The sequence below is a fragment of the Aspergillus caelatus genome, assembly GCF_009193585.1.
Source record: "Aspergillus caelatus strain CBS 763.97 unplaced genomic scaffold BDV27scaffold_171, whole genome shotgun sequence".
In the NCBI taxonomy this organism is placed as follows: domain Eukaryota; kingdom Fungi; phylum Ascomycota; class Eurotiomycetes; order Eurotiales; family Aspergillaceae; genus Aspergillus; species Aspergillus caelatus.
In genome coordinates, this window is record NW_022475434.1 from 1 (window position 1) to 68,958 (window position 68,958).

A 68,958-nucleotide genomic window follows, 5' to 3' on the forward strand; every position below is an offset into this window, starting at 1 on the left:
TTTCGATGGGTACGCCCGGTTAAATGGCGGACGATCTCACTGGGCCAGACCCCGTGTTGGCATTCTTTACAAATAATAATGGGCAGCCCATCGAGTTTGCGAAAAATAGGATGATCCATAACTAATCAAGTTTATCTGTGTATGTACAGGATTACCCCTGAGTACTGCAGTTAAGAATGGACAAATCAGTCAGTTTAACCCTAATACTGCCAATACAGTTGGGCGGTAAATCTAGGCGGTCGGGAAATTCTGCCAATCAGCGCCCCACCCTATTTACCCCAATCAATATTGTACCGGGAACAACTGACAACTGATAACTAATAATAATATACTTTTCCAGGGGATTAGCAAGCTGCAAAATAAACAGCTAGTAAAGTCAGTCTCAATCAGTAAACTGGCCAAATTTGAGCCTGATCGGCTCGGGGGTTCCGTTACGGATGCACGTCGACAATTCCGAACGAACGCACGTCGACCCTAAACCGGTCTGCCCGCCAAATCCGCCCCACCCCAAACCGGATGCAGGTGCGTCCGGCCGCCCCTTCTGGGTTAGAGGCGCAATGGCACGGCCACATACATTAAACATGATACTCCAGGTATCAAGACAGGCTAATTCCACATTATCTACCAATCAAGAATATTTTGATCATTCCGCGTGGAGGCATATGTTAGCCTAGTAAACTAGGACTTATTTCGCGCGACGCACGCTAGCATTTTTGTGCTAACATTCTTCGGTATGTGGGCGCCACTAAATAATACATTTACAAAAACCACCTAATGTTCAGAACAATTGCATTTGATCTCGGCTATTTTACGTAGTTACCGTCTTTTTGCCTTCACCTGAAAAGCGCCGCCATTAGCTTAATTACTGTATGCAGACCTATCAATCCCCACTTCGTAATCAATCTGTCGCAATTCCAACATATCCTGCTGCTCTCCATGGTGGTTACGTTTCCGACCCAACGACACTAAGAGGTCATGGCATTGGAATGTTAGTTTCCTTGTTTTCTGAGGGGAGGGGTGCTTGACTTCACTAGCAGGGATCCAACCATTACAAAGTATGATTCCGGCAACTCTGCTACGACAGTTCCCACCCGAGTCCATTTACCACCTAGTCTTATATTGTGTTACTATATATTCACACTAGAGGGTATTATATAGATTCACATATGGGTAATACATACTAATTCATGAAATATACAAGAAAGCCGAGCTTCTACTGAAGCCTATGTAGAAATAGGTAATGGAAAATGCGTATGATATATAAATGTACTGTATGAATACCAAATAAGCTAGTGGTGATCTATCGCCTTTTAACTAAGTTAGGGAGTCACACCGCCTACATGTAGGGACCACTGGGCGTTAAAGTTATAATTGTATTAACGGTACAATCTATTACATATGTAATATAGAGCTGTATTTTTGTGATCTTACCTTTTCTACGATAAACAATTCAGGAAAGTGTATGAATATAGACCTTCCAGTACTGTTAGTTATTGACTCAAGTATTAAATACAGAAATGCTGAGTATTTGTGTTCATTGCGGCAATTCTGCTGGCAGAGATCAGTAAGAGCTTGATGTTGCGGGGTGGCCGCTTATGGCCTCCGTACAACGATATGACGCACATCAAGTAGATTAGTCCAATAGGGGCGGCGACCAATGTGGACTAATGAGTACTTCCAGTGAATATGATTCGTGATGGTGTGTTGATGATATTCGAGCAGCGATTTGGAAGGGAAATCCCAGCCCTCCGTAAATGTAGTCCATAGAGCTGGCTTCCTATGTTGCTTATAGCTGTGTATGTTGGAGTTAGAAGAATGCTAGTAAAGACTTTTGAAGATTAGCCGAATAAACCCGGAAAATAAATGAATATGGGAATACAGCGTAGTGAATGAGCCAATTATATGAGAATTCATGCGTCCAATTTGTCCTTTCCTAAAGAGTATGCCTGCAGAGTCACAGCCCAAGGTTCTATTGGTAGTGTACGAAGTACCTCTCGTTCGGATGTGATTTATGCATGACATACATTAGGCAGCAGATTCTGCCCAGGAGGGCTTTGTCGTACCCCTCCCCCTTTACCTAATTAGCGACAATCAGAATCCTCATACATCGTGGTTAGTATCTGCTACGTGAATCAACGCCAGCTTAGTGTATCGACCTCCCTGCAGGTCAGAAAAATAGCATCATTACTGAAACATGCAGCACTACTAAATTAGTGTGGGTTGTTCGCCGTGAAAAGTTCAAAATAGTAGTGGGTAATACACATTCTCGCCCTGCTCGTATGCAGAGTGACGAGCACGTCTACTACTTTCGGATCATATAGCGGGAACATTAAAAGCTATATATATCCTAATGCTCGCACAGGACAGTTCGATCATTTGAGTCTGCCCATTTACTACTGTCGATTTGTTGAAAATCAACTTACGCAAACTACGGTTAAGATGGCCCCAGATGACTTACCCTCCAAACTCAAAGAAGCAACCAAGTGAGAGACTAGCGATGTGTTGTTCGGTCGTCAGGCTAGCCATTGGGACGATACACTATACTATAACCAGATGGTGATATAACGCGTACTGGTAATTTGCCACTCGCTGGCTTCGAAGCTTTTCTAGATAGGAAGACTCTTCTAGTATAATGGGGCTATTGCCTACTTCAGCAGCTTGCTGCCGGAACGCTTGCTTGGTCCTTTCAAAGCCTGATATCTCTCGATTTCTAGAACCCCTAGGCCTTCCACGTGCTCGTACAGCCAACGTTACTAATACAAGAGGCCACTCAATCGGTGAATCAGGATCTAGATTAGATAGTTCGAGCGGATCATCCCACAATATTAGCCAGTGAAAATGGAAGGCCGAGATAGGCAATGGCCTTCTAGACACACGATCATATAGAATGCTATGGATATAGAGGATTCCTAGTGCTTTAGAAGTAATGCATCTACAATTGCCAATTGGTGGCTTTCCTCGGCCGACCAGTGGGTAGCGGTTTTGTACATTAAGCACTTATTTAGCGTGTAGGATGAGATACGAAGAGTAACGTCACTAAATAGCGGTTCGGCTCGGAGATCAATATATGCCTGAATACGCTCATCTGCAAGCGCTTGCTCAATCTGACGATCGCGATTGGTAATTGATACGCCTCCACATAGGATGCTGCCAACTTCCTTTGGGGAACTTCACCTTTTCCAAAGGGGCTTCCCACGAATTAGGGAGACGTCAGCTGACGTCTAAAAGTTTCCATTCTCACTTGGCGTTCGCGCCATTCTTTAACTGTTTCCTTTCTGAACTCTCTCTCCCAAGAATGTGACGGCTAAAGTACAAGAATCATCCAAAGGAGGATTGCAAGGCCGTCAGATTATTGGAGCATACGCAAAACCCGTCCTAGAGAATTCCGTCAACCTGACAGTCCAGGTATGTATACGCCTAAGCATCAAGATATGCACCACCATATCAGAAAGTGGGGTACCAGGTTGGGCCACAAGGAGATTTATAGCACCAAAAGCTCAAAGTCATCGACTATACCGATCCTACAGTCCTACTGAAGAAATGATTTTGAGGGGCTTCCGATAAACTTGGACGCCCCAACTTCAAAAGGCATCAAGAGCTGAGTTAATGGAGACATTCCTGCCTAAAATATACGTCAGGTATGGTGAGAACCGTGCAAAACAATAGTATTGCCAAGCTGCTGTTCCCACCATCTGTCACCATGCTTGCGATACCATTCAACTGTCTTGGATAAGCCCTCGTTAAAAAAGACCTTTTGAGACCAGCCAAGGTCCTTCAGCTTGCCTCCCTTGACAACATAGTCATTGTCATTATATGGCCTATCTGGAGCTGAAATAATGAAGTTTTCGAATTCCTCCTGGCTGTCATGTCCGAATGCCTTTAGAATTTCGATAGCAACATCCCGGATAGATACTTCATCAGACGAGCTGACATTGTAGGCTGCCCCAACCATTCCATTATGAAGCACAGCATCATATGCAGCTACTACGTCAGCTACATAGATAAAGCTCCTCGTACGGCTACCGTTGCCCTGCATAGTCAATTTCTGGCTATCATTGACAAGCATTGTAAATTTAGGTATGAGCTCTATACAAGCCAGTTAGTAAAGGCCATAGTGGATTGGTATAGATGCTCACTCTCGGGAAACTGGCCAGGACCATAGATATTGTTGCACCGAAGTACTATTCCAGGGATATTGAAACTCTTCTGATAGGCCATGATAAGCATCTCCGCGGCCGCCTTGCTAGCAGCATATGGGTTGGTAGGATTCATGCGGGTATCTTCGTCCACACTAACACCCCAGGTCTCGCCGTATACCTCGTCTGTAGATGTATGTACGAATCTTGGGTATATTAGAAACAAATTATGCATAGTAACAGAGTGACACACCTAGTAATCTTCCCGTGTATGCGCATTGCCTCCATCAAGAAAAGGGTCCCATATACATTCATGTCCACGAAGGCAATTGGGTCGGAGAAAGACTTTTGTACACTGGACTCTGCAGCAAAGTGGATGACACTGTCAATATCGTACTCCTTTAAGATATGAACTAGGTGCTCCTTGTCGCAGAGGTCTCCCTGAACAAAACGAAAGTTGGTACGACCTTGAATGTACTTAATATTGTTGAGAGAGGAAACACTGCTTATTTTGTCAAGACATATGATATTATATTCTGGGTACCGGAGCACAAGGTGTTGGCACATCCAAGACCCGATAAATCCCGCACCTCCGGTGACTAATATGTTTTCAACTCCAGGACGTGGACCGTATATGGCGGTTCCAGTCATAGGCTCAATGGTAGTGATGGTCATTGGGGGCCGAGTGAAGGGAAGATAAGTGTTGAATTTCACTATAGCTCTTTGGGAATATCTGGACCACAAGAGTTCCAGCTATTTATACTAGAATATACCTTGTCTAGCCTAACTTGTTAAGTAAAGGGTTATTTCTTGAGCTAGGCTATTACTGGAAACCAGACAAACCTGAAACTCCTATCTATCTCTCAATCCACGCACCGCTCAAGAAAGGGATAGTATGTATATACGCGATACAGTGCAGATAAAGGTGGTTGGTCCGTTCCTCAGTACTAGCTGTATATGGTGTATCCGCCGTCGCCCGGTGGCAACATTTGATCCTCCGGGTTTTCGCTGTATTTTAGCGTCCTGTCCTGACGAGCAGCCTATTATCACAATGATCCCAGCCGCCCTCCATCTCGTATAGTTTTTCATTTCCGAATGGCTCTCACTAAAATATGCAAAATTGGCCCCAATCACCAGATGATTGAATACTCTGCTCGCCATATTTCCTGTTATGGTGACATGCAGGGTCTAAATTTTATCATAGAAGCCACATATAATTTCCGTAGCGCCATTGTGTCTGGAAACGGGTAGCCGAAGCTCCTGACCGTGTTCTAGGGAGAAAAGAGATGACGTATGGATCAGCCTTCGGTGTAGGACGACTTATCGGGTAAGTGCTAGTAAGTATGACGCTAGACAAGAATAAGTGCGGTGTTATATTTCTGCTGGCCTCCGGTGGGATTCAATTGGAGACTGGTACCCATGATACCAGGCATAATGAATTGTAATTTATAATAATAGTCCATGATCATGAATATAAATAGATTGGGTGTGGTATGGAGATTCGACATTTCTTGAACTGAGTAAAAGGGAAAACGGAAAGATCTTGCTTGTCACGTTGTTTCCCAAAATTCTTGATATCCAGCCACGTGCCCATGATGGCAATTAAAACGCCTGTCAGCTTTATTATCTTTGGTAAGTCTTCCTTAAACAAGCACAATCTCCAACCATTGTAACATCTACAGGTAATGGCTGGGTTTCAGGCCAGGTTCAAGATGCGCTCCAAAAGGCAGGTCATCAGCTAGTGGTTTCCCAAGAGCGCATTGAAAACAGAGAAGCAATATTACGGTATGTTTGTTCCGGTCACTCGAGTAGGATTACATTTTTTATCTTGGATTTTACAGCGAACTCGACCGGGTAAAACCGACTCACGTTATTAATACCGCTGGAGCAAGGGGTGATCCTAATGTTGATTGGTGCGAGTCGCATAAAGAGGAGACAATCCGATCCAACATAATCGGAGCCACAACTCTAGCTGATTGCTGCTTTATTAAGGGGATGCATCTTACACATTTTGGGTCAGGTTGCATCTACGACTATGATGGTGAGCATTCTTGGGGCGGTCTAAGGTATACCGAACAGGACGAGCCGAACTTCATGAAAAGCTTCTATTCCTACACCAAAGTGGTATCTGAAAAGGTGAACAAGACCTGCGACTGCTCAGAGATAAAGCAGGGTCTAATCCATTGCAAAGATCTTGAAGCAGTATGCCAATGTATTGATCCTCCGCATCCGTAACCCCATCGGGTCAGATCTACATCCGAAGAATATGATTGTGAAGCTTGCTTCATACAAAAAGTTGATAAATGTTCCAAATGTCAGTTTAACACTATGGTCACGTGAGATAAATTAACAACCGCCCAGTCAGGGAGTGTTCTTCCCAGCCTTATCCCGGCCGCTATATTGCTGGCGGTAAACAATGAGGTTGGAGTGTACAATTTTGTGAGTCTTTCGGCCCGCACCGACTATGTGTATCGGCTAAATCAAATAAGACCAATCCGGGCGCGTTCACACATAACGAACTCATGGGTTTACTAAGAAAACACCTATGGCCATCCCTTCATTGGGAGAATTTCACGGAAGAGGAGCAGGCGAAGATTCTGAAGGCGCCTCGTTGCAACCTCGAGCTAGACGTAACCAAGCTACTGGAAAAGTTGCGTCAGTTTGGCTGCAGTGTACCTCCTGTCCACGAGGCCATGGAGGAAGCCTTCATCAAGATTAAGAATACACAGAACGTGAAGTAGGCGAAAGGCGGTACCCATTAACGAGCAAAATACGTTTATTTACTGTATACCGGGCTAGTTGCGCACGGGCAGGTGTTCTTAGCAGCCATTACCCGGGCAATAAAACAACATTCCGCCAATATTATACCATACTGTTAGCATGTGAAACATATGAATAGACATCGCCACTAGTGATGTGTGCTAATGTGTCCACTTTAACAGGGAAGGGGAGGAAAACCGAACACGCCAGTACATAGATTGGTTGGATCCACATTCCAACACATCCCAGATAGAAAGAAGACGAGGAAAATGATGTTCAAAATTTGGGAGGATAAACGTTGGAGCAAAGGGGACAGACATGCAAGATACGATAATTTCCATGACTCCACAAGGGAGGCGGAACGGCACCGAGATTCCAAACATATTGGTAATCAGGAGGCGGATTCAGACTTCTTCCGGCTACAGTGGTTACATTTGGAAGCGTGTGCATCTCCATGATAGCCTGATTTTTTTTCAGCCTTGGTAACGGGGTTATATGCCCCGATTCGAGGGCTACCTGTACAGTGGACTGACATAAGATTCTTATGTAGAAATAATGTAGTATATACGCTCTCGTGCATCCTAGATTGTTATTGTGTCTGGTTTGCACAGTGACTGCCTTTTTATAGTGGTGGTTCCTACTTAACCAGCAGTGTATCAATACTTTTTGCCATGGAACTGTAGGAAAGTGCTGTGTTCGGTAAGCGAGCGACGCAGGTCTATACTCCATATAAATCGACCGTTTTAACACTTTAATACCCCAGCAACTAGAAGTAATAACAATTAGAATATATCTTACCAGTTATTGCTCGTGGCTGTGGAGACTTATTCCTCGGTATTTAAGATCAAGTATAGATAATCTTGTGAAAAGCAGTGGTCTGGAAGTCTATAAGAGATCTATACTGCAGTTAAGCGAGATCATGGCAATAGTGACTAAAACTTCCATCCCAACACTGCAACATTGGCTGTCAGTTAAGCCGATTGAAGACAAGGGATAACTTTTGGGGTGAAAGCAAACTATAAGCGTAACCAATCTATAAGATATCATGTAAGGTGTATCAGTGCAAGCACAACAAATCCTCACTCAAGCTGAAGTTGAAACTTTGGATGCGTTCGAATCATCGCCCCATACTTGGCAAATAAAAGCGGCACAAAGCACATTGCCAGCGCAACAAATGCCAGTAGCGAGTTCCCCCACCCTAATCCAAGAGCGTCATACATCGAAGGTCCAGCGAGTGGTAGCACAGCAGCAAGAAGCGACCGCAGAAAGACATTAGCCGCAGTAACCGACGCAGAAAATCGAAGATACGAATCAACTAAATACACACTGACAGTTGCGAAAACGGCCACAAAGCCGAACCCGAAGATACCAGTTCCAATTATGGGCATTATCCAGTGTACCTTCTCTTCTGCTGACCATCCATACCAGAATAGACCCACGGGAATAGCCCAGCATCCGTAGATCATTGGTGGTAGGCGAGACTCCGGCGCAAACCGTCCTTGCGCAGAGTGTCGGACAGCAATTGCGTTCGCCGTTCGGCCGACGATGAGGAGGCCGAGAGCACAGCCTACTCCGAAGCCAATATACGCTAAACCTGCTATACCTTGGTTGAAGCCGTACTGGTCTTCAAAGATGGAGGACATGGTGGTGAACATGAGATAAAGGTAGCCGTAAGTGATCGCAGCGAAGAGAGCCATTAAAAATACGATTGGCGAGGTAAATAGAAGCCTGGTTGGGCGTAAAAGCGCAGTAATGAAAACATATCGAGGTGATCTGTTGCCATCATCGTAGATAGAGCGGAGCCTGGGGTTTCCTGTCTCTTTGCGTAGACGCTGGGCTTTCCGATGGAGTAAGACTGGTGCGTAGGTTTCGCGATAGCATATCACCGTCCCAGTAAAGGTAAGACCGATCTACAAATCCAAGTTAGTACGTTAATAATCAGAAAGCTGTTTTATACACATACGGTAATCGACAGCACCCAGAACACCCATCTCCACCCTTCAGCCATTACAAGGTATCCACCCACAATAGGCCCAACAACAGGCCCCATATATGGCCCCAGAGTCCAGATAGCCATCATACCTGCTCTCTTCTCCTTACATACCATATCAGCCACGGTCCCCCCTCCAATAGTCAGAGGACAAACGCCCGCGATACCGGCTAAAAGCCGAAAGACCAGAAGTTGGGGCAAGCTCTGGGCAGCAGCACAGGCAATGGTGAAAATGAGTAGGAGGATATTACAGATATGGTAAAGCGGGACGCGCCCGTAGAGTTCAGAAAGCGGAGCAATTATGAAGGGTCCCACGACGTATCCTAAGATGTAGATAGAGGCCAGGAATGAGGCCATCATTGTGCTGTCTGAGCCGAATTCTTGGAGAATATCTGCTACGCCTGGAGTGAACATGGTAGAGGCGAGGGGTCTAAAATGATCAGTTGGATATATTGAAATGGTACATAGGATTCTTGACTTGACCTACGTGAGGAATGTATTGATTGCCATAAAGATCAACTGACGCCATTTCTTCCAAGAAGGCCAATTAAACGGATTCTCAGGATCATCAAGTCCATCCCAATCTACTAAATCAGGATCCTGTTCCTTTTCAGGTTGCACAGGCAGCGCCTCCGTATCCGGTTTTGTCCTTGAGCCTGAATCCGGTGTATGAGGGGTGGGAGAATCCACTGCTGATTTTTCCATGACTCCACTCTTCCCCTCTTCTCCTGTTCAGTATTTTCACAGTTCCTTTCCTGTTCCACAATAGTAATTGAGTAAAATGTATACGAGGTACAAGTTGGGTGTAAGATGTTTAAATACTTTAATGGAGCCTCCGCATTTATATATATATTGTGTTAGATTTTATGTTCTCCTCTTTTGTTCGTCGTGAAAAAACCCGGCAAAATCGGCATCTTATCATCGGTCAATTAGCAAGCTAACCGACTTTCACGCTAGGCAATGCAAATATTCTATAGTCTTATGCGGCATGCACGGCCAGATGCTTGGCAGTCGCAGAAATATGGCTGACTACCAATCCGACAGTGTCATTTGCGACTGGCCTGATAGTTCCATGTTAGTGGTGCTTCGATTTTATGCACGCCTTCCTTCCTTATCTATAAGAGGGTGGGATTGCCACGTCAGAAACAGCCTACCAGGACTGTGGCTGGATAATGCATTTTCCTGTGTCAGATTCCAGAGCGAGGACATGGTATAATGCAAGCAACCCACATCCGATGTTCCTACTCGCGGGTTGCAGGTAGCAGTCATTGGTTTAAGCAGAAGCAAGCCGATGAGGTATCCATTTGACTTGGTGTGAGTGGTCTATCGGTAGCGAGACTCACCCAAGGCAGAAACATACTAGGACTGTTGTAGCCATAGAATTTGATTATTTCGGGAGTTTAGGTATCTCCCGAGCGGCAATATATCAGTGGCGGTTCCGAACAATAATATTAATAGATCTCAGTATAATCCTAGGTATAAGTATAGTAATAATATTATATAACAAAAGACATATAATAATATATGAATAGAACCAACGCTCACATTTACCATACACCAGGTTCATAGTGAGAACTGTTATTTACTGTGAGACTAACTAATTTTCAATGTGACCAAGATTATCCCATGTGATGCACTAGATAATGTGACCAAGTTAAATTCTCACATTAAATTTGTATATTGCCTTGCAACTCTCAATATGCGCTTCAGATATATCTACTTGTGGCTGTAGGGATACCATCGGCTTACATATATCTTGACCCCAATGAGACCCATTCAATCGCACGCCATAGATCATGTTGTTCACCCATGAATCCTGAGAGCTCGATCAATAGCATTCTGTATTAACTGTCCAGTTTTTGAAATCTAAAGAATATAAAGTCAGCACTACTTCAAAAAACCAGAGAGGAATCAGTACTTACCGCTGGTGGGCTCATAATGGACTCATGGTCGCCTTCCAGTACTAAACATTCAATATCACCAACAAGCAAATCCCAACCACATGGTCCAAATGAGGTTCGGGGCATAGTCTGCCAGTTGTGGTAGACATCTGGGCCCTTTGAACACCCAGATATTTTTGCAACTACCTCCGTAAGCCGGAGGGGCAGTAGATCGTACTCGCCCTTACTAGCCCAGATCTGTAAAATATGGCGCGGTCGCCGACTGGGATCCAATGGAGGAGGCGCGTAGTGCCGAAGAGCTTTGAGTGAGTAGACAGTATGCTCCTTGAGATTCATGGGCATGTCAACATCGGGCTGTCCACCATGACGCTTGATCGGTGCATAAAGGCCTGTGACCTCCAATGCTTCGATTGTAGGGTCAGGCATACTGACAGGGAAGCCCTTTGGGCAAGGGCTATCAATGAGAACAATTGCAATAACTTCTTGTCCCTTCGAGGAAAATTGGCGGGCAATCTCGTACGAATACATGCCTCCAATTGACCATCCACCAAGAATGTATGGTCCGATAGGCTTGATTCGCTGGATTTCGGTTATGTATAGAGTTGCAGCGTACTCGATGGTCCACCCGCCGGCAGGGATGCCCTGGAGGAATGGGGACTCCAAGGTGTAAACAGGCTGTTTGTTCTTGAATGGTGGGAGGTTCATGTAGGATCCTGGGTATCCTGATCCAGGTGCTACGAGGAAGATAGGTGGGAGACTGGATGAGGGATCACCTTGAAGAAGACGGCCGAACCCTTGGTAGGTTGGCTGGTCATCATGCGAATCGGTAGACATAGCATTGGAAACTGGCGTCATCTGAGAGCTGCCAATGAGGAATTCTCTGATTGACTGAATGGTCTCAAACTCAGAGAAGATGGTCGTTGGGAGAGACATTCCTGTTGTGTCTCGGAACGCACTGATAATAGCCATTGACATTAATGAATCAACACCTAGATCTTGGAAACAAACGTCATCATCCAGTTTCTCTATTTCAATGCTTGTTTCCGAGGCCACAATGCTCAGTAAAGTTTCAAAATGATTCTTTCCTCCCTCAATGCTAGTGCCGGATGCGGGTGTCTCCGGAATGCTAGTTTCTCTGCACTGCTCTTTGACACCATATGTGTCTTTTATGTAGTCTAGAAGCTGACTTAGCGTTGAGTCTCGACTAAAAAGTGTGCTTGGCACAGCCAGACCAGTCTCCTGTTTCACGCTATTGGCGATGGAGACGGAGAGAATGGAGTCAAGACCTAGTTGCTCAAATGCTGTTGTCAGTGGCAGCTGATCGACATCTATCTGGAGCTCCCGTGCAATAACCTTGGCGATGGTCGAAGTGTTCTGGCTCAGAGCTGAAGTCTCTTCTATCCTTCTCGGTAATGGCTTCACGATCTCCAAGGTCCTAGACTGGACCACATTTTGTCGGGAGAGCATTTGATCCGTACTTGCGGTCTTCTCTAGGAGAGACTGCAGGATATTGGGTCGGATACCTTGGAAGGACAGCCCGAAACAGGTAGCTACAACATTTCTACCGTCGAGGAGGTAAACGTCGCCGACCCACTGTCCTTTTTTTCCCGACTCACACATCCGTGAATAAACTTGATACTCCTTCTTCTCGAGGCGACTTGGTAGAACTCGCAGGGACTTCCACCCGTTTGACACGTAAATTTGGTCTCTTGTTTTGCACATGCTATTGTTGAGAATAAAACCAGCGAAATGGATTATAGAATCAATGGAATATGGGGAGCAAGTGAAAGTTCCATGCTCACTAGACGCAGGCAGAGCGATAGTTCCACATGCTTCAGCCTGATCACAGTCAATGAACATCTCTGAGATAGCATGATAATGAGGAGCGTAATCCACAATAGCGGCAAATAGTCGGTATAGAGCTTTTCCAGAGATTCTGCAAACATCGCCCATTGGATCCATGCTTGTCAGTTGCTGGATTCGTAGCGACACAAAATCAGCATATCGAGCCCACTCTGAAGCCCAGTCGTCAACGCGGCAGAAGGTAACATTACACTGGGCGTGTTCAGTCTGTCCAGAGTCCTGTTGCGAGCTGATTGATACGCTTGCAGTGTCAGACTCTTGGTTTGATTTGGCCATGATGCTAATTTGAATATCTGACCCTTCTTCTGAGACAACAAGAGGCCGTGAGATGTCAAATTTGGTAACCTCAATGGCTGAGCTTGGAAGTATGGTGCTGCCATTGTTCTTTAGATAGGTGGCTGAAGTGACAGCTATGTCCACATAAACTGAGCTTGGACACAAGTTGAAACCTATGACAGAGTGGCCCTTGATTGCTTCGAAGAGCTGTCGCTCTCTTGGGTTAGTGGTGAAGGTGACCATTTCATTGCCCTCCAAAAATGACCTGGTCTTTAGATGTTGTACACTCGTACTATGTGGCTCACTGGTGATGATCGTGTTGTTAAGAGGAGCTTGCTCCTTACGTTGACAGACACCATCAATCCAATAGTTCTGCATATCGAATGCGTAAGTAGGAAGCTCTATTAGACTATATTCTGACTCGTGTTCCCGGTAGAACTGGGACCACAGAATATTATGGCCTTCATTATACAACATAGACATTGACGATGCTATAGTTCGAGTGCAGTCTGCTCCCTCTTTTAAGCTGGAGAGCAATTTGGAAGGAGAGGTAGTGTACATTCTGCTTATGAATGCCAAGCACCCAGGCCCAGGTCCACATTCAAGCCATGTCACGTCACCATTGTAAAGAGCCTGCCCACTTTCAAGGGCTGCCACAAAGTCGACGGGCTCTCTGGCATGTCTTATGAGGTATTCTGGTTGGATGTCAGAGCCGGAACTCAAAACAGTTTGTAGGAGCGGAGACAAAATATGTAATGTCGGTGTTTTAAATGGCACAGAGTTCACCACTTCGCGGAATTTATCGAGAATTGGACTGATTTGCTCCGAATGGAATGCATACGGAACATCGAGCAGCTTATTCCGGACACCTTCATCAGAAAGTTTTCTTTGCAAATGCATCAATTCCTCATGCGGCCCGCTTAACACAGTGGAAGTTGGAGAGTTGATGCATGAGAGTTCACATGAGGAGGATGCGCAGTGAGCTAGTGCGGAAGCGCGATCAAGGTTTACTGCGAGCATGCCATGGGACCCAGCGCGACAAAGCTCTTCCATAAGACATGCTCTTTTGCCCACAAGGAATATAGTGTCGCTAATTGACAATGCCCCAGCGACACAAAGTGCAGCGTACTCTCCCAGACTGTGTCCTATAACAAGTCTTGGTTGCACACCCCAGCCCTGCCACAGCTCTGCAACTGCAACTTCCAATGCAACCAATGCAATCTGTTCGACCACTGGTGACACCGTCCTTCTGTCATCACCACTGAGCAGGTAATCCAAGAATGATGGAAATCCAAGCCCGATGTTTATTGCGTCATACTTTCCTAGTATCTGGCGGAATCGAGTGCTTGTCAAGAAGGGCTGATAGGCCAATCCACGGTGTCCACAACCCTGCCCGATAAAGGTAAACGCAACATGAAGAGTTTTATTTCTGTTTGCCGGACTGAATGCAAGGTTGGGTGCCTTTTGGAGTTCGTGGAGGAGGTCGTCGATAGTCTTTGCTATATATGATGTACGGAGCTCAGAATGAAGCCTTCGTGCAGTTGATGTATAGGCCAGATCACCCAATTTAACGCTTGATTTGTTGCTTTCCACGTATTGCAGCAAGCGGGCTCGATTTTCTTCCAGGCTGCGTTGAGACTTTGCAGAAATAGCAACAACATAATGTCCTGCGTGGTCATTGAGTTTAGTGTGTGGTTGTTTCCGGTAGTCAGCTATAATTAGGCTTGTATTTCCTCCCTATTCGAAATATTTTCTTAGTGTCCATCACTGTATAATAAGCAGTCATGATTATTCATACCGTTGCATTGAAATTGTTGACGAGTATTCTCCGGCATCCATCCGCTGAGCGAGCATGGAATGGTATATTTGAGACTGGTACGCAAAGGTTGTTCGCGCTGGTGACACTTGCAATCTCTTCTTTCATCTGGGTTTTGACTCCAACATGAGGTGGTATCTTATTTTTTCTGAACATCATCAACGCCTTGATAAGTGATGTGATGCCTGCAGCCTGATAATTACGTTAGTTCTAGTTACCTTTATTGAAGCTCTTGACTTACCGCCTCACTGTGGCCCATATTAGCCTTGATGGATCCAATATATATAGGTTCATTACCGCGACGTCCACCAAGCGCATTTGCGACCGCTGAGACTTCAATTTTATCTCCAGCTTGAGTGCCTGTGCCGTGTAACTCGACGTAGTCCACCATGCTTGGCGAAATTCCCGCTTCATAGAATGTGTGCCTGTGGAGACTCTCCTGGGTTTCTTGGTGTGGGTGTGTGATGGATATTGCGTGAGCGGAGTGGTTTGTGGATATTCCTTCAATGACACCGTAGATGTTATCGTTATCAGCGATGGCATCCCTGAGGCGTTTTAAGACAACAACGCCTACTGCCTCACCTCGGCAATACCCATCTGCATCGCTATCAAATGTCTTGCAGCCTCCAGTTGATGAAAGGAATCCTCCTTTCATCAGACCTCGGAACATATTTGGACCCGTAAGTACGTTTCCACCTCCAGCTATAGCCATATCACAATCATTTTGTAACAGCGAGTGGTAAGCTACCTGGATAGAGGCAAAACTAGACGAGCAAGCAGTATCAATGCTGTAGGATGGCCCATCCCACTTGAAGAAATAGTTCAGGCGTCCTGGTCCAAATGCTCGGATAGTTCCGGAAACATAGTAAATATCTGGATCCTCCCCAGTATTGAATTCCCTCCAGTCATCAGTAGTCTGACCCACGAAAGTCCCGATCTTGCCAGCGTACTCTGATCCATAACCAGCTTGCTGGAGTGCTTCATAGGTCACAGTCATTAACTGACGCTGCATGGGGTCTGTATTCTTTGCTTCCCGTGCTGACATGCGGAATAGGCTCGTATCGAAGGAGCCGAGGTCATCAATGAGGCAAGCGTATGGAGCCGGTAGTCCCTTCTCATCCGTCGTTTTGTAGGGGTTGAAGTGACAGGTGTCGAATCTGTCTGATGGTATCTGCAAAATTATTTTCGCTTATTAGTCATGGCATATTCTCGGCAGAGTCAAACAACAGTATTGTTTAACAAGTTAACTCACCTGCTGGTGAAATTCCATCCCTTCCTCTAAAGTCCTCCAAAACCCGTCTAAATCAGAGGATCCCGGAAATCGCCCTCCCATTCCCACCACTGCTATTTTCTCTCCTGACTCTCTTTTTATTTGACCTTGAGCTGGACATTCAAGTTTGCTGCTGATATCCCAACCGTAAGATGAATTCAAGTATTGACAAATTTTTGTTGTGCCACCAGTCGGGCCAAGCACCGCAACCCTAACCGGGGTCTCTTTGACTCGGTTTGCCACTGCATCCAAAGCGATCTGTGGATAGACTTTGTTGTGAAGGATATCATTAAGACCCTCTCTTAGCAACGTATCAAATGTTTTGTGGTTGTATGCTTCACCGGAACACGCAGAGATGATGGTGACATTATCGCGGAATGTTTTATTAAAGCCCCTGAATGGCTCCGTAATCCAACCAATATCACAAGGCGGGAGGTGTGGAGCATGAAAAGCTCCATAAATAGGAAGCGCAGAGTGATTGGCCTCCTGGAATGCTTCAACATTCCTGAAAAGGTCGCTCAAGGTAGATGGGGGGCCGCTGACGGTAATACACTCAAAAGCCCATGAACTGATGTACATTTGACGAGAGACAGGAAGTGCCTATTTTTTGGTATGTTAGTATCTGTATACGGAAGAATAATGAAGGGATCGATCAGATGCGCATGGATATGAAGAGAGGAAAGCTGGCTAGTTAGCTAGCTGGAGGAGCGATGATACTAGTCCGAAAATGCCTAAGGCATCCTTACACCCATCAATAGTACTAAACATAAGCGGTTGAAAAAAATTAACATACCCTGCTAGCATTGAATTCGTCAATCATCCGCTGTGTTTGCTGAATTGACGCTCCTCGAATCACAGTCGACCAAGATCCGCTGCTGTTTTCGATTGACCGGGACCTTCGGTGAACTTCTAAACCTAATCGCAAGGCCACACGTACTAATTGACTTCCAATTTTGATAACTTGCTGTTGATCCGTAGAGTACCCAGCAACAAGAGCTGCCAAGAAGCCAGTACAAAGACCTAGGATATTAACAGAGCCATTGAAGCCGAGATTCTCCGGGTTGCTTGCACTTTTGCTAACAGAATATTAGCAGTTTAAAGACTACCAAACTAATTGACTTCTGACACTCACATTACCAGAGAAGCAATCTGGCAAATACAGTGCTGGACTGTCGACAACGCTACACTACCTGGCTGGTATCCATCCATCAAGCTATCCCCTACTGCCATATCCACAACCGAAAAGGCAGACCCAAAAGCCTTCAGATCCTCAGCGGTTAGGGACCGAGCTTCATCTCTAAGGGCAGAATTCACTGCATCGAAAAAAGGATGCAGCAAACCTGTCAAGCTTGGATCTCCTATGAGCCTCTTCAACGAGTGGGCAGGGCCGCATGTCTGATCTGCAAAGAGAAGAAACTTATTCTCTGCCATGTTGAATTGAAGTAATACTTCGACTAGCGTGATTCTCCCTTGACCGAGAACTTCTGGCTCTGAAAAAGCCGTGCCCAGATGTGCTGCTTTATATGATAAAATGCGAGAAACCCATAGACAGCAGCTATGGCCTGCTAAGCTCTATAAAATTATCTAAACCCGGAAGATTCTAGTTTTGTCTATGAAAATATTTCCGCCAAATCACAAATCGCTAAGGCGATCTGAAGCCTAGAGCTACTGCTAGGTATACGTCAGCAGTGATTTATCACATTGCATAAATATATTAAGAGCATGCAGCTAAGAAGGGCAGTGTCACTAGCTATTATGGATAAACAATCTTGGAAGAAAATACATGGGCATCAAATGCCAAAGTTACCCGTAAGCGAACAAATCATGTGAGGGAGCGGGTCTATCGCTCAACCAAGAGGGGCATTTCGCGAGGTATTAGCAGTATGTCATTCCAGTAATGTTCCCTTGAGCAGTCAAGTCATCTATGGAGGTTACTACGAAAAATAATCTGAAACACATACGTAATGATCGTAATTCTGCTAATTCAGTCCGACAGGCCATGTAAGCCAACGGGTCACCCACATGGCCTGCTTGCTTCGGGTTTCATAATTACATAGATATTATGTTACAAACCACTTTCCATTCTTGCGTCTGCGTTCCTAAGCTGAATTCATATTATATCTATGTTAGTTCCGTAGATATGCCCTAAACCGGTAGGTGGGACTCATGCAGGTAGAATTGGGATATGACGTGCTCAAAAACTATTCCATACAGCTGCCTTGTTCCCGTTCAAAGCTGGCTAGCCTAAAACATGCCAATAGTGGTCCATTGGTCCATAGTAGCCAAATAAATATTAGTTTGCTAAAAAATCTCTACTCATGATACTGGGTAGGTAAATTACATGACTATAAGCTCCTAAGCTGACGATATAGCCAGGAATCAATTTGCTTTCCCAGCTTAGGGCGACGCCTATATTGAGTCTCTAGTGTTGTACGGTAACCTATGCGCGAGTTAAGCTAGTTACAGATGCAATAGACTGTGAGATAATTATTAGTATATCATAGTTGGTCTCATTCGCTTTATCTGTGGCTTAGGATCTAACTGTGTAATTCTTGCTGTTGACAATCTCCTCTACTTTCCTATTAAGGCACATATATAACATACATACTACGCGTACCGAACCGTTATAGTGCATATGTGTTGTAACATTCAGCTCCCTCTCAGATGTTCGGATGTACGTAGCAATATTAGCGGCCATATGTAGTTTATGACCGACATCGGATATGCAGGTACCCACTTCTGCACTACTTCAAGTTGGTGTATCAGAATTCTAGCTTTAACATAACCAGTAACTGTGCTTGTCTCATACATGTTTATATATTAAACCTGTTATTTGAGAGAACTGGATATGAAATTCCATGTTACAATGGAATATCTGCAATGAATATAGCACTTTCTCAGTAAGCAGACCTACTAGCTAAATAACGCAGAATATCACTATTTCTCTATGTACAGATTCACGAATATCCGTATTACCTCATATAGGCACGCGGGATGAGGTAGTTCAGCCAGGCCTACTAACTCTCTGCTAGACTGGCAAACGGTTAAGATTACGGTTAATTATTTATAGAATGTATCTATGTATATAATGGTGGGCTTATAATACTTTAAACCTGGTTGTGTATTTTTTTAACCGTTAAAATTAACCTAATATAGGCATTAGCCAGTGTGCTCTCTGCGGATCAGATTCTCCTATTATTAAGCGTCTTCTATCTCACGGTCAGCATAGTGTCTCGAACCTTATAAACCTATTGTATCAGTTGTATTTAGGAAAGTTTCAATAATTCTATTATATGTAATTTTTAGAAATATGTACAGACCTTGTACCCAATTTCAAAGTCTAAAGCCGCCAAAAAAATGTAAAACCTAGAAAAAAGACTCAAGGTGGAGTGTGGATAATAGGAAGGCGCTTTTTCATAATTCTGAGCCTTAAGTTTTAGAAAAGGAGAATATGTAGCATCTAAATTATCCGAGACGCACCATAATACGGAAGAATAATTTTTGAAAATATTATTTGCCATACTGAAAAAATTTAAATTTTACAAGCCGAATTTAGGTATCTTTCGTAGCGTAACTATTACAATACGAAGTATACTTAATCCTCTCAAATATACGTATATGATAAACGCACATATGCGACAATGCATGTGTGATAATACATGTGTGATAATGCATGTGTGATAATGCATGTGTGATAATGCATGTGTGATAATGCATGTGTGATAATGCATGTCGATGACAAGCACCAATACTGCTGTGGGGCGAGAAACAGCACGGTTAGTACCACCATTAGATACAGATAGTTAGAAAGTACCCTTTCCTTCATAGCGACAAGATTGTTATAAGAGGCACTAGGGCTTGGAAAATCAAATTGTTTACTTATCACTTTAAAGCTGGACCTTCATATACAACACCCTTTGGATCATCAAAATGACTAAGTCAAAATCAGCAGCAGCATCCTTCGATGTTGACGCTATTCGAAAACAGTTTCCAGCCTTGCAGAAAGATGTTGTCCGTCTCAACAACGCTGTTGGTAGCGCTGTTCACCAGGATGTGGTTGACAGGTATATAATCCTCACTCGGGGCCAATCCATTATATGTTCTAGAGCTCATATACACAGTATTAAGGAAACTCTGACTGCACTTCCATTCCCTCTTGGAGTAGTTAATGACATGAATAAGGAAGCCACCCGGACTAGGGAGCATTCATTTGAGACCGCGGCAGCTTTTATCAATGCATCCCCCGATGAGATTGGTAAGACCCAGCCAGATCACTATCACTCAATATCTCAACTGAACTGTTTTCTAGCTTTTGGCACGTCTACATCACAAAATATGTTGAATGTTTCTCGTTCCTTGCAGGCATCATTCAACCCTGAATCCGAGATTATTATATCCAACCTATCTCATGAGGCTAGTGTGACGCCTTGGCTTAATCTGGCCGAGGATAAAGGCCTCACTATCAAATGGTGGACGCCTCCCTTGACTGCCGATCCTAATCCTTATATCCAAACACTCACTGAGTTGCTTTCCCCAAATACCAAACTTGTTGTTTGCAACCATGCATCGAGCATTATTGGCACCGTACACCCGATTCGTCAGATCGCTGATCTTGTACACAAAATCCCTGATGCCCTGATTGCAGTTGACGGTGTCACCTGGGCTCCACACGGCCCTGTTGACGTCCGTGCACTTAATGTTGACTTTTATTTCCTCAGCTGGTACAAGATCTATGGTCCACACATTGCGCAGGTCTACGCGAAGCGGGAAGCTCAGGATAAGAATATGACAAGCCTAAACCATAGGTTTACTGATCCATATCATCTGAACATCAAGCTTCGAGTGGGTGTGAATTGTTTCGAATTACAACACAGTCTGCCAGTAGCTGTCAAATATATTGAATCTGTCGGATGGGACAACATCATGCGCCATGAGGCCCTCCTTACTGAGGAACTCTTAAAGTATCTACGCAGCAAGCCAGATGTATTTACCATTTATGGTGAACAGTACGGAAACCCGACACGAAGGGTATCTATTATCAGCTTTACGGTCAATGGGCGGAAATCGACCTCCATTGTGGACTTCATCCATACTCAGTCGAACTTTTTGGTCAACGCCGGTCACTGCTACTCGCCACGGCCAGTTTATGATGTGCTGAAGCTTCCGAAAGATGGGGTTATTCGCGTTAGCCCTAGCCATTACAATACAATTGAGGATATCCGTGGTTTTGTGGATTTGTTGGAGCTGATAATGTCTAGCCAACTCGATGCAGACGGATCCACCGACGTAAGCAGCTCGGAATTTTGGGAAGATTTAATGACTGATGTCTGATTGGCATATTTCTATACCCTAGTGCGTGGTGCACCGAGCCCTCGTCTCATTTACGCACCCGCTAATTCGTCGATTCTTGATGTTCTCCGCGGCGCGTACTCCCGCCACGGATAATGTGCATGTCTATAGTCACACCACTGTTTCCCTTCTTATTTCTCTATACAGAAATTTTATTTCTATATTTATTATATTTATTAAAGAACCCTGTAGTTTCTAAGTTATGTCTCTCCTCTCTCTTTCTTATTATTAATTCATTTCTTTTTCTTACATACATTGTTAAACAAGATAACCTGTCAAATTACTAGTCTATGCGATAGGACTACTATCTTCAATATTATCTATATATTATTTCTGTTTGTTTGTTGTGCTTTCTGATTGCTTCAAGCGAGCAACGGATACGCCCGATTGAATAAATCTTGTTGTTCTTATATTAGATCTCTATATACACCTTGCTTTTAAAAAATAATACAGAAAGATAGAGCTTATCTATTAAATTATATATATATTCTACAGAAGTAATCTATTCCCGGTTTTCTGACTACAACAAAAATGACTTACCTAGTATATAGACCTAGTAAGAACTTGGGCTGCAGCTACCAGACTTATTATAAATCCTAATTTATTAAAATTGTAGATATTAAGCTATACTGTATTTCTGAATAGTTCTATTAATCTGCTTAAACCAAGCTCCTAGAATCTTAGGACCCTCTACTTTAGTATATTAATATTTATAACAATACAAAAAGTAGGCTTTAAGCTCAGATATAAACCTGATCAAGTTATATGCCCATTTCTCCCCTACAGTAGTAGGGGGGAGAGTAGTATTTTGCTTTGAAAGCAGGATATTGACTATTTCTTGTAATGTGCAGGCTGGGGAGGTATTCTATGTTTATCTAGTGATATAATCTAATCTTTAAGCGATTCCTCTTCACTAGTAGTCAATTTATGACCAGTTGCGCGTGTACTTGATCGAAATGTATACCCTGATAGGCGCCTTTGAATTGTTGTACGAGATATATTTAAAACACGACCTGCCTCATGAATATTGGTAAATTCATTGTTCTTAATAGCTGATTTTGCTAGTAGGCCCCTGCCTTCCTGCTGCACCTGAGATCTTTATGATTTAGGCATTTCTGGTGGTATGGCTGGTGGTTGAATAGCTTCAAGAAAACAAACGCGTAGAAAACTGGCGCGTTGGACCACTCGATTGCGTGGTCCGCTCGTTTACCGGTTACGTTAAGCATAGATTTGTATCTGCACTTGCGTAAACCCCAAAATAACAACAAAGACAGGATGTTCATCAGCGAGCGCTTGAACTGAACGATGGTATGGGAATTGCATCACCCTACATTACCACGTCACGCATGAACACCAGAAATGATCCCCGGTGTGTCTGTGTTGGTAGATGCAGGGAGCTTGATTTGGATGATCACTATAATGACTTATTGACCTTGGTAAGTGGTATCGATTTAACTAGAAGGACATTAGTTCCCCCAACCTCAGATTCCCTGTGCCAGTAATAAGTAGAGATTATTCTTGCATTCTCCGCTAGTACGACGCCACTTTGGCTGGCTGAACCCCAGGTCCTCCGTGCTAGAGAGGTAGCTGATTTCCTATACATTCTTTTGATCTCTTCTATTCTTTTATTCTGTCTGATATAAGGCCTCGGATGCCTGAGCCCTAGTTGCCTTATATATTTATTCAATCTACTTGTTTCTTCCGTCTATCATGAGTGTGTTGTATTCGACCTGGACATGGTTAGGTGTTCCGATTGTTGAAGGGTGCAGAAATCGGCTGAAGCACGATTCATGAGTAGTCATGCCTGCCTTTCAAAAACCAGAAACTGTCTCAAAGGGGAACCGTTGGATACCATTCCTGTCCACACTGCTAGCCACTTACAGCGACCCGTCGCATAACGTTATGTTTATGTCCCCACAGTTACAGCATGTATTAATCCACACCCGCCCCCCAAAAAAAAAAAAAAAAAAAAAAAGAAAAAAAGAAAGAAAGAAAGAAAGAAAGAAAAGAAAAGAAAATAACAGAGCAGAGACCCATTGGAACCATGTTCACGAATATACGATAGGCCCTGAACATATCGTACTAGCTTGGAATAGCGTATTGCTGGGTTAAACCCCTCGCTGATGGTAAGAGTATGATATGTTCTGTGATGGATCGCTTGGCCGACTATTGGGTTCTGGCTGAATGTTCACGAGGAATACGACGGTCAAAATCTCCTTCTGTTTCTGGGTCATGGTGCAGGTCTACATGTGTATTGTATTGCAGTCGCAAAATGACCACAAGACACCAATTTTTCGATCGTGGCAAAACCCACGTACTGTATGACCCGGTAAAAAAACCCTTTTGAATACTGAGTAGTATCTTATGTTGCTTCTATCCAGTGGTTGCTTATAAACATGATCTGGCGCGCATTGGGTACTAGGTAATTGGAGAAGAAATGTATCTCCGAGACGAAACAAGTAATGCTGTGGCTAATCATTTTACTAAAGACCCACATTCCTAAGCTAGTGTAAAGTTAAAGGCGTACCCACTCTTTATACAGATTTCAAAACTAAAACCAACTTCTATAAGCAAGCCTCCGATAGAAGCAACATGCTGGAAGCAGATAGAGACCTCTGACTAATCGGCGTTCCTTGCCCCTGAAACAACTCACATATTGGAATAATTTACTATGTCTTTTTTGAATTTGTTACGGTGATGGCTGTCTCTTAGGTCAGCAGACCTACCACACCTGTTCAGTGTGTTGTGTGACTCAGCTCAACGATAATTCCTAGACTTCGCAGAACCCATAATAGATCCATGGTTCGGAGCCCAAACCCAACCAGCTCTAGTACCCATATGGATAACTCTCAGAATTCCATCCCTAGCTTCTGTGCCTATCACACAAAACTCCTGTTGAAGTACGGACATCCGTATTTACAACATTACTTATACCTTGGTAAACATGGAATTCCTGGGGTTACTCGCTCATGGGCCGATTCGTTATATAGTCCTCTTCAAATTGAGTGGCGAGAAATCTGTCTCCAAATTTTATTGATCAACTCCGAGAGGTACAAGGCTTTGATCACCCCAAAAACGCCGTCAAACAAAGGCATCCAGGATATTTGCAAACTTTATCGACTGTTGCGGAAGGAGTTGCTGCAAGGAGACAATAAAACTCCATCTTCACAGATAGAAGTATTTGTAATCATCCACTCCCGAGTACTATCCTAGAGATATTTTCTGAGATCTCCTTACTCATATTTTTAATTATAGAAGTTTTTTTGTCTTTGGAACGTACTTTGGTAGGAAATCCTTTCTCACCTATATTATATATATAGATGGTGGTGGTAATAATAAATTTTCTTTACCCTGACCTTTCGTCTGTTGCTGTTACCCAGGTTATATTAACTAGAGCTATCTTTGTAGGTCTAATCATAGTATTCTATCTCTGGTGAATTTATAGCTTTGTCAGGGTATGTAGTGGTCTATTTGCTTTGCTTCTCTTTTATTGCGGTCCTCTCCATCCGCGGCTGGGAAATTTATCTAATACTTCTGTAAAATTTAGCACAGTATTAAGTACTCTGCCTTGAGATACTCCTGCAGACTTATCCCTTTACTCATATTGACTGTTTCCTCCGAGTATTGGAGATATGATTCTGAGGAATTCCCCTATTTATTCTTGTACTCCCTGTCATAGAATACTAAGGGCCGAGTATTCTATTAGTATATGGTTTACTGTCTCCGGTACACCGCATTCGCATGATTATTCTCACTGGACTGACATCGTTCAGCGTCTGTGGCTAGGAAAGAATGGTCCATGCGTAATTGTGTTAGAAAGTAGGCCCGTAGTCTTGGTCGTATAGTCGCTGGGCGTGGATAGAAGTGAGCTTTGGAATACACATTCAAGCCGTCCTACAAAATTTTGATCAAGCTCTGGGCTATTATTAATAAAACTCTGTGCTTTCCTAATACTTCGACGAAGACCTCGTATTGTAGATGGTAACGGTAATGGTGTTGTAATTATCTTAAGTCCTGGAGGGTCTTCATTGTCTTCTCTGAATCTGAAGGATGTATAGCTCGCTTCTCAAAGGCATCTCGGATCTTATAAAAGTTGAAAAAATAAAATAAGTCTCTTTTAAGAAACCCTCTTATTGTCTATCTCAGCGCCTTTTTGAGCGGGTTCATTATTTCTCTTGCGATAAAGGTCTTTATAGATCTGAAAAGATTGTCTATTAAGAGATTGTACAGGATATATTGTATAAGAAGAAAGGTAATATAGTATAATACAGTCTTATCCACATAACTGAAGGAATTTATAGGTAAGATGGGATCTGTGGCCATAAAACAGTAGTAATTAACCCTTTTTTTTTTTCAGAGATACAGTACTTTGTATAGCAGTAGAAGTATTATATATAATTAAATCTAATCTTATCTGAAGTACAGCATCCAAAAAATAGTGCTTTTTGCTATTTATTAGAAATATCTATATTGTACTACCTCCCCAGATAATTTATACCTCTAGACCTAGAGTATAGAGAAAGAATAAAACCGTCTACTCTAATATACTCCATTGTAGAGATCAGTTTATGTGTTTCTTTAAATGGATTTCTCCTTGCAGATAATACAGTTATAGTAGATATAACCTTATAAAATATTGCCTGTGCCTGTTGGAAGCCGGTTGTATCAAAGTTATATAGATTTTTAGGGGGAATCTGCTTGATAAAGGGCTCTAAGCAATTGTACCAGTATTAAAAAAATTCTATATCCTCTGTATTAACAATGCTCCTGTCTTTTGGCCTTAGTTGAATAGGTTTAATTTTGTCTGGAAGATACTTAATAAAGTAATAAACCTAGTTTGTATTAAGTAGACAAGGTAGTCTAGTCTGTCGACTATATTCTGTTAAAGTATTTAGTTAGGACTGTAATTAATTATTCCGGCTGTAGGAAAATAATATATATTATCTGACTGACAAATCCAATATATTAGTGTCTTCTCCTGTGAATTGTCAAGGGTTATAGTTGAGATAGGACACATATTTCGAGCAGCTCGGTTATGAATATGTGTTCTGAGTTGATAATAAGAATATTAAATTGACGCGCCAACGCAGAGATACTAGGTTTTTTGAGCTTGACCAGCTTTACAAGCCTTTGAGATTCGTCTCTAAATACGAGAATAAGAACCATGCATAGTATTGTTACATAAAGGCCCTGAATAAGTTCAAATTTTGCGTTAAAGTGGGAATTTCCGTAGAGGTGAGGCAAACCAACCCGCCCTTCGGCGGATGGGTCTGCTGACCTAGGAGACAGCTAAAGCCTTAACTAATTATGCATGTTGAGATGACCGCGGTTACCTACGGCCTGGACTGTGCCTTGACACGAACATCTGGGGCTACTACATTTTCCTTTTTCTGTTCTATGTTTCATCCTCAAGTGGACACTATATAATATTCGATTAATCCTTCCATCAATATCAAATTTCTTGTCACCCGTAGATGAATACCACCTATTCATCTTATTTGTTATAGTCTTTTTCACTTCCTTTCAGGCCTTTAGCCAAGTGCCAATTACTATGGAACTGGGGTCACCGCTATACCTCCAAGCACCCCCGGAGGATGATCGGGTAGCTTCTGCTGACGCCCTGGAACAGATGAACGGCCCGTTTACTGGTCCCAATATTGTACCTCTTAAGCCACTTCCTCTGGACACATTGCCTTTTCAATATAATTTCGGCTACGCTCCCGACGGAATTTGTCGCTACGCCCGTTCACCCAGGAAGATACTAGAAGAACCTCAAGAGCAGCAATTCCACGACCCATCTACGCAGGCATCCATCACAGTTTGTCCTCCCGGCTTTGGGTTGCTACCTCCACAAACAGGGGTCTCGCAATATTCCTTAGCTCCGACTTCACCCGAGTTCCGGCTCTTATCCTTTGGGTCAATATCCCTGAATGTCAGGGTAACGTGGCCTTCTATATATCATGATCATATAAATCAATATGACATTGAATCTTCAGCAAATACCAATGGTCTAGAAGTCTACCGAGAAAACAGCATTGGCCATCTCCAGCCTCAAGATCCTGAGCTTATGAATCCTACCTGCGAGGAAGATAGTTTGTTGGCCTATATCCAGTCCGTCCATATGGAATTGGCGAGCGTGAGGACGGAAGTCACTGAATTAAGGGCTGGGATTGAATTGTTAAATGCCAACCGTTCTGTGGCGCCTGACATGAGCATCAATCAGGTTCTGTCTGACCTTTTATCTGTGGATGCAGGCAAATGATATATAACGTTGTAGCTGTTGTATCGATTTGATTTATCTCATTTCTTGAGTTTTCCTTTTGCTCTGAAGTTCGCTTACTTCCCTCTCCAGTAATTTACAATCAGCCCGATCGAGACAATGTATATCCCCTCATATATATCGGATGGTAGAGCTATTTCTTGAACTGTTCACTCTTCCCTTGTAGACATTCTCATTATACTTAAAATATATTTATAGCTTTGGAAGCCAGTATATATCACTAGGATGTACTCTATAAAAGAATCCTCATAATAGTAGGTCGAATATACTTAATAGAGCAACTACAGCAATAGAGGTTATATCCCTTTCTTACAGCTTGTGAGTTTAAACATCTAACTTGTGCAGCTATTCCAATCCTTACAACCCTGTTTTTAGGATGAGCCTAGGCCTAGCAATTCCAGCTCAGCCAAACGGCTCTCCAGACATGCGCATTCATCCTTGAGACGCTTGATAAGATCTGACTGCAGCATATATTCATCCCTTCCGTCTTCGGTGAAATCGCATCGAGAAGGCGTTCCCCGGAGACAACAGGGTGTACAAGGCTTAAGGTGATCACACTAGTGCAAGCAATGAAGTTAGATATTTTTCTGCTTCTTTTGAAGAGGTAACATGTGTATAAATCCTTGAAATTCTCCTAGAAGCAAACAAAATGCTGTATAAACATACCTTGACCCTTCGGCTATAACATGGAAGACATGCATAGATTGGCCGTTTCTTTCTTCCTGTTCGGGAGGTTGTAGAAGAGAGCGAAGATTTTGTACCATCGTCCATAGTTGATCACGCCGCAGGGGGAAACCGGGTTGCTCGACTGGTTCTATTATTGTAGTATGATGCGGCGAATGGAAGAGAAATTGCCGGGCGAGATTAATTTTAAGGATTACATCATATCATAAAATAAGAGAAAGATCAAGACATTCTTACTCCGGTCAGGGATATATTATACTACCAAATCTTGGTTCTCTCCCTCCAGACGTCTAGTGGTTGGGGTTAGAAGCGCAAGGGCTTCTACGCATAGGCCATAAATACAGATATGCGGCTATTCTCTATCTAGGTAACTTCTGGGGAGGCCAACGCCAGATGTATTGCCGTCACTGTCAAATTAGGACGGGTGCATGCAACTAAAGGTAATAGATTGACATACTACAGCAATTATATTAGTTGACCGCAACACTTGTCACCTCTGCGGGATTAGGCTGACACCTTTTATTTAAAAGCTTTTTGGTGTACTAATAAACCGGTAAATCTCTTTTCCTTTTCTATTCATGTGATATAGTATTATGAGTGATTTTTAGTAGTTTCCAAAGATAGGCGGAAAGGTGGGAATCAAAGTAGATCATAGTTTTCTCGGTGGCCTATGAGTTCTGGACTATACCAGGTACTGTTATCTCTCTCAGCGCCGGGACTGAATAGTTCAAGTATTTAATAGTGGTGGATGAGGACAGTCGACGATATCGCCAATAATACTTAACTGTTGCCCAGCAGCCACCAGAGCGACAGCTTGATTGTGGGCTAGAGACAAGCCATAAAAGTGAAGACCACATTATATATCAGTGGCAGGCCGGTAAGGTTACTGATCGATCGAATAGATTACAAAACGTCAAGACGGAAATTCCAACAGTCTTTTAGGGGGTGGAAATAGCATATTGTTCCCAAAAAAATAAATATGAAAATAGCTTCTTGAAATAAACCTATCGAAATTCCCGTGCATCTAGCTTGTTGAGAAACCACATAGCAGAAACCCCTTTCCAATCCAAGTGAACTGATGCAGTCATACCCAACTAGACTCATGATAAACTACCAGAATCAGACAGGATTCAGTAATTCAGGATGTGGACCGATACATAGCTTAAGGCAGAGCGAAATCGAGGGGAAATAAGGGCGTTAGACGGGCTTACATAGATTGACTATTTGTCCATCGAACACTGTATTAGCAAACAGTTTCACTAACGCGCACCTTTATATACATGTATGTAAACTATTGCACTCTTCGAGGGGTTGGACATAATCTTATGGCAATATGTGCGCTTATCATCCCTTCCAGGATATATTTATCTCTTTTAAGCCGACCAAAATTGGAGTGTAGTGGCAACACATCTGTTACCCAATCACAGATTCTAGTAACCATATAAATTCGATATATATATACCATATCTATGCTACAAGTAGCGAATTTTTGCTAGCCACAAATACTAGGGGCAGATAATTCCATCTTCCTTGTTGTCTAGATATTAAATTTGTTGTCGCTATTCCGCTATTAATGAACATTCCGCGACCGAGGTCACTTGCCCACCCCCGTATTATTATGCAGGTGAAGGAGAAAAGAGGGAAGACTACAAGACCTGGTAGAGCAGAGCGAACAGAAAAACAAGCTAAGGCTGCTTACACAACTCGGGTTCGTATATCAAATGGAATATCACAATTTTGGTATCCCTACTTAACTAGACATGACCTCTTGAATATGACCGAGCTGTATCAGTAGCCCACTCGATTATGATATTGTAGGACTTCACGATAATTCCCAGTGGCCGACAAAAAGACAACGAGACCATTGGATGCGTTTATTTGTAGACATGCCCAGCCTGACTGTATGGAAAGCCGTATGGCTATCCTTCCATGAAGTGAGCTGAATACAAGGAACAGATGCAGTGCCCTAGCTGGACTTTATGCAAGTGTGTATGTGTGACCGTGTAAACCTTATAGGCAATTGGTATTAGATATCATATACGCTATTGTAGGCCATCGTAACTATTTTACCAGACCGAGCTCGACAAATAGCACTATATCAATCCAGCCCACTGCCGCCGATCTCATACATTCCCGAGAACATGCATGACTAGGCGCCTGCGGCTAATACGAATTTTCCAGTACCAACAGTGGTACAAAGCTATTGTGAGTGGGTCTTCTTCGATCTAGACATGATTTGTATCTCCGGAACCGGAAAAAAAGTATCGCTTTATCGATTTTGGAGTTCCGATAGTTGATGGGTACAGAGATCGGCGGAAGCATGACTCATGGATAGCTGTATTAGCCTTTCAAAATTCCTGTCCACACTGCTAGCCACTAACAGCGACCCCACAATGACAGCATGGACTAACCTACCCCCAACCCCACCACCGCCCGGACCCCCGTGCCCCCAACCTCCCCCCAAAAAAGACACGAAAAACAGAAAACAAGAAACCAGGGAGCTATGGAATCTATGTTCGTGTATACACGATACCTCTTGAGCACATCGTACCAACCTTGAAATAGTATATGGCTGGGTTAACATCACTTCCTGATGGTAATTACGGTAAGTATATAATATAATCTATACTAGATTGCTGGGCCAACAATCTGGATATAGCTCAATATTTACAAGGAACAGAGCTGCTTATATCTCTGTCAGTTTGTAAGTTACAGTTCAGTATCACTTTGCTCCAAAGTTCAAGTAAACCAGGTAAAACTGTTTCCTTTATTACCGAATAAGAGGGCCTGGTATTATAGATAACCGATAAAAGCAGAAGCTACTATTCTTTCTCAGTCCCTTACTATATATCTCGGGCTATCTGCCAAAGACTAAACGGTTTTATACAGGGTGGACTATACTTGAGTAACAATCGAGGAATATAAATATAAACAGGTAATTCTGATAAACAACGTAATCTCTTATAGATACCGAGGATATTTGAAAGGCTCAATATATAGCCAGTTCGGCTAGGGCAAACAGAATATACCACGGTTGCGGGCTCCTTCAATCAAATGCTGTCTGATCAAGTGGGTAGATATTTTTCGTAAGTGGTTGCTATGATATCAACTGATTGGCCTAGTTTTGCTCCTGCAAAGTACCGACGGAGACAGGAATTTGTCAATCAGGCCAAGGCCCACATAATGTATGACTCAAAACCATTCGCAATATAAACGTCTTGAAAAAATTTCTTTCTTCTTTCGGATATCGACTAGCACCCTACGTTGCTTCTATCAGGGTGTTGCTTATAAAAGTTATGTGCGGCACATTAATGTGAGTATAGACTCTGGACTTAGTGAGGTAGACCCATTTTTCAGCAAATATAGTAGTCGCAGAAGGCGGACGAATCCAAGGCATTGATCGCCATGTGCTAGTCACGACTGGATGCATATACACACTCCTTTCTGGGTAATAGATTGGGTTAGGTTTGGGGTCCAAACCTTGGACCTATCATGGATACTGCCGAAGTCTAGAAATTATGGTCGAGGTGAGCAGACTAATACGCTAAATACGCGTAGTGGGTCTGCTAGCCTGCTGCCACAAGAAAATCTTTCTTTGTAAAAAAAAAAAAAAAAACGAAAAGGGGTAAAATAACTGACGGTCTTTCCAAGGGTGGTAACCGTCCCTTAGTCGGCAATCCTACCCGATGTTGCTTATATCGGAGGGTTCTTATAAAGTTTGTTTTGAATTCTGGAGCCTGTATTTAGATCTGGTGGGACAATTTTAAACTTGTGCTAGCGACGGAAGGTTGTATCTATAGTGAAAACTATCCGCCACAGTATTATTCGGCTCGGAGATATCTATACCCTCCATCTACCGAGCCCGCGCTATACTCCCTTATATATTACTATTAGCAGTGAAGCTTCCCGGGCTAATTAATAGGGTATTATATATCTTTGAGAACATCTTTCTAGTTGGTAAAATACAGAATATATTTATAATATCTAGCTATAATCTGGTCTGGAGATTTACATATTGGGTCGGGTATTACTAGTGTCCTCGACGTAGGGTGGGATTGCCAGGTAGTAAGTATAGCTTGGCCCTGGTTCTTTTCTGTTATAATACCAATGTTATTTGTCGTGTATGCCAGGTTCGTGACAGAAATAGATGTATATGCAGGTTTTCGATCGCACACTGGATCCGATCACAGAACATTCAAGCTTTGCTTTCATCAATTATCTGAAATCGACCTATTCAGCATCTAGAGGACGTCAGTGTGGACACAAGATACCCTCTGCCGGCGGTACAATTCTCCTGACGAGGTTTAATGCCAGACACCCGACAGTATCAACCAATGGCAGATCTAAGCGATGAGAAATTAAATAACACCATGGACTAACTCCAGAAAGGTATCAACTGTTTAAATTCTGTGTACTGAGGAATATACGTCCAATTGCCATAATCACTTCTCGGCAAAATTCAATGATGTATATAGCTCACCTTGGAAACCCCCAGTGGCATATAACTGTATCAATAGTCTTACAGCACTTTCAGACATAGGCGCAGGTACTAGGGGTAGATGCCCTATGTGCTGGGACCCAACTGTGACCAAACTACACATATCTTCCGTTTTCCAAATACCACTGTAGACTAACAAATTTCAGCGTACTTGGTATCCAATGAGTGTCCTTGTTTGCCCTGCCCCTGCTAGCGTGAATGAGAGGTAACACTCGGTGTAACTTTGGGGCGGCTTTTAATAGGCTCTCTTCAAGATGGGCGCTTGATAGATACACCGGATGAGCATGAATAATGTTGTCGTTCGAAAGACAGATGGTACGGGTAACCTGAGCCATGGCTCAGTGGGCGAGAGTTCTGAGCAGAACTTAGGCTGCTTAGGCGGGGCTCCAGCGACTAACACTATTCTAGCGGTTCAAGGTTGATGAATGACCCAAATATTTGCACCACGGATCCAAAAGTTGCCTTTTGTCATAAGCATACTCAAACAACACAGGCTTAGAGAGAGAACCTAATTGTAGATATTCAGCGGCTGAAAGAAACGTGGTTATGGGATACGCTAGACCCGGCGGTTTCTGTCCGTAGTACCATAAACAGTCTGGGGCCTTATTTAACAGAGACGCTTGTCTGAAATTAAAGCCACATTAATCCTTCTACAATTAGTCTTCCTACCTCATATACTGCTCACCACGCTAACCTGGCCACACTGTCAGTCGACTGCGAGCCTTACGCGGCTGCAGGTTACAGCTACAAAACTGCAGGCCTACCAACCAGGCATTACAGAGATAGATATTATAGCTATTAGGCAATGCTTCAATATGTTAGTCTAGACCTCTTTTATATTATTCGAAAGTACAATATTAACTATATCTCCAGCTAGGGATTGTTCGATATACTATACTTGAGTCATTTGGTCAGGGTGATAATGATATTGAGACAGTGTACTGTTCTCCTCTTTATCTAAGAGCAAAACCAAGGAGGATACACTGTTCTGACATACATATTACTAGAATCAAAGCGAAGCTGGCTGATAAGGGAGCGATAAATTTCAGTTCCTTCCTCTCAGCAGCAACCCTGCCACCTGTCTATTATTTATTGTAAAGCCTCAACCCTTGAAACCCGCCGAGCACAGCTTTATTTATACAAGCACTAACACAGGCCAGCTTCTTTGTTCCAGATAATGTCGCCGAGCTTGAACTGAAGTGTATTGACCTCGGATATGGTTGTTTCCTTGATATTCGCCAATTACAGGGATAGCATGGGCTTTAGCCTAACAAATAACTAATCTATATCCCAGTGCCTTCGCTTCAAGTATTTTACTCTTCTGAGTAGTGGTATTTAGTTTGAAGGTCTTTTCTCCGCAGGACGGGTATTACATCAATGCCGAACAAATTACACTGATTTGACAAGACTTGTCCAGCATTGGGCTGTTGTACAGTAATAAAAATCTTACAATTTCTTACCATCAGAATGTATAATCACGACATTCAAATATGAGGTTGTATATTAATTACACCCCATCAGCGAAAGCCCCCATATAGCATGTAAATCAACCACCATTATGAACATTAAAGCCTTATGACCAATAACTAAGAACGCCGGGACAATGAATATTCAATCGGTTCTACGACTTGGCCTGCGGTATCTCATATAGTCCTGAGGACCGTAGTAGTTTCCGAAGCATTCAGCCAGGCCGTGCGCACACAAGTACCACCTGCGTTTCCAACGCGCCTCGACGCCTTAGGCAACTAAAGCATTAATCAGACCGTCAACAGTGCCTAAACAATCGAAATAAGGCGTTGAACATGGAGACAGGATCCTACTAGCTATATCCGCAATTAAATATCATCAATCTAGTAGCATAGTAAAGGAAGCTAAGAATACTATATCTGAATCTACCCAGCGCAGTCTCCTCAAAAGGAGATATTTTAGAAATGACAGACGCGTCAATATTTATAAACGTACTACTGATGAGAAATCGCTTAATAAGTAGGTTATATCACTAGGTAAAGCTAGGGTACCTCTCTGGCCAGCCACGTATGAGAAATGTTTGATAGCCGGCTGTCAAGCGTGACACTACACCACTCTCTACTATTGGGTAGAAATAGGTATACAACTTGCTAGTTGTACACCTGAGTCTAAAGCATCTTCTTTACGCCAATACATTATCAAGGTGTTAAAATAGAAGACCCTAAGATGCCAGATACTTCATTCGAGCAAGTAAAAGAGGCCATTCAGATATGCGGTTCAGCTTTAGGCAAAACCTACAATTTCGGTGGAACGCGGCTTCAATGCACCTGGTAGCTGCTGTCAAGATGATTCCTAGGTTCAGCACACGAGGAAAGCCGATATTATTACAGCCAAATACCCGGGAATGGGCAACTCCATACAACGTATTAGATCTGATCATTATTATATAGGTTCATGCTGCCAGAACAATAAGAGAATCAAGAATCGAGACAACATATATCTTCATCTGTGTCTGCTAGTGACCAGCACAGTATCCGCGTGGGTGCATGTGTTTTCCAACAATTGCAAGGTACGGAAATGTCAACTTTCACAAATTTGATACAGTGACGAGACTCATTTAGAAGTATCTTGCCTTTGAAGTTCATGGTTAATAGATTTGAGTTAGATACTTCACAATATGTACTTGGGTATATATAAAACTCACTAGTAGTAAGTAGGCCTAGGAATGGTCCGGTCTTTGGTCTTCTCTTATATTGCTAAGGACTGTACTATAGTTTTCTGTAGTTCTAAGCAGTTTTTATTCTGGGGGACTATTATTATACAATCTTATTAAAATCTTCTATTTCTACTTCTATAAATATAATAATTTATTATAATCGTTTTTTATAATAACGATAGTATTTATATTAAATACTATTAATTTTCTATCTTATATATAGGTAGTGTGGGTTCAAGCATTTCTATTATAATTATAGTTGTTGAAACGTTAGAAAAGTATCCGATCAATTAAGGAAAACAGATAGGTCCCATCCTTCACTTCCTCCGACTCAAAACTGTCCTTGATAATACCTCAAGATTTGAACTGGTAATTATCTCCAGGATCTGTAACTGAGCATGGAGCTCGCGACTTATCCAGTTACGGAACTCAACTGCAGCAAGAGAATCAAGACCGCAGGTAGCCACGGAGCTGGTGGGATGAATATCCTCTACGGAATTCATGAGAATGTCAGCGATCTTTTGAGATAACGAGGTATACACCACGTCCAGGGCCTGTGCTTCCCCTTGAGCTTGCGCCTCTTTGACAGCAGAATCCAAACTCTTCGCACCGCCATGTGTGTCGAGATCATTCTCCAACGAGAGCTCTGCTTCCTTAAGTAGAGATTCGAATCTGGGGTCGTAAGCCCAGAATCGAAATTTTATTAACTCGCTAGTCAACTTCAGCCCAGTGAGACACTGAGACTGACCTGCGGGCAGGTCCCCATATATCGCTGCTCCGAGTAGTGCCATGACTTCCTTTTGGGAAATGGAATCGGATGCAAACCGTTTGGAAAAGATCTTCGCATCGCCAAGATTATCCTCCGCCAGCCGGCCCGCATCCACTACTGGTGCTATATCGATGGTGGTGGCTGGTAATCCCTGGGCCTGTCGGAATGCGGCGAATTCATCCAAGAAGGCGTTGGCAGCTGCGTATGGTGCTTGACCACGACTGCCGATTATACCAGATATCGAGGATAGCATGATGAAGAAGTCAGGTTCATGGCCGCCCGCTTGAAGCTCATGGTGAAGGTTCCAGGTCCCGGCCACTTTGGGAGCGATGACCCTTTGCCATAATGGATATTGCATGTCTTCTAACAGCATGTTCTGGTGATATTAGCAAGGCATGCATATATAAAGACCCAGTCTGTATCTTGTAGCGCATATTACAGGGACAGAACAAGCAGAATGAACGTACATCGAAAACCATAGATCCCTGGATGATGCCCCGAACAGGAAGTTTGTTCACAGCAACAAGCTCCTGAAGCACTTGACGAACCTGAGTTTGATCTGTGATGTCACACTTCTGTATCATAACGACCACTCCATTTATCGTGGCATCTTGTATTAGTCTCGCAGCCTCCTCTCCCATCGATCCACTTCGGGAGAGAAGTAGCAGATTTCGGGCCCCTTTAGAGATCACCCATCGCGTTATCTCTCGACCAAGGCCACCGGTTCCGCCGATGAAGATGTATGTCGCATTCGCATGAAGAAGGGTCATTGGTAAGGGGGGGATGGGCGCCTATATGTTGTTGGATCATAATTAATCATCTTTTCAACCGTAATGTGGCAGCAAAAAAGCACAGAAATCAGAACGAGGAAGGAGAGGGAACAGGGAGTGGGAGAATATTGTCTTTATCTTAACCTGGTCCTCTTCGCCGTGTGAAAGAACAACTTTATTAATGACCTCCCCAGATTGCACGAGACTAAATGCCTCTACAACTTCGGATATGGATTTGGTATGCTCAACCGGCAAGGGGGCAACAATGCCATTTCGTATCATCGTAAACACGTCCGACATTAAACGCTTCATCAACTGGGGCTTTTCATTCGCAATCACAGCAATGTCCACGCTGGAAAATGTGGTATTATAGTAGAATGGGCGCATTGGTAACCACGAATCCGCCTCGATATCGCGTTTGCCAATCTCAATAAACCGGCCAAAATGGGCAATACATTCCCAAGTCTGACGAAGGCTGTCGCCTGACACACAGAAAGAGTTCAGGATCACATCGACTCCTCCGTCTCCTTCACGGCTTGAAGTCTCCTGGCGGAGACCAGCACCAAATAGAGCTTCTTCGTGGTATAGGATATGACCTTCTGTGAGGATGTCCTTGAACGTGTCCATCAGGAACTGCTTTTCAATAGCGGACTTAACTGTCACATAAATCTCGGCGCCAATATAATGAGCGAGCTTGATTGCAGCAAGTCCGATATCACTTGCACCCGCGTGTATCAACACTATCTCGCCTTTGGAAAGTCGTCCCACCTTGACCAAGGAGTATTATGCAGTACAGTACGCTGCGGGAATCGTTGCACCAGTGACGAACGCCATTTCCTCCGGGATATGCGACACACTGGTGTATCTACACCTAGTGAACTGGGAGTATGCCCCTTTCGTATTGAGAGCACAAACCCTGTCAACGACCGAGAAGTGCCTGACTAGACTCCCAACATGGGTTACGATCCCAGAACATTCCATGCCGATGAAGCTACTGGATGCATGACCCATGACTTGGGAAATATCCTTCGCATTAATGGCAGTGGCTTTGATCTCGATTTCCACCTCGTTGGCTTCTAGCGGTGCTCCCACTATCGGGTCTGGGATAAAATATATGCTATCGAGAGCTCCTCGACTACTGATGGAAAGTTTCAACGGTGAGCGTAATTCTTTGTCGCGTGAGTAGAATGGCTGGATCTCCAGGATTTCCTCGCCATGTGCCTCGCTCTGGACAAAGCTGTCGGTCCTGTAATCATACACCACGCGTGGAACCTGTAACTGGCCATTTCTCACACGATATTCCATGTCATACGATGTGTGTGTTGAGCAGACTTGACCTGGGGGTGAAAGACATCTTGTGAAGACCTTGTCAATATGGGGAATGACTTCGTTCTCGAAAAGGCCACCCTGGGCGTGTGCTGGCTTAGCCTCCAGATCTAATACTGCAAACCTCTTCTCGTTTTCCGAACGTATGCATCGCGCAAGGCCCGTTATCAAATGGGCGTTGGGGTCCTGATGGCCTGCGTACGCATTGCATGAAACCCAAAGAAGTCCACTCGCCCTCAGAGCCGTGTCCTTCAACCACCAAAATTCTTCACCAGACAGCGACGCAAGAACAGATCTCCCAATATCAATATGAAATATGATAACACCGATTAGCATGTTGTTGGCGCCATCGCCGCTGGCCCCAAAGGGTTCCAGCTCGACTGGGCTTCCTGTGAGTTGCTCTAAGGTCTTTGATATCTTGAAGGCAATGTCGAACTGGTCTTCCTGTCTGTAGATAATAGTCACAGGATCTAGCAAGACAAACGATGGTCCACTGGACCCTTCCGAGCATGTATCGTCACTGCTAGCACTGCTACTAGACCTGTTCAGCGCAGCCTCTTCGAGTACTGGTTTCCAGTCCACTTTGTAGCAGAGCCCCCGGGCTGACTGCTCGAGGGATAGATTCTCACTCTGGTGCACAGGCAAGAGCATTAGGCCATCTAAGCTTATCAAAGCTTGATCATGATTGTTAGGGGGGGCTACAACAAGTGAGAAACTTGTGTCCGCTTCGGTTTGCACTTCATCCCGTTTTTGCACAGATGAAGCATCATGTGTGAATAGTAATTTAGGAGATGCAAGTACTCTTAATGCAGACCCTGCATCACTCTGCATGCCACACGAAATCGACATTTGCTTAACTACAGTTACCATGTATAACGTGTTCAAGCCAGTAATACCAGCACCAATTAGGGGCCAGACAGCTTGAAAGGCAGTCTCAAGCACAGTCGGATGCACCAAATACTTCTTCTCGTACACCTGGGGCATGGTTGCTGCTGTGTCCGGGACGAGTAGCTCTGCAACTGTGAGCTCCCCGCCGCCTGAGATTGCGATGTTCTTCAACCCTTGCAATGTCATCCCATACCCAGTTCCAATGGCCTCTAGAGAGGAATACATGGCCTTACAGTCTGTCTGGGTTCTGCATACCTTCTCTTTGCGCAGGCTGGTTACCCAGGGAGACTTCCCATCCTGGTACTCTGCGAATTTATTGATGGTTGTTGAACCTTCTGATACAGGACTTTCCGTCTCAATAGAAACGAGCCCTCGACAGTGTTGAATCCACCCTCGCTGCTGTGTCCATGACGAGACAACGAATTCGTTCCATGTAACCGATGATGTATGTGGGCCCAGCATGAAGGGGGAGAGCCTGGTGACCATTTCAACTTCGACATACTCGTCCAAGACAAGGGGTCTCTGGATGGCGAAGTCTTGGAGGTTAACTCGATTCATAGCGTTGCAGTTATCGTTGTGGTTGTTTCTGTTGTTGCTATTCTTCTTACAACCACCTAGACCGAACTTCCGGCACTGCAGGGCGGCCTCAATTCCCATTGTAATAAACCCTGCCATCGGGAAAGTCACTATACCCTATATCCTGTGGTCGCGCAGCCAGGGAAGATCCTCTAGTTGAAAGATATGTCTCCATTCTGGAGTGAGACCATTGGAATAATCCGCTAGAGCTCCAATGATCTCATTACGAGGTGGCCTTTCCTTAGATAGGTACTTCTGACTCACACGTGAACTGTGCCAGTACGGAGTATCGTGTCGAAAGGGATATGGGGGCATATCTGACAATACCTGGGGTAATGAGGTCCCCATAACTGGTCGGTTGATAGCCCCAATATCTATAGGGACACCCCGCATTAACAGTTCCCCAGTGGCCTTCTGGGCGGTCTCGGTAGCGTCCTTGGTTCTGCGCAGCATGCTGGCATACACGAGTGAGCCATCAGAAAAGCCGTCTGGCACTGTCTGCTTAATTGGCCCTTCCAAACCTGCATGGTGGCCAACTTCTAGTAAGACTGTGGTGCGAAATTTAATCTCACTAGGGCCGTTGGCCGTGGCCTCATATGAGCACATATCCGATAAACTGTCGGCAAACAAAACTGTTGATGTCAGGTTCTTAACCCAGTAGTCCGCTGTAAGCACCCGGGTATTTATCAATTAGCCGCGTAGTGAGGAATGAAACCGCACTGCAGAGCAGCTATATTTGGGCCGAATGTGGGCAATTGACGCGTGGTAGTCATCTGCCACGGCTTGCATGTGGTGAGAATGGTATGCGACATTCACCCTCAATATGCGATGGAAAATGCCTTGCCCTTCTAAGATCCGATCCAGCTGCAATATACCAACCCTGTCACCCGAAATGGTGACGCTACTTGGACTATTGACGCACGCAATTCCTATTCGACCATGGCTTATGCTGCTCATAATACCCTTTATCTCATCTGGCCCTGCACCAACTGCTAACATTGCACCCGGTGGCAATGTGGAGTTTCCAACCAGCCATCTAGCGGTCCTACCACGATGATAGGCAATAGCCATGCAGTCTTCCAATGACAGGGCGTTACTAGCGTACGCACAGGCAATTTCGCCACTCGAGTGACCCGTCACCGCGGAGGGCTTGATATTCCATGAGTGCAGCAGGTCTACCAGGGCAATTTGAAGGGCTGTACAGATTGGCTGGCTGATGTGAGGCTCGTTGACCTGGGTCGTTTCTTCGTCCTTCGACAGCTCCTCTGTGGTAGAATATTAGGCTAAGTATAGCAAATGATCAAGTAAAAATAAACGGGTAAGGGTGACACGCCAGCAGACAGCAGGACAGTCTGAAATGGGCAATACTGACCGATAAGAGAGAAGTCAGCTCCCAATTTAGTCAGGACGGCATCTGTAGCCAGTAATGTTGTGGAAAACACAGGGTAGGTCATGAGAAGCTCGCGACCCATGGCATGCCATTGAGCCCCTTGGCCAGTGAAAAGGAAGGAAACTGCTGTAGGCTGCTTAGACCTCACTGGGCGTGACTGTCGATCTACCAGCTGTCTAGGTAAGTCACTTAATTCTGTCGCGGTCAATGCTATCATCCATGGCATTACAAATCGCCGCTCTCCTAGGGTATAGGCCAAGTTTCAAGGCAGATTAATCTCAAATGCCTCTGGCTTTCGCTCTAGGTAAACTATGAGATTTTCCATACTTGCCCTGGCTGCCTTTTCGTCGTGTGCAGACAGGACAAAGAGCCGCCTTGGTTCTTGCTTGTCAGATCCTGGTACATCCACACATTCTTCCACTGGTGCTGCTGGGCGACACCCCTTCTCCAACACTACGTGGGCATTTGCGCCTCCGAATCCAAAGTTATTGATTGAAATGTATCGCTTGTTAGCTGGCCATGGTATTTGGCGTGTCGGGACCTATATTAAGAAAGGGTTAACCAAGCCCGACCGCAGGTTAAGGGTATGCAGGGCACTCCATCCTCGCACCTTGATGTTCAAACTGGTTGATATACTGGTCGGGAACCTTTCAAAGTCGCGGTGTGGTAGGATAAAGCCTCGTTCTAGCATCATTGCAGCTTTTATCAACGAGGCCACTCTACTAGCCGCTTCCAGGTGGCCAACATTTGTCTTTACTGATCCTACCAGTAATGGATCGTCCCCTGTTCTTCCCCTGCCGAGTACATTGGCTAGGGCTTTTGCCTCAATAGGATCTCCCACTTTTCAATATCATAAGCCAACAAATCGAACTGCATATGATGAAGCAAAATTGTCAATGTTCAGCGCTACAATACCTTTCGTTCCAGTTCCATGAGCCTCGACGAAGCCCACGTCCTCGGGGAGAAATATTCGCTTCCCTATATACTGACCGTATAAGGTCTTCTTGAGCTGATCCGTTAGGCATGGTAATCCCATTGGTGCGACCATCCTGGTTTGTACTTTAAAGGTGATCAGCACGAGTTCGAATAAACTTGGAGCTCTCTGGGTTGTTGTAGGGACGGCAATACCCCGAATTTACGATCACTGCACGAATGCGGTCATTCGACTCGAGGGCATCTGAAAGACGCTTGAGAATCAGACAACCAACGTCTTCACCACGACCATAGCCTCCAGTACCCCGGTGGTCGAACGCGTATGATTTTCCCGTTTCTGAGAAGAGTCTGTTCGTTATTAGCTCTTCTATGATCCACACCCTTCAAAACGTATCTCTGCGACGACATTGTAGGGAAGCTATCCGGACTAATATTCAAATGAACCCCACCAACAACAGCAGCAGTCGACTCTCCAGCCCGCAGAGATTGGCAAGCCAGATGTAGGGCAACGAGACTTGACGAACATGCAGTGTCGACTGTCACACTGGGGCCTCTCAAATCAAAGTAATACGAAACCCGATTAGACATAAGTCCCTTGCATGTCCCTGTAGCGAAGTACATAGGGACAGTTTCCGTATCCTTGTGTCCCAAGAGTTGATAGTCGGGCCCATAGCCGCCCATGAAAACACCAATTTTCTGACCCATGACTTCAGATCTCGAGATGCCCGCATTCTCGAACGCTTCGAACGTACCTTCCAACAACAATCGTTGTTGCGGGTCCATCGCCGTGGCTTCGGCTGTTGTCACGTTGAAGAAGGGCGCATCGAAGAGTGCGACGTTCTCGCTCAAGAAGTGCCCTCCCCGTGCATTATGAGTTCCTTTGTTTCCTGCGTTTGGGTGATAGTATGTCTCGGGAGAGAAGCGCTCTGGCGGAATCTCAGACCAGCCACTCCGTGCCCGACCGCACAAGTTCCAGAATTCAACTGGGTTACTGACATCCCCTGGCATCCGAGCAGACATACCCACGATGGCAATGCGCTCCCGGCTGCTGAAGTTACCTTCGTAGCTCTGTGGCGTGTATGCGGAACCATCTTGAGATGACCCCCCGTCGAAGTCCATCATGGTTGTCAGGATGAAACCAGGTAAGCTAGCTTAAAATATAGTTGTAGTTCTGGTCTTGGGAGAAATGAACTCAATCAACGCCACAACAAAAGGAAAAGAATCAATATATTTATATAAACGCTTTATAGAAGAACGAAAGTCAATGGAAATAATTTGATATCATCAGTGGGCCTCTATCGAGGGAGATAAAAAACTTTCGATCAAATGTAATCGGACGATAAGAGAACCAAGCACAATAATTCCAATAAAATTACTCCCACGTTTTCTATTCTGCTCACGGTGAAGGACAGATAATACACGCGGCTATTCATGCCCCATGCAAAAGAAACTTTACGATGCTTTCCCCTCATCTTTTTGTTTTCCGTTCGCGAAGGATATATGACACAACATGGCAGTGGATTTAATTTCCGCACGCAAAACAAACCTAAAGACGAATTGTGATCAGCGCCTCTCGCTCAATACGAACATCGACCGAAGCAAGAGGGATCTGCAGTTATTTACTAGTAGTATGTACATACTTAGGGTTCTGTAAGGTTCCCCGATCCGGGGATTTAGGTTTCAACCCTTGGACACTCCTCATTAACCAACAGCAATAAAGTCACTCGGTTGCGATTGCCTTCGACATATTCCGTTATTGATCTCTTATTAACTGTCGATACTTCTCCTGGAGTACATGGTATTGAGACGGTAGTGCATCATGAAGTTTCTATGCTTTCCCGGTGCAGGCTCTAATGCCCAGGCAAGTTCGTGTACAAATGACAACCATATACACCATGGCTCGAGCGGCGTCGGGGATCCTGTACTGACGATATTTAAATAGACATTTAAATCGGTCCTAGGTAATTAAAACAGTTCGGTTTCGTCTTTTCACTGCAGAAAAAAGAGGAAAGAAAAGCATTGTTTCTTACCTAACAATGAATGGATACCAACAGTGCCATTCATGGCTGAAATGGAGACGGATAATTCTATGACCTTTACCTTCATACAAGGCGAAGTTCCGTGTGATGTACCAGCCAAGTTCCTGGTTCACTATGGACCAGTATGTATACACTTACCCCGATCTGCTTGGGGAGTCTATATCTCTATCCAATCCTATGCTAATGTTCAACCCCCAACCTTATATCAGGAACCGCACGTTCAATTCATCGCACGCGAAGGTAAGTTTTACCCTACTGCTTAAGACTACCGAGCATTTTTCTTTTTTTTTTTTTTTTTCTGTTGATTCTGGTACGGACTAAAGCGACCGGGGCGGTTTGACAATACAACACTTTCAGAATTTAGCAGCACGATTCGCAGCCATTGAGCGCGCAGTTGACAACGCCACCCCCGAAGAAAAGGTTCGATTGTGCCTAGATCAACTGCAGCCACTGGATGGCAGTGCAGATGCGGCATTGGATCGAATATTTCGTTTTATTGACCAGGAAGGCCCCTTTGATGGAGTATTGGGACACTCTGAGGGAACGGCCATGGCGGCTACCGTCCTGCTAGAGGAGAGGAGAAGGTTCCGTCAAACAGGTCGGCCGCAGCAATTGAAGTGTGGCATCTTCTTCAACGGGTTCCCGGCTCTGATCCCTGGTGAGAATAAATACTTGTTGGCTGACGACAAGGAGGGAGACGCAATGGCTGATGAGGATCGGTTTATTAATGTGCCAACCGTTCATGTTCTGGGATCTCTAGATCCCAGCTATTATACGTCGCTCGCTTTGTATAATGTCTGCTGCCCCGAGAAGGCGAGCCTGTTTGATCATGGGGGTGGTCATGGCGTCCCCAGGGATGTTCGGACGATTAGGGAGTTAGGGAAGGTTGTCCGAGCGATGATTACGCCGTTAAAATAGATTGAAAACTTTTCCGAAATCAGATTTGTTGACATGAACAAATTCGAGCAGAGTCAAATACGAGTCAATTTACGCTATAGATTATTTGCTATTGTGTGTACTCCTATGTACTCAGTAAACCAGCTAAACCAAAGGACTACAGTTGTTCTACGGGACCCCACGGCACTGGGGTACAACTTCTATACACTAGTATATGGGATACACATAAACGTCTTGTATCCGGTACCGCTGATTGATTCTGACTTTGGTATTCCCGCGTGTCTCCAATACTGAAAATATCTAATTATTAGGCCTCGCCATAACCTATAGATGGGTAGATTAGGTTAAACCCAATTCTAGTTTTTAACAGATTTTAGATAAATGGTCTCAATCTACAAATTAAATCTATGGATTAATAAATAGAATATGTATTAAATCTTGTAATCTATATAATTTATATCAATTTTAAGCTATACTTTAGATATTGTGGAAAGATGAAGAATATCAGTTCCTTGTAAAAGGTAAGGTTTTTGAATTCCTATTAAATTTACGAACAAAGGAAGGCCTTTTATACTGGCCTAGAATCACGTGGTTGCAGACAAAGAGCCTTTGTTCTAACAAAGAGCCTTTACGCATCTACAGATATTAGATTTATATCGATAGCAATATATTAAGAAAATAGAAATAGATAATCATTAAATGTAGATATAATATATATAATAAAGGAAAGTTGTTCCATGGCTGCAATTGTCCAGCCATACCATCAGAAGGGATATAAAATGCAGCCCATGCCTGGCCGACATGGGCGATAGCGGCGAACTCTTTCTCGAGTCGCCTCTAAATAGCGCATGGAACTAAAGAATTCAATGAGATCATTGTGCTCCGTATGAATTTATCGGCAATCAACGTAAGTTCGGGTTCTTGTCCCTTTCTTCCGAGAGAATTCGCAGACATGGTGTTGTCTACTCGGCATCGGACCTACACCGAGTTCCCTTTCGAGTAGCGCCGAGCTCGCTGGACCTTCCGTGCTCCACATGATACTTAATCTGGACTACTCTGTCGGGCGCAGAGAGTGCCGATAATTGCCCGAGGCCATATCCCGCCCATCTTGAGACAGCACCCACGCTTCCCCAGGTGCTTCCCCTTTCCCCGGCCGGTACATGTTGCCATCGGTGGACTATTGTGCATCGGGACTTGCCATGGAATTTTCCATGGAATTTCTGCGCAAATGAATTGCCAAGTCTGAGATACCCTGTTGAACTCAACCAGAGTACTAGAATGGCCAGCGTAAGCAATGTGCAGGTGGCGTTCCGTAGATGGTTTATTGAACTGTAGCGGTCGTTCTTAAAGAAGCAATAGTAGGAAGGCTACTGAGTTTTTGCGCGTGGCAATTGGACGTTAAATCATAACCGCAAAGTACGCCTCGTCTAGTTGGCGGATTCGCGGGGCTTGGAAACCTTTTGCCTTTGCGGAGACCCATGGGGAAGCTTGGCGACCCACGGATATAAGCCAGTAGAGTTTCCGATTGGTCAGGAGAATTTAGATCGCGAGTGGCGTTGCATCCTGGAACCTTGGCAACGAACGTTGGATGGCACTTTCATGCCCTGAAATATAGAGAATATGTTGACACATGCTGGTAACGAGGTTCTCCTCTGCCAGGATTCTCCACCATCATGTTCAGTGTTTAGATCTCAAAGAAGATGGGCAAAGAACATTCGAGGAGTCATTGGCGCTCTTGTCGCGGGCTGGAGTGCGCAATCCCCCCACACACCTACCTTGGCGATAGGCTCGACTCTCCGAATCCAAGAGGTGCCTGAGCCGTAAAATGCCTCGAAGAGATCATTTTCCGCCAGCGTCCATCTGTAGTGCTGATAAGACAACACTGTGTCCCGTAAATACTTAAAGCGAGCGGCTCCTGCACCTCCCGTCACCTCCAACTATCTTCCCTCGTTTTCGCCAATCTTGCGGCCAATCATTCACACGACAGCGATGTTATTCAAACGCCCCTCCAATGAGAAGGGAGCTGCCTGGCCAGCCATCTTAGTCGGGCTGTTCGCCTCGTTCGGTGGTATCCTCTATGGCTACGACACTGGGACCATCTCAGGCATCCAGACCATGCCCTACTGGATCGAGGAATTCGACAACCCGAACGCAGGCCGCATCGCTCTAATCGTTTCCATCTTGTCAGTTGGCACCTTCGTTGGTGCACTCGCAGCGGGTATCATGGCAGATATTACTGGGCGACGATGGGGAATCATCCTGTCGGTCATGTTGCCTTTCAATCTCGGTGTCGCCCTCCAAACTGCCGCCTCATCGCAGCCTCTGTTCATTGCTGGTCGCTTTTTTGCAGGTCTCGGAGTTGGCCTGGTTTCTGCCCAGAGTGTGTTGATCGGCAGAAGTTGCGTTGAATTTATGGCTAATTGTTCCCAGTCCCTATGTACCAGTCCGAGACTTTGCCCAAATGGATCAGAGGCGCAGTTGTTGGATCTTACCAGCTGTGTATCACAATTGGTCTGTTTCTGGCTGCCATTGTGAATTGGGCAACGCAGCACCGGCCTGACAGCGGTATGTGCAATAGTCGAGGTGGTTTGACTTCATGACACAGCAAGGCTAACAAAACTATAGGAAGCTACCGTATCCCGCTTGCAATTCAATTCGCATGGGCTCTCATTCTTGTAAGCTCCCCCTATGACAAGGTACAACGCAAGGCTCTATAACTGATTGACTGCAAACAGGCCGGCGGCCTCTTATTCCTCCCCGAGACCCCTCGTTTTCTTATCAAAAAGGGCCACGACACCCAAGCTCTTCGATCTTTGGTTTTCCTTCGCCGCTTGAGTGCTGAGGATCCTGACCTTCTCGCCGAGATGGAAGAGTTGAAGAACAATTGGGAGTATGAGAAGTCCATTGGCTCTGCTTCTTACCTTGAATGCTTCAAGGGAACTGCTGGCAAACGTACAATCACAGGAATTATACTTCAGTCACTTCAGCAGCTGGTGGGAATCAATTTCATCATTTATTATGGGACAGGCTACTTTGCTGAGAATGTGCAAGGTCTGCCCGACTCCTTTATCCTGCAGGTGATTGTCAACTCCGTTAACGTGGTCATGACACTTCCTGGACTTTGGGCAATTGACCGCTTCGGACGACGACCTGTTCTACTGACGGGAGCACTCGGTATGGGCGTCTCGCAATATATTGTTTCGGCCTGTGGCGCCGCAACCCCGACTTCAAATTTTACGTCGCAATGCGCCCAGTTTGCTTTCATTTGCATATACATCTCTTTCTTCGGTAGAGTGAACTCGATCATGCCCCAGTGAACTCGCACTAACACGTACAAAAGCATCTACCTTCGGTCCCTGCGCCTGGGTTGTCACAGGAGAGATCTTCTCTCTCCAAACTCGGGCCAAAGGTCTTTCCATGACAACTGCAGCAAACTGGTTCTTCAATTGGCTGCTCTCTTACATTACGCCATACCTCACTGGAGCACTCAACCCAACCCAGTCGAATGTGTTCTGGATCTGGGGTAGCTTCTGCTGGATTGCGTTCGTCTTCACATTTACCATGATCTATGAGACCAAAGGTCTGTCCCTTGAACAGGTCAATGAGCTTTATGAAAATGTTTCAAAGGCCTGGAGGAGCCCTAATTACCGCTCTGGGCTCCGTACAATGTCTGTTTCTGAAGCTTATCGCAAGGACTCGGTCAATGAAGAGACGAAGCCTTCGGACATGGCTTATGAGGATGCTAGCAAAGTCTGATTAGCTACTTGGTGCCAGTTCGCAAGTCCTGTCAACAAAGTGACCCTTTATCGAATCCCACCATATCGGGATAAACTGGTCATCCTCATTACCTTCCAAAGGGCTTTGATGATAGGTAGATAGGCACTCGCCCTCACTATTGGAGCCCCATAGCTCGTTATATAGAAACATGTGATACAATAGCTATGATTGGACAGTCTGATTCTACCAGCGAAAGGAGTTATATAATAAAGAAGGTATGATTGAACGGTCCGTGAGATCCGCAAGGAAGTAAATCACTTCACCTCTGCGCAGACCCACAACAAGCCTTGAATATAATATACAACTATATACCTGAAAAAAAGCGAGCCGTTATCCTTGGGCCTTTTAAACAATATCATAAAAATAGACTTTGCAGCAGACTACACCCAGATACTTTTAAAATACACTGGACACTAAACAGAGCCGGTCATCTCGGTAGTCTTCGGCAAGCGATAAGGGCACAGGTACTACTGGATAATAACAGAGAAAGAAATATATGTCTATTGGATTTACTTAATCCAGACAGGAAGAGATTGTCGATTTATATAATTACTATAGATATAATTTCGATCAACGATACTGGGGGACTATATATATATATATATATTATGAGGACAGACACAATGATGTATATTTATTTTTATTATTGTATCAGAGAGTATCTATATAATATAAGCCCTTAGCTTGATAGCAGAGTACACAGCAAGCCTATACATAACCAAATAAACACCCAACTCAATAGTGTTGCTAACAGGGTCCTGGATACGTATAGAGTCCGCTTTACTTATGGTAGCTGTCTGGTAGGTACACTCGACCGGCTCAAGTAGGGTTACCTAAAAGAGACTGCAACCAGCCTAGAAGGGGAAGAATTGCTGGCAGCTCACTACTAGAGGTAGTAATATCATCTGTATCATTTTCCTCACGGGTCTTTCCCTCTTCGCAGAGGCTGTCCTACTATTTCTAACTTGGCTCGCCAGTCAGCTCGTTCTTAAGTAATCCAATTGGTAGTTTCTCTATGGGAGTGTGTTTGCGCTTGTCAGTTGCTTCCACAAATTTGCCTCAAGAAGTTTATAGCCCTCTACTACTCCTTTTCTTATAATGAGTTCCTTTTCAATGTTGCTGAGCTCGAAGGTAAACCGTTTCCCTTTCACGACAATGATTTCTGATTTGATATCAATTGGGATCTTATCTCTGTCTGAGAAAGGTTTATAGAAAGTGTTATCCGAGATAATAAATCTGAGAAGGCCAAGAGTTCTCATGTTTTTGTTAAAGATAAAGGCGAAAGAACGGGCAATCACGGCTTCAATACCAACCCCTAGTTTCAGATTGCGCAAACCGTCAGTGCTTGCTATACGAAGGTGTTTATGTTTTATTGTGTTGTTTTGTTTAAGCTTCGTGAACGTAACTTGTCTTTCAGCGTGGAAACTGCAACTTCTCTACTTGAACCACAACCAAATGCATGACCTGCTACAACAACCTGTTGCCCACTTTGTACCTTACTTCGAAATTCGGGGTGAGTATATTCAAGCACATGTTACCCAAAGTCCTCGTCTGCCACACAGCTTGTCAATGTTGGCCCAGGTGTAAGCTACACCGCATGTTTGCATGTCAGCAATGGTTCTCATTTCTATGAGTAGAAGGCCAAAGCACCAAGAGGGTAGGTAGTTATTAAAGCCCACTGCGTCCGTGTCCACGAAGTCCTCAAGCCTCACTATGTGGCTTTTTATAACAGGAAGAAGTCCAGGACCAACGATCTTTTGGAGTAGCCGATCTTTTATGTTAACAAGGATAGATTGTTGGGTCGACTTCAAGTTGGTAATAGTCGGCTCCAAATAATGAATCTCAGCAACCATTGTTTATGAGCTTCCGCTCTTGTAATTCTCGAAGATCTTATAGTCCAATTCATGTAAGAACGGTCTTGGGTCGGTGACCGACATGCTGAAGCTGGACGACGCACACACCACAGCGGAGGAAAGATGACCAAACAATCCTTGGAGACCCATCATCATCAGCACGTCTCCACACCGAGAAAGGGAAAAAAAGTTTTGACATATAGCTACCATTACCCATACGATTCTGGAAATCGCGGTTCTGTGAACTGAGCCAGGTTTCTCCTTCCCCAGCAGGGTCGACAGAGAGACCAAGACAATAGGAAATCCCGGAGGCCCTCTTATAAATCCGGCCCTGGCATAAAGTTCTAAAACACCCATGGATTCTAGCTTGGCGAAAGGAGCCTGGAACATAGTGGCACTTGCCTGGTACAAGTTGTAGACCCTTCTTCAATCCAACCTTCGATACAAGAGCTGCGAGGACTAGCTGTTCTTCTGTCGTCGTGTACGCGCCAATGAAAACTCCGTCTAGCAGCATCCCGGATTTCTTTGACAGAGCGACAACGTTGTCTGGACTCGTATATAGTGCAATTATCGGTTCTACCATTGACAAGTCGGTGATATACTTGCCCGCGTACAGTGCATCATTGTCAGGTCGGAAGTAAATTGAGTGCCTCTGATATCGCTTCAACTTTCTCTTTGAAATAAATTCCCTGGTATCCTTATCAGATACAAAAATCCCCGAAATTGCACCAAACTCAGTGGCCATATTACATATCATGAAGTGTGCGTCACACGACAGGAACTGGGTATCTTCACCACCAAACTCGACAATACGCTCTGTAGCAACTGTGTTTCTCTTCAGTTCCTTTTAAATATGCAAGATCACGTCTTTGCCACAGATTCCCGGCGCTGGGCACCCTTGGAACTCCATTAGGATCGATTCGGGGATCTTAAACCATGTCTCTCCCAACATGAGACCCATAAGGACGTCGATTCCTCCTAGTCCAATTGCAAGACATCCTACAGCACCGCCAGAGCACATATAGGAGTCCGCACCGATGACCTGCATCCCAGATTCCGCACATTCTCTTACAAACTCGGTATATATAATGGTATAGTTCAAACCCTGGTACTCTGCTATCTTGAACTCCGATTTGCCTTTCTCAGCGCGGTCGATCAAATCTTGCATATTGGATATTTTAGCCGCAGCAGGATACACTACATGATCTGCTACAAGCCAGAACCGATCATTGCGCCAGATACCCGGGGAACGTAGGTCATTTTCATAAACCCTGGCCATTTCCTGCCATTAGGCCATTAGACCATCAGCCCACGTCTAACAAACATACCAATATTCATACATTCATACTATATACCCACCTGCCAAGATAGCTCTGATAAAAGAATGCAGTCCAGCCCCACGTGAACCACAGTACCCGCCCGTAGCTCAGCTGGTGTAGCTGTTCCAACAAGATGCTGTGCGAATATCCTTTGCGCAAGTGTCATAGGTTTTGTGCCTCCCTATGGTGTCGGCGAGGTGGCCAGGTAATTCCATATGTTTCTGCGTTTAATGGTAGTAACAGTGCTTCTACTATGAATACAGAACTGGTGTAATTTGACTCGGTTGTGAAATACTATGCAGCTGAAGCATCTCTAATGCCCAGCCCTCCGAATTCTTTCGCGGTTGTGATCCTTTTGACGGCCTCGTTCAAGACAATTGCTTCGGCTAATCTTTGATGGCTTTCCAGACTGGCAGCAAGTGAAGAAAGTAGGAGAGGAATCGACCACTGACTATCGCCATCAACTCTTTGCCAAATCAGAGCAGGATTGATGGCGCGCTCTCGATGCAGCAACTGGAGAACCTAGATCTGGAAATTATGTAGCTCGGATGACTGAGCGTCCATCATGATATTAGCCTTCTTTCTTTCTTTCTTTCTTTCTTTCTTTCTTTCTTTCTTTCTTTCTTTCTTTCTTTCTTTCTTTCTTTTCTTTTCTTTTCCTTTTTTTTCTTTCATAGGAGTTCTATACGCTAGCGGTTTGATTAACTGTCAGTTTGTGTCTTTTCCATACCCTCCAGACTTATAGGACACAAGCTGACCAGGTCTCATTGACTGCGTATTACCAGAAAAGGCACCTTTTCCGCCGGCTGGCTCAGAAAAAACCCGAAGTGGACCCGGAGGCCAACCCCGCACGAGCTGCATCCACTTAAATATCCCGAAATCCCCGGATTTTCATAAACATCCCGACAACCGTCATGTCGTCGCTGCTGCCTCAAGAGGGTGTCGCTGACTCGAAAGTTCCGAGCTCCGGTGCCGTTACTACTACGCGATCTTACAAGGTCTGCAGTGCATGCCAAGCCCGAAAGATTCGATGTATTGTCAAGAACAGGTCAGCCGGGCTGCGTGTGTTCAGTGCGAAAATTCGGACCCCTGTGTGTCTGTCATCACATCAGCTAATTGCAGGACTTAGAGATGGCAAGTGCTGCGTCTTCGACGTCAAGACGCGCACCTACAACACGGCCAGCCGCACGAGGAAAGCTCAAGAGAAGCGAGCGCGGGTAGCTACGCTGGAAAATCCTCCGTCTCGAGAGAGCCTGGCTAGTGTTGCTTAAATGCCTCTTTGATGGGGATTCGTAATGACAAGGATTGTTCATAGCAAAGCGATGCGCAGTTTAGCGTGCGAAGCTCTGCAGATGCCCTCTTATTCCTGTCCGATGCGGCAGCGAGACACGGCGGTACCTCGTCGGTCTAGTTGCGTCTTGAGAGAAGGAGAGGCGGGTGGAGGTATAACTGGTACTGACAATGACCATGGCGACCCAGGGGGGAGGGTGCAAACCCTCTAGCAACTATATACCCTTTAGAGATTGATCTTCCGAGGAAGTGAGCACAGCTTCGATCTCCTCTTTCGTCCGAACCTCACGGCTGGACTCCTTGGCGGACATGGCACCGAATAAGGTCCACAGAGCCTGATGGTGCCAGGCTGAGATGTCCTTCTAGCCAGCCTGAAGACCGTTGTTGGCTCCTTCAATGGTGTAAGAATGGAAACACTAATGGCATCCAGCACCCATGTCCTTGCGAACGAGGGGCAAAAAGCAGCGGATCCGCCACCTTAGTATGCTGCGTGTCATGTCTGAAGGACATCCGGTCAAATGTAACTGCCATGAGAGACTTCTTAGGGAATACAAATGCTTCGACTGCAACAGGCATGGCCACCATTCAGCTCTCAACCCAAGAAGAACAATCGAGGCTCGATAGCATTACAACGAGGAACAGAATGCAGGGTGACTTTAAATGCCCATCGTAGGATGTTCACCTTAAGAGTTGACCTACTTCTAGAGGTCGTCCTACTTTGCTTACGACCGGTTCAGGAGTGGAAACCTTTCGGCCAAGATTTCAGTGTACAGTTCAACTTGGTAGTGCGTTTTACGCGTCTTATGTATAGATTGAAACCATTAGTTTATTTGGTCGATAAGCAGGAGAGATATGTTTGGGTATAGTGTTAGTCGCATCATACTCGTTGAACTTGAAATGTAAACCATCAGCACCCAATCCTCAGCACATCCCCTTCACGCTGAAATTTCTATAAGACCACAGCAAGTCAATCAGATGCAGGTTCACTATTTATCTATCGGTTGTCCCTACACTCACTGGCCCGGTGGAGTACAGCACACAATAGACCTTGTACTAAATAACGTACACACCTATACGGACCACAGGATATAAACATTATTATATATCATCTTATCATCATTATCTTAAAGTGGGTCTCATAAGACCTCATGTCGCCTCTGATGCTCAATATCAATGTTCGATAGGATGTCTCCCTTCGCCGCATGCCGGTCACTAATGTCATCCAGCACGGATTGGAGATCGGAGCTATTATCATGAAGTATCCCTTGTACCGAGTTAATCAGCAAATCATTGATTGGTACCTTTGCCGAAAGGACCAAATCACGCATGACTTCAGTGTAATATGGGATCACCACGCCGTCATATTCCACTTCGCGTGTGACAGCATCGAGGCTAAGATATCCGTCTCGTAAAGAGCTTCCTTGCGCCTGTAGAAGAGGCAGAAGATTCTCTATGATTGTGTGCATATCGACCACTCCCTCTAGTGGCGTCGAGTGGTTTCCAGGTCGCAACGTCAGGTTGTTAATAGTTGCGTTTCCTACGATGAGATCCTTGCTTTTTAAGTCCATGGTTATGGTCCCCTACTATTTCGTTAGCCACTGTTTCATAGCCTCAAGCGGTGAGTACATACAATCTCTATGGTCATGACCGATGGATTAGGCAATGTCGCATGTGCAACCAGATTCACCCCGTCATCTCGCGGCGGGAAAAGCATTTTGGGGTCGTCTATCGAAAATCCAGCGAACGAATTGAGAGCTACAATCTTAGCCTATACCCTCAACCTCTTTCCCATTTCTCTCGTTCTGACTCCTGAGGCCAACACTTACTGTTTTGAGGGAGGTCCTTTTTCATGGTGATGTGACTCTTCAGCTTTCCCAAGTATATGTTGGTCGTTCCAAACGCAGATAACGGAGCATGTGGCTCGAAGACCACACTGCGGACGTAATGCTTCCATGGGTCAGGATTTACCGGACTTAGCTGGTTCTGAACCCCAATACTCGTGTTCCCATGGATGACAATAGCATCATTGTAGACCTTCAAATATGTGCTATTCCCCGGCTGATCATTGTTGAATAGGTGGAGAACGTTTGGGTCAAGACGTACAGGGACGTCGACGGTAAGTTTAAGTGCAGTTTGGATGCTGAGCAAAACAGATTCTGGCCGGGGTTGCATAATCTTAGCTTCCACTAAGACGAGAGAGGCGTTGTCAATCACTCGCTGGGAGATCGCTTGGATGATGACGGTGAAACTGAACCTATTAGCTATGATTTGATGGGTGGATACATAGTCGTGAATCTCACAACAGTGGTAGAAAGATTGCCAGGAAGATAATGGCACCGATCAGGTAACAGCACCAAAACCGAGTCCAGTGCCGACGCAGCCTTCCTCTCTCCTTCACCGTGGTGCCATCTGCCAGCTCCACGTGTGCGACTTGGGATCCGTCTACATGCTGCTGGGCCAGAGGTCCTCGATTCGCTCCGAGGGCGTATTTTCCCGCCTTAGTGGTGAAATATGACGGTTTATCAGCCATAGCCTTGCTTTATGATAATGTGGTCTATTCCAGGCATTAGAGGACATGGCCATCGGCCCATATTTGTAAAGGCGAGTCTACTTGAATTCTTCTAGGATCCACATAATTAGCTTGACTGCGAAATTTACAGAATGAGCCATGCATGTGATATTGGTCCATATTCATAAACTCGAAGTTAACAAGGTCATTGCGTGGGATGATAAATAATCAAAAACAACCGAGAAAGCTCCACACAAGCCAAAACAACATCACTAGATATCGTTAATGCGAAGCTGATCCAGACCGGGTTATTTGATGCTCCGTGGTGATCGGCAAGCGCTGCCCAAAAACGGTAGGCATTGCGAGTCGGCTCCCGAGATTGGGATCCACTTGAGAAGTTCAATATCATGGTTATCACCTTCCTGAAAAAATGTGTTTGTGATTCCATTGCTCTCAGGTTACATGTACCAAGCGAATCGTGAGCTCACGCGATTACCACGTTGTATGAGTTGCCTGTTCTAACTATTGCTTGGATTATTATGCCATTACCTGTGCTGAAATTGATGTACGCTCTCAGAAAATGAACCACTAAAACCGGGACGAAATTCGCAAGCTTGGGGAGCTTGGCATCATACCATGACCTTCTGGCTCATTCATCATCATGAGAGTTGTAGGAACCGGCCCTGTGGAATAAAGTATCTCATTAATACATGAGTTCGCTCTAATACAAGCCCTAACTATCTCGGAATTCTGGCTTCTCCCAGTACGGTACAACTTAAGACCGTCACCAGTCGAGATGAGAGATGAGCAGGGTGCTAGAACTCATGGAAAATTCTACCAACACCAATGAATTACCTTCTCCCCGTACTAAGAGAACTAAAGATGACGGGTATACCGGTAGAGTGCGTAACGTATCTCGTCTCAACAATCCAAAGCGGTGATGCAGAGGGACGGATTGTGAAGACTAAGTCACAACAGATAATTACCACAGCATCCGACTGCTAGGCTGCCAAAATGCTTGGTGGTAGAGATCGCGAGAGCAATGTGTGGGGGACTCTAGAGAATTGATACCGTTGGCATAGCGAGGTCGGGGTGTGAAAGAATACAAGCTACGTCAAAGATGTGACTACTAACCCGAATTTCCCGATAATGACCAGTCAAACGGGATTCATTTAAGATAGAGTCGATCGGGGAATCCAAGCCCGAGCTGGGGTGGGGTCATGGCAGGATATTTCGTATCCCGACAGATAGAGATTCGAGCTTATTTAGGCCCAGGGTCCGCAGTTGTTGAATAGGCAGCAGGGCTCTTGGCGCAACCCTCCAGCTTCAGCGATGCGCTGAGAGCTTGGGCAATATTCTGTGCATTATCCGTATTTTGTAACTCCGATGCAACCTCTTCCTTCCACATCCTACTCTACTTGACGTTTTGAATAATTTGCATGGAGGAAAGGACTTTCCTCCAGTCAAGCTACAGTTGCCATATTTCGTAGAAAGCCAGAAAGCTCCGGTCAAGGACAAGGGTTTTGATAAATACGTCCAACACTAGAGATCAAAGCTTCCTGAAACCCCTGGAATGGTTCTAATCTAATGTATAGTCTACGGAAGAACCCATTTAAACTGGACCTAACCCAAACCTAATCTATCAATGGTATGGTTCTAGGTCTAACATGAAATATATCTTAGATTCTTACCTATAATTTATAATTTACTCAGTAGGATATTTATGTGTAAACAAGCATAATAATTTCACTTTTTATAGGTTGTTTGATTATATTCGGTTACTCCAGCTGTAACGAGGTCCAGTAATGCATAGATATATTGTCTGCATCAGAGAAGCTTATCGTCACCATATTTCTGTCTGTACAGGGCAATGGCCCTGATAGGAAAAGAGTAAATATAGTTGTAATAAAATAGCTGACTGTAAAAGGCATCATCAGGATCTCATCTCATCCTTCAGTAGGGTCATGACTCACCACGTGAAGATGCCCGCTCCCACACCTGCTTCCTGTTCCCATTCACCATTTGGCTTTTGACGGCTCATTATAAGCTGAATTCCTCGTCTGATCGGCTCGGGGTCGGGATAGTCAGCGTAAATTAGTGCCATGCAACACCATGCTGTCTGAACCACATGAGAAGATTCTGCTTGGGTATAGGTTTTCTGGAGAATGGACTGTGCATTGTTTAGCTTGAAGTATTTACTTTGGTAATGGCTGAATGACATACCTCAATAGTTTCCCCCCATCCACCGTCCTCTTTTTGCTTGTCAAGGATAAAGTCGCACCCCCGTTTGACAACTGCATGGTTTTCATATGTTTCATTAACACAGTGAAGAGCCTCCATGGCGAAGAAGGCACCGTAGGTGTAAGCAATTCCCCAGGATGCAAGCCACCCCCCATCAGAATGTTGATTATGATGGATAAAGTGAACACCATGGTCAATAGCGTGGACCACCTCCTCTGCTCGGTAAGTGCTATCACGCTTTCTGAACAGGCTCAGTGCCGTGATGCAAGAAGAAGTACATTCTGTGTAATCGTGCTCCGTCATTACGTTGGCAAAAAGCTCGGTCCCATTCAGACATTCTAGGAACGGGCCACTGAGAATGGGCTCGAAGGCGCTATATCCTCCACTCTCGTTTTGAATCATGAGCAAATTATCGATTGCTAGCCGTATATTCTTCTCGGTGCTAAGTCGAGGAATGTTTGTCTGGCTTTCGAGAAGCAGAATTGCTTTCAATGCCTCCCCAGTACAGTCTGAACAGGTTGACCCACTATATCTCGTGGTGAACGGCCACCCACCTAAGCGGCTGGGCCGATGGCACGGAGGTGAATCAGGCCAGTCCTCGAGTAGCTGTTGCTCGAGCAGGAATTTGTAGGCATCTTCGGTGCAACTTCTCAGGTCAGGGTGGTCTGAAAGCCCCGAAATTACAAAGGTTTGAAGGGCGAGAGATGTCTCCCATGCGTGTGCACCATGAATGCTCTGGACTTGCATCCCTTGTGGACTGAACCAAAGATATTCAAGACTTCTATCTTGATTTTGTTTCAGCTTCTTAGAGTTGGGTCCTTCCACGCAATGGAAAACAATCATATTCAAGAAACAGTCGACACTGATCAATCCAGTACCGTTAAAAGTGTTATCTGACGCCTTGATAATTTCCAAAGCTCTTTGCTCAGCTTTTTCAGCCAGGGCTCTTGGGCGCAACCATGGATTCCACACGTTGGACAATGCCCAGTTGACTGTGCGCAGAACGCGGCTCTGCGGCTGATGACGTTCACACTCGAGGACGGATCCCTGTAGAGAAGCGAATTTGAGAGAATAATATGGCTCAGTAAATAGTTCTGCTCTGATTTCATCCAGAAGAGGGTTTGAGGGAATGGTGAACCTTTTACTGGAAAGGTAGCACATTGGCAAATACACTTGGCGTACGATGTTGAACCATCTCCATGGGCTAATCGGTGTCCACTCAGGAAGGAGCCTTTGTATGGTGAGAGATATTGTTAATAGATACGAAGGCATTTCGGAAGAAACCAGGGGGGAAGCAGGGGAGAACGAGTCATACCAGACTTCGACGGGATAGGGATCAGTTCCTTCCCACCCATACAAGCCAAGAAGAGAGAGCCAGAACTTTGCCCAGCTAGGTAGGTACGCTGCACCGCCCATTTCCAAGAAGCATGTTCTTGCTTTGACGAGATGCTCCTCATCAGAGGGTATACCCATTAGACGCAGAGCAACATAGATCAACATGGTGCCCATTAGCGTGGTCTTCCCTCCTATGTACGTTGGAAATCCACCGTCCGTTGGGTCCTGAATGCTGAAAAGATGATTCACTAACTCAATCGCATAAGCTTCGTCAATCTCAGCACCAGTAATGTACCAAGACATGATAAGCATCGGGGTCACAAAGACAATGCATTTCAAGTCATCTGCCCAGCAGCCACGTCCAGCTACTTGGAGGCGGCTATGGAATCGGAGACCATTGGAGATTGATTGAGATGGGCTCTTTGCTGCCTCAAAGTCAGGAACAGACTGGTATTTACTTAGCATTGTACTCAATTCGAGAGGCAGGGAACATGTACCCAAACAGTGACAAACGGACGAGAGGGAATAGATATGAGATTATGCACGAACCAGAGGGAGCCCAAGGAAGAACCGCGAAACAACATCCTGCGGTCGAGCGTCTCGTTCATTTTGTGAACTGAGGTATTTCCACTTCAGACGTCCAAGATCCTTTTCGACAACCAGACGCCACGCCTCGCGATCCGTGGTGGACGCCGAGAATGGGAGGTTCCCGTCCTCCCTATCTGCTGGGGCATTTAGGCGATTTTTGATCTTGAGCGTATAGTCGTTGGATGACGCGAGCTTGGGATTCATGTTGTGTATATTCTATCTCGGAGGGGGAAAGACCAATGGAACTTTTGTCGAGAATCCCAGAATGAGTGTAGGGACACGCTCAATCTTATGGGGCAAAGGTTCAGTAGAATGTAGCATCTGAGGACTGTCGTGTCGTGTAAGATTTGCAGTGTCCATATGAAAACGGAAACCCAAATTACTACACGCAAGCTTTACCCTAAGCATTGTACATGTCAATGATCTAATGTTGACCTAATATTATGTTTCAGGATGGAGGTATTGGAGCAACCATACCAAGTACAGTAAACCCCGTATTTAAGCAACCCTGATATAGGCCATATACCCGATATAAGCAAGGTAGGCGGCCGGCTCAAACCCTTGCCTATATCGGAGGTTTGCTATAAAGGTATGTACGGAAGAGAATGGCCCGAGCGATGTTGCAATTAATCGATTGGGTAGCCTTGTCCCTTGGATGCATACCAAATACCACCCTGGAGTTCATGGCTGGCTGACGATCTCTTAGGAATGAATGTATTCGGCCCAAGGAATTCTACTTCACTAAACCATAAGTCCATGCCTCTGTACAGATCAGCAAGAAATATCTGGATACGAGTGCAATTGAATTCTTATGTTGTATTAAGATAGGATGTCGCTTGCAATAAGCATTCAGGGACGTTCTTTTTCCTGCCAGAATGATAGGTGTCAGGGACTCGTACACCTGCCAGATCAAAAGTCAAAAATAAATAAATTAAATAAATAAATAAACCACTTAAACTACAAAGTTTATTAAATCTAGACCTTTGTATCAAATAAACTTTGTGCGGTAATGAGCGTCTTTGCCGCATGCGGAGAAGATTTCTTCTCATCCACGGCATTCGCGATGGAACTGTACGGCTGCTGGCGGATTTGCGGATCATGGCGAGACGAAAGTTCAGCACACACAGGGTACAAACAGAAGCGTAAATTTACATACTCAGCAGTTGGACATAGTAACATGCTGTATTATCTGGTAAGTGGCATTCAATCAACTCAATCCTTATGATGAGCCGCATTTTAATTTGCCTGAGATGTGCCGTCCGTACCCATATTGTGTTCCTTCGGACATAAATCCATATCTACAGAGAGCAACCGGGGAATCTGAACTACCAGAATCCATAGAGAAGAATGTTTTGAAACCCAAAGTTGCATCAAATGTACCCTTTTTAATCCATAAATCTATGGTTCAGGTAAGAATCTGCTTGGGGATAACCACGGTTGAAGCGCGTGAGATGCAGGGCGACGTGAATGTTCGCCTTTCAGCTTTCCACCTACGTTATTTAATCCGTGGAGGTAACCGATCAGTCATAATTAGATCCTTTGTCGTCACTGCTATAACCATTCGGACTGTGGACTGGACTTACAGGATAGCAGTGAATCGCGCATTTCCTATCTCTTCTAAAACTCATATCCTCCCGAGTCCAGAGTATTACGATAATATGATATTGAACAGTATCGATGTCTCCAAGAACGCCATATCATGGGCGGTGGCATGTGCGGCAGCTGTATGTTTACCCTATACACCTTGTGCGGTTCTCCTCTCATCGAAACAGGTAACTTTTTACCTTGTGAGCAACGCGGTCTATAATCTATTTTTCCATCCACTAGCCAGATATCCTGGTCCGTTATCCCATGCCGTCTCACGCGTCCCGTACTTCATCCGCGTGTTCAAGGGCACTCTTCCCTTTGATATGCTCGACCTCCACAAACGCTACGGTGACATTGTGCGCATCGCCCCCGACGAGCTAGCCTTCTCCCATCCGGACGCATGGAAGGACATTTTGGGCCACAGCAAGGGAGGCTTGTATCTAGAAAAGGCGAGTTGGTTCTACCGACCTCTGGAATATGACCCACCCAATATTTTCAATGAGAGTCGCCAAGAGCACAGTCGTCTGCGTCGGCAATTGGCTCACAGCTTCTCAGACAAAGGGATGAGAGACCAGGAACCCATGATCCGGGGGTATGTTGATCTGTTGCTGCAGCGGCTGCTTGAAATTGGTTGCGGAGAAGACGCCGTGGATCTTTCGGCCTGGTTCAACTATACCACCTTTGATATCATCGGCGACCTCTCATTCGGTGAACCATTTGGCTGCTTGCAGGACTCCAGCTACCACGAGTGGATTGAAAGTATATTTCTGGCCCTCCCTTTTGCCGCTGCTCTGCAGGCCCTCTCATTCATGCCCCTACTCAAACAAGTCGTGCTAGCCTGGATACCCCGGTCTGTACGTGATAGGCGTGATCGTCTCACCGATCTCACACGGGAAAAGATGCTTCGTCGGGTGGCAATTTCAGAGGAGCGACCTGACCTGATCGAAGGGCTTTTGAAGAAGAAGGACGAGCTGGTACACACTCCACTAGATGGTTCGGTGTCCCTACTAACTAATCCAGGAGTTGACCATCGACAAACTCACCGCCAATGCTGAAACTTTGGTGATCGCCGGCTCCGAGACGACGGCTACGTTGCTCTCCGGGGTCACTTATCTACTTCTCACAAACCCAGAAGCCTACCGGACGCTCACAAAGGAAGTACGCTCGACGTTCAACAGCGAGGGGGATATCAACCTCGGGTCTGTTGCGAGATTACCGTATATGCTGGCTTGTCTGGACGAGGCATTGCGGATGTATCCCCCTGGTGCTATTGGCCCTCCCCGGGTCACTCCGAAGGGCGGAGCGGAGATATTAGGAGCTTGGATTCCAGGAAGAGTATTTGCCATACGGTCTTTCGCTACGTTGATCGCTAATATTGGCTCTGTAGACGTATGTTTCCATTCACCATTGGGCTCTATATCGGCGTGAAGAGTATTTCACAGATCCACATACTTTCCACCCGGAACGATTCCTCTGGGACTCCCGGTTCTTGAATGATCAACGCAACACCCTCCAACCGTTTCATATTGGCCCCAGAAGTTGTCTCGGTCGCAAGTAAGTAGCTTACTTTTCTCAAGTGAAGGAGGATCACTGACCGATTTTCTTTTAGTCTCGCATATAGCGAAATGCGCCTGGTTTTAGCCCTCCTGATCTTCAACTTTGACATGAAGCTATCAGACGATTCGCAAGACTGGATTCAGCAGAAAAACATTGTGATGTGGCGAAGGGGTCCTCTGAGAGTGCATTTGACCCCTATCCGTCAAAATGGTCCTTGATTGAATCATATTAACCTTGCCTTTAACTCACAACCCGTGCTGTTGGAAAAGCGGCAGACGCTCGACGAGCTTTGAAATAGAGCAGCTGGTGCAGTCCAGACCAACAAATATATAAATATATGGATCGAGAAGACAATATCATTCCATTGCCTGAGCGAGGACCAAAGGAGGCCAAACTAGGGGGCTCAAGCCTCGCGACAGATCAATCACTCAGTAGTAAAATCGTCCACGGATAGGAAAATCCTTTGAATTAGTGAATATGGGGCAGACTATGAGCCAATCGGTAGGAGAATCTACAAGTTCAAGTCGTGCTGAACCAAAGGTCAAACTGGAAATCGTAGCTGCCGTTCAAGGAGCCTTCTCTTTGGTTACAACGACTTTCCAGAGGGGGATTACACCGACAAAAGCACAGGGTATCAGGAAAATGGTGGCATCACCCACACTCTTCCCTGCTTTCATACTGGCTTTGGCTCATCACGCCAACCCAATCTGCCCGGACGCATGGTGCAGCCTGAGGCAGCGAGGCAGCCGGGTATGTCCAGTACATACACTAATTACGTCAGAAGCTCAGGAATGACCGTAAAAAGTGGAGACCCACTGGATTTCATTGTCCAGTCAGCATGAGGCCTCATGAGTCAAGGTGAATCACTTGGATTTTACCCCACAGCCATTCCTTTCCATTCAATTCAATGCAATGCAATGCAATCCTGGACCAAGTGATAAATACCATTTGTTTTCCGCCTCCAGGACACCATCTATCCTGCATAAAAAAGAATAGTTTCATTCATTCACCATGACGAGCTTATCCAAACCGATCGTCTTCTATGACATCGCCATGCGTCCCCCGCGGGAGAAAAGCTGCTGCTCGCCAAACCCCTGGAAATCCCGACTAGCACTCAATTTCAAAGGTCTCTCCTACTCGACCACCTGGGTGCCGTTGCCCGACATTGAAAAGGTCCGCCGCAATCTCAACGTCCCGGCCTGTCGCAAATTTGCCGATGGCACCGACTTCTTTACCCTGCCGATCATCGAAGACCCCGCGACGAATGCGTCGGTCGGCGACTCCTTCGATATTGCCGTCTACCTCCAGAACACGTATCCGAACTCGGGCGCCGGCGATCTCTTCCCGCCGCAGACGCTCGACTACGACTTCAAGCATCCGATGATCCTGATCCCGCTCTCGGAGTGTCGCGACAGTCAATTTCCCGAATACGCCAAGTTCAATATGAACGTCGACGCCGCCTTTACCGCACACACCCAGCTGGCGGTGCATGGCTTCCCGTTCGATCCCGCGACGGTCGAAGCTACTCGGGCGGAATTCGTCCGGCGCGCGGGGGTGACATGCTGGGAGGATTTTGCGTTGGTGGGCGAGGCGCGAGAGAAGGTGATGGAGTCGTTCCGAGATACGCTGGGTGGTCTGGCCAAGCTCTTCTTGAGGGACACAAGTGGGCCCTTTCTCCTCGGCACGAGGGCGAGTTATGCAGACTTCACCGTCGGTGCGTGGCTACGCATGATGCACGCAACCCTACCGGAAAGTGAATGGAAGGAGGTGAGCAGTTGGCATGACGGAATTTTTGGGCGGTTGCATGATGCGTTGGAGGTCTATGCCGAGGTGAAATAGGGTTGAAAAGGATCCCTAATGATTGGAATGGTTTTATGATCAGCGAATAAAGGTAAAAGGTTACGATATTCATTTGGGTTACGTTTCGAAGGGGGGGATATAGCGATCATAGAGGGCAGTAGTATGGATTTGCGTCGGGTGGAAAGAAATACCAACAACACCGTGGCAACCCTGAGGGAAAGGGCCACCACGTCATAGCTAATATAACAACTATTCTTAATTTCAAGTCGTCCAGAGAAGGGGAGACCTGGGCCATCCGGATTCTCGCCGACATCTACTCCGTACTTCCGCTTGATATGAAAAATTCCCGCGGCGGGTCCCATGTGGGTCCACGTCGTACGTAGCACTCCGTCTGGCAGGAACATTGAAGTGATTCTTTTTGTGGTGCTTTGTGTCTTTTAAAGACTATGAAGAGGTGGCATCGGTATATGCTGAGGCCACGTGCAAGGGAAATGACAAGGGAAGGTGGAAGAGGGGAGTTGGTGTTTGATCGTCGCTGATATATATATATGGGTACGAGCCCTTTCGGATTAAGCGGTCCGAATGATCATTTTAAATCTACGCTGTCCGCAGTTTGATGTGGATGATGATGAATAAGTCCTCACAATCTATTGCTCCTCAATTGAGACCTTTGTTCAACGACTGATTGAGCCTAGGATGTATCATGTATAGTTATTTTAACTGTTCTGTTTTGGTTGCTTACAAGATAACCCGGTAATGCACGGATTATTTTTATGTTATGTTATGCAAGAACAAAACACCACGCGATGCTTGCTGACATAATCACAGGGCCCTGCTCGAAAGCGAGATGTATGGCGACAGATCTTACCAGGCCGAAGTCTACTCACGTTCAATGTAGTAGCTCTCTTGTGGCAAGCTTTTCTCTGCCCGTCGTTGTCGAACACGTGTGACCTGGGGAGGACAGTTGCTACGGTGGTACCTGCGCACCTGAGGGATTCGGTTTCAATCAGCGAGAGGCACGGATAAGACCGTTTCGCTGAGAAACGCTTAGAGACATTGAAACGGCATGGAATGAATTGGTACTGTACATAGTACTCTATAGTTCTCTCGGACCACTGAGAATCTTGTCGCCCACAAAGGCCTTGGGAACCGCGTTTGGCAGATATTGGCGTCTTGGCCAGTAACCTTCCTGGATTGTAATTATCGACAGTGGCTCTGCTAAGTACAACGAAAATGAGTCCTACCATTGTCAATTCTAGTAGCTCTGGTCCATGGAACTAAGCATGGAAAGTTCCCCAAGCAGGCGGCGCAGCAAGATCCACCATCTGGCAAACGACGTCGCCAATTGGATACAGTCATTCTCTTGTTTTGGTCAATGCGTCGATAGTTGCGTACCCACTTTGCGAGCCGAATACTCCAGAGTAAAGTAATCCTCCGGTTCCCAACATCAAAGCCACACATGCGCATAATGTCACGACCATAAGACAGAGCACATTGCATTGATTCCCCACAATATACACGAAGGAGCCAATCCCTCCCTTGTTATCCACCCGCTGAAGCCCCATATCCTCTTACGTGGATTTCCTAATACTCCACAAGGCCCCCAAATTCAGTTTGCTGGATTTATTTCAGCCTTGGAGGTCAGTTATCTTTCTGCCATGTACTCAAAGGCTTCCAGTGGCCACGAAATAGTCGGGACTCCGGGAAAGTCAGCGAAAAGTTCGGGTAATCTTCTCTCGGATATAATCCTTCCTTTGAGCTATCTAGAAAATGTGTTTCCTTATTATTATTATCAATTTGTAAGAAGCGTTTCCTGGTCAGGTTATTTATCTCAATTAGCGGCTCCTTACCGCCTAAAGACGGCAATTAGTATAATAGGAAACGGGGGGGTTTTTTTTTTTTTTCTCTCTTTTTCGGGTGGATGTCACAAAAGTCGATATGATCTCTGCCAGTAATTTGCACCTCGCACAAGATGCATTACGAAATACGGTATGAGAATATACCCGGATAAGAATCAATTCAACCTATCAAGAGCACTAGTGCTATGTCCACATCTAAGACAAAACAAGACTATACTTCGCCAAAATCCAAAGTCAACTCGGATGGCTGCTCGATCAAGATCAATGGCAAGCTCACGACACTCTCCTCGGTGGGTGCATCGTACTCGTCCGCAATCACTAAGATGATAAGGCCAGCCCGCACATCAAAGTTCGCGGGGATCACCGTTGTGTTGGTCTTCGGGTTAAACGGTACACTGACCTTATTCACTCCATGATAGAACACCGCCCAATAGTCCTTCTCCTCAAACCAAGGAATATGAGTCGCGGGGGTCAAGCTGAACTCAAAAACAAGCTGAAGCTTGGCTCCGGGCGTCGCCGTCGTCCCGTTTTTCACATAGTTGGTCGTGGGCAGTTGCGGACGTGGGTTCGGATACACCGGGTTGACACTCGGACACGACCCATTGACCACGAAGTTGTTGGTCAATTCCAGAATGTGGTTCGGGTAGGGGTATATCGTATCCGAGGGGCCGGAGAAGGGGGTGACATCGTAGATATCGATCAATGACCAGGCATTGTGACGACTTTCGATCTGACCGATCGCCATGAGGGCGGATTTGGAGTCGTCGGCCTCGGCCTGTCGCACAAGGCCCGTAAGAAATGCCATGCTGGAGACTTCAAGGTACACTTGAAGGGCTAGGTACACCTGGGCACTCCCGGCGAAGCCATAGTTGTAGGTGCACGGGCCCGGTTTCGCTGATGCGTTGGAAATCTCGTTCTGGAAGATGCGAATATGGCCTGCTTCGTTGTCGCGGATTTCCACGAGGCGTTCGTAGGTGGTATTCAGGAGACCGAGCTTGGTAAAGCTGTCTGACGTGAAGGCTTCCACACCTTGTTGGTAGAAGGAGTAGATGGCCCATTCTGCGGCGAGGAGATTTTGAAAGAGGAGATCGTCTCCCTGCAGTGGGCCAGGGCTGGTTGGCAGGATGGCCCTCGTGTAGTTGCTGGCCAGGGGCATCTGTTTTCCCTGGTAGGTGGTGAAGAGGCTGGATTCACCGGGGACAGCAGATGCTTTGTCCTTTGTTGGAAGGGACCAGGAGGGGAGGACGGTTAAAGCGAGAGGGAGGAGATGGAGATACATTGTGATAGTATCAGAGTCGAGTGGATGGGTGAGAGTGAGTGATGTTGATCCTGAAGATGAAGAAAAGGCGCCGTGAAGGGTTTATATAGAGCTTTACTCCCTATGGATGGGTAACTCGGTCGCATAGCCCCGGTAAAGATGGAAATGGCCAACAAACCCGGACGACCGAGATCTACCGACCATAGTATTCAGGATAGCACGGTATGCAATGCCCAATTTGTTCTAAGTTCGGTTGACTCGGCCCTATACCGATGCATCACAAGAATGCTTAGCTATGTGAGTATCAGACTGGATTGGCTGCATAGCCACTGATCTGCAAAAGCCATCTCGCGGAATCCACCTAAACAGGTTAGTGTTCCATGTCTTGGGATGCTTGTTTTTTCTACTTCCGAACCCATTTGGAGCCAACAAGCTTTTTGCAAGCTCAAGCTATCAATGACATTGATAAGCCCTAAATTAAATCCCTCAACTAAGCGACACTCCACTCAAAATCAGGCTCTGCTAGGGTGGGGGCCAGAAGATATTAGAGGAAGATGAATGCCTCCAGTGACCCGTAGTCCCGATATTATATGCCCACCTTCGGGTAAGCGAGTCTGACGTGTACGTATCTCTTCGATAGACCGTGTTATGTTGTTATTCCACTATCAAATAGTGGTGGCCGTTAATTATGCTCATGCCTGCCTAGCAGAAAGCATGCTCTGGAACGCCTCAAACGTATCCCCCGGCGCATGGGCTTCCAAAGTCCCCCACAATCTGTTCACCCGGTGAACGATATCCTCACCCAACGGCCCAGCTTTAAATCCCTTCATCGTCATTCTCAGCTGCTCCAGACTGCTCGTCGCAAACAACACAGCATCGCCACACTCGCCA

The 68,958-nt window shown here is 45.2% G+C and overlaps 17 protein-coding genes across 17 annotated transcripts in view; 7 read left to right on the top strand and 10 right to left on the bottom strand.

Annotated features, from left to right (window-relative positions):
• Window positions 1-3,634: 3,634 nt before the first annotated feature.
• On the bottom strand, window positions 3,635-4,811 carry BDV27DRAFT_166902 (dTDP-D-glucose 4,6-dehydratase; the record flags this gene model as incomplete). The annotated part of the gene is made up of 3 exons (XM_032074311.1): window positions 3,635-4,086; window positions 4,137-4,342; window positions 4,390-4,811. The coding sequence occupies 3 exons, from the start codon at window positions 4,809-4,811 to the stop codon at window positions 3,635-3,637; spliced, it is 1,080 nt and encodes a 359-aa protein (XP_031924575.1).
• Window positions 4,812-5,731: 920 nt separating this feature from the next.
• BDV27DRAFT_147765 (NRS/ER) lies at window positions 5,732-6,877 on the top strand (the record flags this gene model as incomplete). Its single annotated transcript, XM_032070803.1, has 6 exons — window positions 5,732-5,768; window positions 5,819-5,921; window positions 5,978-6,272; window positions 6,328-6,450; window positions 6,498-6,575; window positions 6,626-6,877. The coding sequence occupies 6 exons, from the start codon at window positions 5,732-5,734 to the stop codon at window positions 6,875-6,877; spliced, it is 888 nt and encodes a 295-aa protein (XP_031924576.1).
• A 1,059-nt stretch (window positions 6,878-7,936) lies between these two features.
• Window positions 7,937-9,591, bottom strand: BDV27DRAFT_166906 (MFS transporter; the record flags this gene model as incomplete). The annotated part of the gene is made up of 3 exons (XM_032074312.1): window positions 7,937-8,806; window positions 8,860-9,316; window positions 9,374-9,591. 3 exons carry the CDS (start codon window positions 9,589-9,591, stop codon window positions 7,976-7,978), a joined length of 1,506 nt encoding a protein of 501 aa, XP_031924577.1. The 3' UTR covers window positions 7,937-7,975.
• A 1,098-nt stretch (window positions 9,592-10,689) lies between these two features.
• Window positions 10,690-17,443, bottom strand: BDV27DRAFT_160640 (type I polyketide synthase; the record flags this gene model as incomplete). Its single annotated transcript, XM_032073067.1, has 7 exons — window positions 10,690-10,752; window positions 10,809-14,663; window positions 14,725-14,934; window positions 14,984-15,913; window positions 15,995-16,612; window positions 16,806-17,088; window positions 17,145-17,443. 7 exons carry the CDS (start codon window positions 17,441-17,443, stop codon window positions 10,690-10,692), a joined length of 6,258 nt encoding a protein of 2,085 aa, XP_031924578.1.
• A 2,499-nt stretch (window positions 17,444-19,942) lies between these two features.
• BDV27DRAFT_160641 (aminotransferase class V-fold PLP-dependent enzyme) lies at window positions 19,943-21,343 on the top strand (the record flags this gene model as incomplete). Its single annotated transcript, XM_032073068.1, has 3 exons — window positions 19,943-20,076; window positions 20,134-20,267; window positions 20,322-21,343. 3 exons carry the CDS (start codon window positions 19,943-19,945, stop codon window positions 21,341-21,343), a joined length of 1,290 nt encoding a protein of 429 aa, XP_031924579.1.
• A 5,569-nt stretch (window positions 21,344-26,912) lies between these two features.
• On the top strand, window positions 26,913-27,623 carry BDV27DRAFT_160642 (uncharacterized protein; the record flags this gene model as incomplete). Its single annotated transcript, XM_032073069.1, has 1 exon — window positions 26,913-27,623. The coding sequence occupies one exon, from the start codon at window positions 26,913-26,915 to the stop codon at window positions 27,621-27,623; it is 711 nt and encodes a 236-aa protein (XP_031924580.1).
• A 389-nt stretch (window positions 27,624-28,012) lies between these two features.
• On the bottom strand, window positions 28,013-28,412 carry BDV27DRAFT_147769 (uncharacterized protein; the record flags this gene model as incomplete). The annotated part of the gene is made up of 2 exons (XM_032070804.1): window positions 28,013-28,198; window positions 28,308-28,412. The coding sequence occupies 2 exons, from the start codon at window positions 28,410-28,412 to the stop codon at window positions 28,013-28,015; spliced, it is 291 nt and encodes a 96-aa protein (XP_031924581.1).
• A 7,411-nt stretch (window positions 28,413-35,823) lies between these two features.
• Window positions 35,824-43,280, bottom strand: BDV27DRAFT_147770 (uncharacterized protein; the record flags this gene model as incomplete). The annotated part of the gene is made up of 15 exons (XM_032070805.1): window positions 35,824-36,651; window positions 36,743-37,066; window positions 37,190-37,794; window positions 37,840-38,382; window positions 38,452-39,807; window positions 39,868-39,945; window positions 40,024-40,483; window positions 40,556-41,100; window positions 41,208-41,468; window positions 41,553-41,766; window positions 41,836-42,065; window positions 42,141-42,180; window positions 42,212-42,284; window positions 42,354-42,506; window positions 42,565-43,280. 15 exons carry the CDS (start codon window positions 43,278-43,280, stop codon window positions 35,824-35,826), a joined length of 6,426 nt encoding a protein of 2,141 aa, XP_031924582.1.
• Window positions 43,281-44,311: 1,031 nt separating this feature from the next.
• Window positions 44,312-45,115, top strand: BDV27DRAFT_160645 (serine hydrolase-domain-containing protein; the record flags this gene model as incomplete). The annotated part of the gene is made up of 2 exons (XM_032073070.1): window positions 44,312-44,437; window positions 44,555-45,115. The coding sequence occupies 2 exons, from the start codon at window positions 44,312-44,314 to the stop codon at window positions 45,113-45,115; spliced, it is 687 nt and encodes a 228-aa protein (XP_031924583.1).
• Window positions 45,116-46,837: 1,722 nt separating this feature from the next.
• Window positions 46,838-48,987, top strand: BDV27DRAFT_166911 (general substrate transporter). Its single transcript, XM_032074314.1, has 5 exons — window positions 46,838-47,474; window positions 47,525-47,659; window positions 47,720-47,769; window positions 47,830-48,382; window positions 48,435-48,987. Exons 1-5 carry the CDS (start codon window positions 47,084-47,086, stop codon window positions 48,848-48,850), a joined length of 1,545 nt encoding a protein of 514 aa, XP_031924584.1. The 5' UTR covers window positions 46,838-47,083; the 3' UTR covers window positions 48,851-48,987.
• Window positions 48,988-49,884: 897 nt separating this feature from the next.
• Window positions 49,885-52,959, bottom strand: BDV27DRAFT_147772 (uncharacterized protein; the record flags this gene model as incomplete). The annotated part of the gene is made up of 10 exons (XM_032070806.1): window positions 49,885-50,219; window positions 50,273-50,370; window positions 50,410-50,459; window positions 50,551-50,697; window positions 50,803-50,861; window positions 50,932-51,549; window positions 51,601-51,766; window positions 51,797-52,006; window positions 52,084-52,192; window positions 52,943-52,959. The coding sequence occupies 10 exons, from the start codon at window positions 52,957-52,959 to the stop codon at window positions 49,885-49,887; spliced, it is 1,809 nt and encodes a 602-aa protein (XP_031924585.1).
• Window positions 52,960-54,469: 1,510 nt separating this feature from the next.
• On the bottom strand, window positions 54,470-55,863 carry BDV27DRAFT_160649 (DUF3712 domain-containing protein; the record flags this gene model as incomplete). The annotated part of the gene is made up of 4 exons (XM_032073071.1): window positions 54,470-54,913; window positions 54,964-55,088; window positions 55,160-55,581; window positions 55,634-55,863. The coding sequence occupies 4 exons, from the start codon at window positions 55,861-55,863 to the stop codon at window positions 54,470-54,472; spliced, it is 1,221 nt and encodes a 406-aa protein (XP_031924586.1).
• Window positions 55,864-57,669: 1,806 nt separating this feature from the next.
• BDV27DRAFT_166913 (terpenoid cyclases/protein prenyltransferase alpha-alpha toroid) lies at window positions 57,670-60,691 on the bottom strand (the record flags this gene model as incomplete). Its single annotated transcript, XM_032074315.1, has 6 exons — window positions 57,670-57,760; window positions 57,816-58,012; window positions 58,066-59,314; window positions 59,399-59,865; window positions 59,968-60,198; window positions 60,680-60,691. The coding sequence occupies 6 exons, from the start codon at window positions 60,689-60,691 to the stop codon at window positions 57,670-57,672; spliced, it is 2,247 nt and encodes a 748-aa protein (XP_031924587.1).
• A 565-nt stretch (window positions 60,692-61,256) lies between these two features.
• On the top strand, window positions 61,257-63,368 carry BDV27DRAFT_147775 (cytochrome P450; the record flags this gene model as incomplete). The annotated part of the gene is made up of 6 exons (XM_032070807.1): window positions 61,257-61,267; window positions 61,679-61,730; window positions 61,779-62,567; window positions 62,614-62,877; window positions 62,981-63,147; window positions 63,203-63,368. The coding sequence occupies 6 exons, from the start codon at window positions 61,257-61,259 to the stop codon at window positions 63,366-63,368; spliced, it is 1,449 nt and encodes a 482-aa protein (XP_031924588.1).
• A 680-nt stretch (window positions 63,369-64,048) lies between these two features.
• On the top strand, window positions 64,049-65,215 carry BDV27DRAFT_132977 (uncharacterized protein). The gene has a single exon (XM_032067993.1). The coding sequence runs from the start codon at window positions 64,162-64,164 to the stop codon at window positions 64,987-64,989; it is 828 nt and encodes a 275-aa protein (XP_031924589.1). The 5' UTR covers window positions 64,049-64,161; the 3' UTR covers window positions 64,990-65,215.
• Window positions 65,216-67,020: 1,805 nt separating this feature from the next.
• Window positions 67,021-68,088, bottom strand: BDV27DRAFT_166917 (uncharacterized protein; the record flags this gene model as incomplete). The annotated part of the gene is made up of 1 exon (XM_032074316.1): window positions 67,021-68,088. One exon carries the CDS (start codon window positions 68,086-68,088, stop codon window positions 67,021-67,023), a length of 1,068 nt encoding a protein of 355 aa, XP_031924590.1.
• Window positions 68,089-68,759: 671 nt separating this feature from the next.
• BDV27DRAFT_166918 (aldo/keto reductase family protein) overlaps window positions 68,760-68,958 on the bottom strand; it is a gene marked incomplete at both ends in the record, with an annotated part of 996 nt that continues 797 nt past the window's right edge. The window contains one exon of the mRNA XM_032074317.1: window positions 68,760-68,958. This exon is cut by the window's right edge and continues 797 nt beyond it. Coding sequence (XP_031924591.1) covers window positions 68,760-68,958 — 199 coding nt within the window.

Coding starts and splice junctions, on each gene's coding strand:
- BDV27DRAFT_166911 (XM_032074314.1), top strand. CDS start 47,084: ATGTTATTCAAACGCCCCTCCAATGAGAAGGGAGCTGCCTGGCCAGCC. Junction 47,475..47,524: donor TGGCCTGGTTTCTGCCCAGA/GTGTGTTGATCG, acceptor AATTGTTCCCAG/TCCCTATGTACCAGTCCGAG. Junction 47,770..47,829: donor TCGCATGGGCTCTCATTCTT/GTAAGCTCCCCC, acceptor GACTGCAAACAG/GCCGGCGGCCTCTTATTCCT.
- BDV27DRAFT_132977 (XM_032067993.1), top strand. CDS start 64,162: ATGACGAGCTTATCCAAACCGATCGTCTTCTATGACATCGCCATGCGT.